The sequence below is a fragment of the Talpa europaea genome, assembly GCF_964194135.1.
Source record: "Talpa europaea genome assembly, chromosome: 13".
Classification (NCBI taxonomy): domain Eukaryota; kingdom Metazoa; phylum Chordata; class Mammalia; order Eulipotyphla; family Talpidae; genus Talpa; species Talpa europaea.
The window spans coordinates 85,064,236-85,136,324 of NC_140080.1; the positions used below are offsets into that span (position 1 = coordinate 85,064,236).

At 36.5% G+C, this 72,089-nt stretch overlaps 3 protein-coding genes across 5 annotated transcripts; 2 read left to right on the forward strand and 1 right to left on the reverse strand.

The window, feature by feature from the left end:
- Positions 1 to 1,993: 1,993 nt before the first annotated feature.
- POLI (DNA polymerase iota) lies at positions 1,994 to 22,020 on the forward strand (the record flags this gene model as incomplete). Of its 3 annotated transcripts, none has more annotated exons than XM_084252265.1 (9): positions 1,994 to 2,045; positions 4,284 to 4,448; positions 6,741 to 6,893; positions 8,977 to 9,213; positions 10,733 to 10,911; positions 11,821 to 11,912; positions 16,433 to 16,563; positions 18,415 to 18,620; positions 21,199 to 22,020. In XM_084252265.1, 9 exons carry the CDS (start codon positions 2,009 to 2,011, stop codon positions 22,018 to 22,020), a joined length of 2,022 nt encoding a protein of 673 aa, XP_084108391.1. The 3 variants fall into 3 exon arrangements, with proteins under 3 accessions (XP_084108391.1, XP_084108393.1, XP_084108392.1); XM_084252266.1 differs by having other exon boundaries at positions 2,009 to 2,045; positions 6,810 to 6,893; XM_084252267.1 differs by lacking the exon at positions 8,977 to 9,213.
- Positions 22,021 to 30,028: 8,008 nt separating this feature from the next.
- On the reverse strand, positions 30,029 to 43,862 carry STARD6 (StAR related lipid transfer domain containing 6; the record flags this gene model as incomplete). Its single annotated transcript, XM_084252705.1, is given in 7 exon segments — positions 30,029 to 30,227; positions 34,566 to 34,659; positions 35,568 to 35,685; positions 40,976 to 41,102; positions 43,527 to 43,603; positions 43,606 to 43,611; positions 43,773 to 43,862. Coding segments are annotated over 7 exon segments (711 nt in total).
- Positions 43,863 to 49,504: 5,642 nt separating this feature from the next.
- Positions 49,505 to 63,315, forward strand: LOC311182731 (lung adenoma susceptibility protein 2; the record flags this gene model as incomplete). The annotated part of the gene is made up of 7 exons (XM_084251773.1): positions 49,505 to 49,793; positions 50,737 to 51,519; positions 51,832 to 51,982; positions 53,475 to 53,577; positions 57,354 to 57,485; positions 59,323 to 59,393; positions 63,243 to 63,315. Exons 1-7 carry the CDS (start codon positions 49,511 to 49,513, stop codon positions 63,313 to 63,315), a joined length of 1,596 nt encoding a protein of 531 aa, XP_084107899.1. The 5' UTR covers positions 49,505 to 49,510.
- Positions 63,316 to 72,089: the final 8,774 nt, after the last annotated feature.

Genomic DNA, 72,089 nt, shown 5'->3' on the forward strand with positions numbered 1-72,089 from the left:
CCCCTAAGCAAATGTAAAGGTTGAAATTTGTGGTGTGGGACGAGATTCCAAGACCTTAAGAAAAAAAAAAAAGAGCGTTTACGGCTGGCACCCCGCGCCCCAACACCGCCCTCAGGCGCGAACTCGCGACGCCCCCCCCACCCCCGCCACACGCGCACAAGCACGCGCACACACACCCCCACACGCGCCCACGCGCACACGCGGGGCCCGGGGCCGGCCGGCCGGAGCGCGCAGGCGCGAGCGCGCAGGCCGGGCCGTCTCCGGGACGCCGGGCGGAAGGGCCGGAAGCCGCGCGCGGCGGGGATGGAGGCGCGGGGGGTGGGGTCGCCGGAGGAAGGCGGCTGCGACGAGCGTGAGGACGCGGCCCGGGCCATGGAGCGGGCGGAGGCGGGGGCGGCGGGCGTCCTGCCGGGCGCGCCGCCGCCTGAGGAGCCCGGCGGCCGCCCTCTGTGTAAATGAGCAGGGCGGGGCGGGCGGAGGCCGGCGCGGCGGCGGGGGCCGTTGGGGCGCGGCCGTCCCCGCCCCGTTCCCGGCGTCCGCGGCCCGCGCCGCCTGGCGCTTCCGGGCTCGGGCCGGCCCTGGGGCCGCCGCGCGCGGGGGAGGAGCAGGAGGGGGGCGCGCTCGCGGGTGGGTCAGTGGCGGCCGGACGAAAGCTGAAGAGGCGCCCGGCGGTTTGGGGGTGCAGGAGCGGGGCGTCGGGGCTCCCCCTCGGCAGGGCCTGGGTGTGGGCCCCGCCCGGGCGGGAAGGCGCGGCCCCGCTCGGATCCCCGGGCGAGGCGGGTCTCAGTGGCCGCCTCCCGCCACCCGCCTCCGGCCCCTGGACCGTGCTTGCACCCCCAACTCGAGGTCTTGGGACCAGGGCTCCCTGCCTCGGCCACCCTCCCCCCCACCACCACTTTTTGTAGACTTCTGGAAAAACTCTAGATTTGCAAAGGTTAGCAACGCTATATGGCACACTTGTCACCACTAAGAAATTAACCACTAAGAAATCTGGGTTTTGTCACTTTTTGCACATTTTTTGTTCCCTTGCATTTAGTTGGCCTTGTTTTTTGCTAATGTAGGAGCTGGAATCTGTCTCTTAACCCTTTCTTTGCTCCAACGTCCCTCTCCCCTTCCGCTCCCCAAAGAACTACCTTTTTTTTTTTTTTTAATATTTATGCATACAAGAGCTGGGGTACAGGCCAGAGATTGGGGGGCAGTGAGAGGACACCAGCGACAGAGTGGGGAACAGAACAGGCAGATTGACTGAAATACACTGCTGAGGGGAGCAGCGGGCGAGTCAGGAGGGGTCTGCTGGGCCATGTGGGTAGCTCCCTGACTGGGGATCGAACTCGTGCTGCAGGGGCTGCGGATTACTTCAGTATGATGCGTAACCCCTTGCACCACCAGGGAGGCTCTGAACTACCTTTTAAAAGCTAGGAAATACTTGAGTAAAGGGAGTATTTTTTGATAGTCTGTTATGTGCCAAGCACTGTTCTAGTTACTAATATACAGCACTAAATCAGATCATCGTGCTGTCATACAGGAACTAAGTATAGTTCAGTGGGACCCCTGTATTTGTTTTCAGTTTTATATCAGATTTTTTTTTTTTTAATTTAAGCACGTGCCACTTACACTAATTTTCAAGTTGGTGGCAAATCAGCATTTAAACTTTTTGCATCTTTGGATTTACTCTAAATGTTACTTTTCCATGTGAAAGGATTAGCTCTTGTAGGTATCATCCATGGATTCCCTCCTCATGTTCATTGTTCTAAAGCAAAAAAAAAAAAATGCAGTGCACGAAGAAATGTGAAGTAAACATAAATGAAGCCTTACTAGATGGATTTTTTCTCATATCTTAAGGAACAACCAATGGCTGAGAGGTGATAAAGCAACCTGAATCCTGAATGTGTTTTTGCATTTCTTTGCCTGTTGTACAGCAGTTCAAGATCAAGTGGTACCAACAGGAAGTTCTTCCTCCAGGATCATAGTGCACGTGGATCTGGATTGCTTTTATGCACAAGTAGAAATGATCACAAATCCAGAACTAAAGGGCAAACCTCTAGGTAATTCTGGACGTTGTTAGTGTTTTCACTGTATAATAGAATTTGCTACTCTTTGTGTTTGTTGTATTCTTATTAACCAATGAAGAAAGATCTTAGAAGCTAGTTCTTTAGGTGCTTTACAGACAGCAATCTTTGCACCACAGTTGTAAATTATACATAAAACCTCATTTAATAAAGGGTGAATTTGACACCAGTTTAGCCAACTGAACAGAAAGACCATGATGAACATTTTATCCTTTTCCCCAGTGATTGAAATTCAATAAGCCTCTTGTCCCAACAACTTCTGTTACTACATTTTTGCTATACTGTTAAATATTCTATTTTTAAAAAGTTCTAATTTTTTATTGAGTTAACTGGATTACAACATTAACTCAGAGGCATTTTAATGGAAGCTTCCCTCTAGCCTCCCGTTTTGAATTTCACTCTTGATTTGTGTAACTTGTGACAAAGTAATTGGACTTTAAGCAGTCTTAAATATCAAGGCGTATAGAGCAAGCTTTCTGTGAAAACACAAGTATCTTTAAATAAAAGGCTAAGGGAAATTTTACATTGTTGACTTGTTTTTGACATTGTTATTCATAAATCGGAAAAATAATTTCCAGAATTCCAAATAATTAAAATTTCAAAAATTTCCTTTATGCATACAGTAAGGAATTTATTTTTTAGTGTAAACATGAGGCACACCTGCTGCTACCCTCTTGTGCCTACTTTGGTTTGATCAACCCCCGTTCATTTCGACTAGTTGATTACTAAAGAAAGAACAAAGAGATGATTAGTTTTGGCTATGCTAAGGTTAGTATAGAATCTTTAAACTTTGCTAAGAAAGTGTCAACAGTGTTAAGATTAGGGGACCTAAATTTTCTCCTAACTTCCCTTACTTAACATTGTAACAATGCTCTGTAGATAATACTTAATAAAAAAGCACTGTGTAATTAAGACACACAACTGAAAGGAAGTGGAGAATGCTGTTTCTTGGAGAAAGCGAAAGTAGTCTTTCATTTATACTTAACAAATATATGACTACTTGCTGGCCATATATGGTAGTGAGTCAACATAAGTTAATTTTGCACTAAAAGACTATATGTTTGGCTAAGGAATTTACCAATCTTATTTTTAATGCAGTTCATTGATGAGTATTATGTTCTACCAAGAGATTCTCTTTTGAGGTATAATTTGATAGGTAAAAAAATGATGTGAAATAATGTTTCTTTGCCTTGTTTATAGTATCAATTTTAGAAACAATTGTTTTCCATTAGGGAATGGCCATAACTTTTTTCTCTTCTACAGGATTGTGTTTTAGATGAATGTTACTTTTATAGTGGACAGCAAGTAATCAACTTATAGAAAGAAACACGGATCATTGCAGCAATCAAGCCACCAGTAAACTAGAATTTTTATAGTCTATACAGTATCATAATTTAATCATGTTTGCTAAGGAGGGAACTTGGTGCCACCTTACTGTCAAATCTTTTCTACAGAGTACTATGAAGAATAATTCAATAATTATATTTATTAGAGAGAATCTTAGTAATTACTATAGTTTGGTACTTGTAACAGAACGTTGCTTATATTCATTGGATAGTTACTCAGAAGGGGAGTTTTTCTCAACAACTGGTACTTAATTGTACTTAATTTTCTTCATCTGCTTAAATTTTTTTTTTTTTTGGTAAAACGACCTAGATTTATATATGGCAATATATATTAACCTGGTTTTGTATTGTCTGTAAAAATTCCTGGAAGCATTTTATTTGTACTTCATCACTGAAGAATTTCATACAATAATGTTGACTTAGGGTAACTTTTTTTAACTCTAGAAATACATAAATTGTCTTTTATATATGAAATAATTGATCCATATCTACCATGTCATAATTTTTACTATTCAGTTTAATAGTAAGTTTTTCTCTTCAAGTAGATAAAGCACTAAAGATTAAAAATGGCACTGGGAAAAATAATATGTTGGTGTCATAATTCATAGGTAGGAGGTAGCTTGAAAACTTTTTCTTTGCACTTCAGAGAATTTTGATACATGGAGTCTGTCCTTTTAAAATGAGATAGCTTTTTTATTCTTAGCAAAGTAGATTGTATTAAAACTTAAATTATGATTTTATAATTATATAATAAAATACATTTTATAAAATGTATATTATAATTCAATTATAATTCATAACTAGTAAGTTATAAATAAAGATGTTAAAAGTGTGCCTCATTTTTCTCAATGTGTTTATTTTTTCATAGGAGTTCAGCAGAAATATTTGGTCGTTACCTGCAACTATGAAGCTAGGAAACTTGGAGTTAAGAAACTTATGAGTGTCAGAGATGCAAAAGAAAAGTGTCCACAGCTGGTATTAGTTAATGGAGAAGACTTGACTCGTTATAGAGAGATGTCATATAAGGTTACAGGTACAGAGTATATGCAATATACTTTTAACATTAATTTTTATATAGGATGCCTATTCAGTCCATCAGTCTTTTAATAAAAGTGAAATGCTATAAATTACTTTCTTTTTTCTAATAACTTTTTATTTTAGGTCCTACCTGATTTTTCTCTTTTTGTTTTTACTTTAAACATTTATCATTTTTTAAAATTTTTTAGACAATATTTGCTTCCCCCCACCCCCTCAGGTTGAGTGCCTTCCCCAAGGCACCCGTGCACCATCACTACAGTCCCCTGTGCTCCTCCCTCCCTCCCTCTTATCCCTCTCCCTCCTCCTCCCCTGCAGTATATCTGGTTTATAATTGTCTGTTTTTGCTTTGTTGTGTTTTGTACTGTTATTATTATTATTATTATTTTATGGGACCCTTGCCAGTGGCCGGGGAACGAACTGGCGCTGCAGAGGCTGCGGGCAGCCTCACAGCCCAGCACTCAACCGCTGCGCCACCAGGGGAGGCCCTGCATGATTTTTTTTTTAAAGATTTATTTTACTTATACAAGAATCGGGGTACAGGCCAGATGCGCAGGAGGTTGAGAGGATTCACCAGAGACAGAGTGGAGAACAGAACAGGCAGACTGATAAAATACACTGCTGAGGGGAGCAGCGGGCAAGACAGGAGAGGTCTGCTGCGCAATGTGGGTTGCTCCGAGGCCGGTGGGGATCGAACCCGCAATGCAGAGGCTGGGGACAGCTCCACAGCGCTGCGCTCAACCACCTGTGCCACCAGGGAGGCCCCTACCTGATTTTTAAAAACAGTGTATAAGAGGATGATTATGTGTTACAAGTGATGTTAGCAAATATGTAGTTGGAAGGAATTTCAACTCTGTCATGATGGGTGTTTATATAAATATGAGGGAAAAAAGTAAAATAAAATTTAAGAGAGAAAATGGGAAGATAATACCATAAAGGAAACCAATATTTTTAATTTTGAATTTAACTGCCATGTTTATATAAAACTTTAGGAATGGGTTAAATGATTTGTCCTTGTGACCTAGTAATAGAGTCAATATCACCAATCAATAGTCAGTGATCCTCCACCTTTGCCCATGATTCTGTATTTAACTTGCTTTTCTTCTTAGTATTTAAAACCCTGTCCTTTTTTTTTTTTCCTATACAGCATTGCTTATATAAGCTTTTATTTTCTGCATGTTATACATCAGGTATATACATTGGGGGAAAAGTTGCAGAAATTGATGAGGGAAATGCAAAATAATCTTTTTATATGATCTTTTTACATTATCAGTCTCTCCTTAGAAAAGATTTTTTGTTGGGCCTCCCCTGGTGGTGCAGCGGTTGAGCGCTGGGCTGTGAAGCTGCCCGCAGCCTCTGCAGCACCGGTTCAATCCCTGGCCAGGGGATGAGGGTCCCACATGGTGCGTAGACCTCTCCTGCCGTGCCCGCTGCTCCCTTCAGCAGTGAATTTTATCAGTCTGCCTGTTCTGTTCCCCGCTCTTGCTCTGGTGAATTCTCTCACCCTCCTGCGCTTCTGACTATACCCAGTGCTTGTATGAATAAATAAATAAATACATTTTTTTTTTAATTTTAAAAAAAAGATTATTTTTTTTTCTTGCTATGTTGGAAGTGATTTTCGATGGTCACCAGGTCACATTATTATCTAATAAAAAGTTAATAATTGTTTTCTGCCATCTAGCTGGTATCAATAGATGGTTAAGAGAAATTCTCTGTGATTTCAAAGCTATTATTAGTCTTCAATCCTAAAAATGAGAATTGATAATCCTGAATTTATTTCAAATCTTAGTTCAGTTCCACTTAGTAAACACTTGATTTAAGGACTAGATATTGTGCTAGATGCTGGATATTCATATCTTCTAAGTCCCATTCCATCACTGTCTTTGTGTAATAAGCCGGAGGAATAATTAATCAAAATTTTGCTTTGTAGTATATTTTGAAAATTAAGTGACCTTTTTGACTCAGTACTAATTGGAACTTTTAAAGTTTGTTTTGCCTTTTAAAAACTCTTGTGGAAAATGCAGTCAGAATATTTGTTGCTTGTTTTTACTCTTACTGTCCGGGGAATATCATTTTGAACTTTCTTTGTTGGGAAATATTGCCTTTACTCAAAATATGATGCAGGAAAAAAAATGTCTCAGCTAACTGAGGACTTTATTTAAAGATACTGTGGGACTGTGATCATGCGCAAAACCTTTAACAACATATTGTATCTTTAAGCAAAAAATAGCGACGTCTGTCCTCATGATAACTTCAGTTGCATTTGTGCTCCAATATTATTTCAACTTAGAGTTGTTGGAAGAATTCAGTCCAGTTGTTGAGAGACTTGGATTTGATGAAAATTTTGTGGATCTGACAGAAGTGGTTGAGAAGAGACTACAGCAGTTTCAAAGCAATGAACTTTCAGCCATGACTGTGTCAGGTCATGTATACAATAATCAGTGTAAGTAAATTCTTATTTTACTTAGCACCTGAAAGTACATTTATTTCTTAATGTTCAGTGAATTGACCGTCTTTCTGAAAGCTTTTGACTTCTGTTAGCAGTATAGCCACTGTTAAGTAATCTGAAATTACTATAAATAAGTGTGGCTATGTTGTACTAAGTGTGCAGAAGATGAGATTTTGATGACAAGTCGCTCAGTGCTCCATGCAGTTTGCATTTCTCTGACATAGTTCATGTGTCACCATTTTTAAGGGTCGTCTTACTTTAGGTAATCCTTTAGTTAAGAGGTTGGCTTGATAATATGCATTTTATAATAAGCTTTGATTTTCCTAGAACTATCTCAAAGTGAAATTTTGAGATTGGCTATATTTGCCCCTGTTGCCCCTTTTCCTTGTTCCCTTTGATTGTCCTGAGGCACCAAGACCTACATGTTGCCCTTTGACTTCCCTATTTATACCTCCTGGAAGTCCAGGCCTAAGTGCCATCATTTGCAAGCTCATGTTTAATCAGTTTCAATAACTTTGCCATCTCTTTTACAAGAAAGCAGAATGGTTCCTCTCCTTCACATATTAAGATGTGAATGGAAATTGTGTTTCCAGGACTATTTGCATTTGAAAATAAGCTGCAATAAGTACCTGTAAATATTTAATTAGACTCTTGAAATTTCTTCTGACTCTGCTGGTGACTTCCATGCCACACTACAGAGAAGACAAGCTACTTTGATTTTCTGTAAGAGTTGCCCTGACCCTCTTGCTGTTCCTTGGTCTCAGCTTCCTCATTTCCCCCCTTTTGAGAGTTGGTGACCAACCTCCAGGGTAGTGCTCCATTTTCCTAATATTAAAGAAGAAAAAGAGTAGAATTACATTTCTCTTCAGAAGAAGTCATGAAGTTTCTCATATGTCTTTTGTACCTTGTGCTCTTTTGTCACTTGCAGGGTCTAAGTAGAAAAAGGTTCCATATATGTTTTTATATAATTTTTCAAGCAAATTCAAATTTCATTGGTTGGAAAATATTATAGAGAGCTAGGTTTCATTGCCTAAAAAGAAAATATCCAGGGCCTCCCTAGTGGTACAGGGGGTTAAGCACCGCACTATGAAGCAATCTGCAGCCTCTGCAGCAAAAGTTCGATCCCCGGCTGGCCAGAGAGAAACCCACATGGCAAAGCAGACCTCTCCTGACTCGCCCGCTGCTCCCCTCAGCAGTGTATTTCAGTCAGTCTGCCTGTTCTGTTCTCCACTGTCTCTGGTGAATCCTCTCACGCCCCACATCTCTGGCCTGTGCCCCGGCTCTTGTATGCATAAATAAATAAATCTTTTTTAAAAAAAAGAAAAAGAAAATATCCAATTCTTCATGAATTCTTCCCCTTTCCCACAAGCTTTTATTAAATTTTTTTCCCCAGAGCTATTGAAAAGTTGTCTGAATGGTACAGTAAACACTTATTATGATCTTCTTGGTAGTTTGCCATATTTGTTCTGTTTTGCTCTTTGTAGATTGGTTGACTGATCAGAGCCACTTGAAAGTAAGTTGCAGACAACATGACACTGCATCCCTAATATTCTTGTGGATAAAGGCTGTTTCCTATGACATCCCAATACTATTTTCACACCTAAGAAAATATTTTTATATACTTTCCCTATACTTTTCATTAAAAAATCTCTTAAATTATGTACAAATTTGTAATTATTTTCAGTAGCATATATTTTTAGGGTGTAAAGTTTAAATTCCGATCTTTAAAGCTGTAGTCTTAGCTCCTTATTAATATAATACTTTCTTTATTCTCATGAACAGGTGAGCATGAGTAAAAGTTTTACTAATGTCAGTAGAAATTTTCTATGAGAGATTAGTTTTCATAATCTGTTAATCATTAAGCACTCCCAGTATGCATTTACTATCACAGGTCCTTGGAATTCACTTGTGGCAGTTTACAGAGTTGTGAATGAAAAAGATTAGAGAAATAGGTGGCAGGATGGTGGTGTTAGTGATGGTAAGTTAAACCGGTACCCTTTGAAAATGCATTTGTAGAAAAGAAAAGAAAATTAAAATTTTTTGTGATGACTTTTAACAGCATTCTCTGATTTTATAGCTGTAAACCTGCTTGACATCTTGCACATCAGACTACTTATTGGATCTCAGATTGCAGCAGAGATGAGGGAAGCCATGCATAATCAGTTGGGTCTCACTGGCTGTGCTGGAGTGGCTTCTAATAAACTACTGGCAAAATTAGTCTCTGGCGTCTTTAAACCAAATCAACAAACAGTCTTACTACCTGAAAGTTCTCAAGATCTTATTCATAGTTTGAATCACATTAAGGAAATGCCAGGTAAAACAAGTAATTAGAAAAATATACATTGATTTTATTATATTTAATTTTAAAAACTATAGATACATGTCATTAATTCTATGAGCCTGTGTACTTGACTTTTGGTGAAAGCAAATAAACAAAAACCTGTTTTTTGGAGCGAATTGATATTAGGAAATATATGAAAGCTTTTTCAGTTTCATCTACTTTTTTATAGTTTGATTATGATCATGAAAATTACAAGCTGGAAACGTGGTCCTTTATTTCCCATCATGGTTCATACTCTCATACAGTACACTATAGTAAAGAGGACAGTTGGTCTTTTGGGATTATATTTAAAATATCACAACTACAAGGGACATTCTAAAGCTTCTGGGCCAAGCTTTTATTTTAAAGATAAGGAAACTGATTTTCTTGAGGGCTTCAGTGACCTATTCGGATCATTTATCTTTAAAGATCAAATGAGTTTTCATAGACCATCAATAATGGATCTGTTAAACTTCATTTCTATGACCGTGCTAGAGAATAACATGTTTTAATAGAATTCTGTGGAAATGACTTCAAGACAACTAAAATTTAACCTTTAGATGTCATAACTTTTAACCCATGTTTGTGTGATTCTCAAATGTGTTATGCATTGCCTTTCCTTCCTTAATAGAGTACAGTTGTAATTTGAATATTTTTGGATGATTTTGTGACTGATCTAAGAACAATCACTATGCGAAGTTGTAAAAAAAATTAAGGACTGTATTCTAAGACATAACATTACTACTTGGCCTTACTTTTTGAGTCCTTACATTTTTTATTTTGCAGGCTTTCTATTTTCTTTTTTATTGCCAAGTTGACACCTCACTTTTAAGTTAAATGTGAAAATACCTGTCACTCCACAGCTAATTTAGTAATTCCCCCTACACGTGCATTGCCTTTGCTTTATTACTTTTATTGTGCAAGGAAATCAGAATTAATTTTTTAAAAATTAGAGAATCAAAGGACATTAAATTGCCCGAGTATTTCTCCTATGATCAAGTGTGACTGAATTGTAGTGCAACAACTTTGTGATAGGAGTTTTGCTAATAAGAAGAATTTCTATTGATTTACTTTCTAGCTCTTGTTTGTATTAGAGATGGTAAAATTTGGTACTTATGACTTATAGATAAATGTGTAGTGTTGTATATAGGAATCAAGTTAGCTAATAAGCACATGCTAATTTAATTTTTCTAGTGACAGGCTTTCTTTACATGAGTAATAAACATGATTCTTAAATACTTGCATAGTGTTACATAACGTAGTAAAACACTCAGTTTATAAGACAGCATTTACTGGTTACCTCCATATTCATGCTATTTTACTAGGGTTGTTAGGTTTTCAAAGTGGATCATACAACACAGAGGCCTTGAATAGTAGGACAATAACCTAATTTGCAGAAAAGTTGGAATGTAGCAAAATATTGTGAAATTTAAGAACACATTATAATATTTCAGTTAGCTCTGTTATCAGAAGAAAAGCCTTTGTAATACTCTATGCATTTCTTTTTGCTTAGGTATTGGCTATAAAACTGCTAAACGTCTTGAAGCCCTGGGTATAAGTAGTGTGCATGATCTTCAGATCTTTCCATCTAAAACGTTAGAAAAGGAATTAGGAATTTCAGTTGCTCAGCGCATCCAGAAGCTCAGTTTTGGAGAGGATAACTCTTCTGTGATACCCTCAGGACCACCTCAGGTATGTGCTAATATTTATTTTAAATGAGTACTGGTTGTCACGTTGTTTTATTTTATTTTTATTTTTTAAAAAATATTTATTTATTTATACAAGCACTGGGTACAGTCAGAAGCGCAGGAAGGTGAGAGAATTCACCAGAGCCAGAGCGGGGAAAAGAACAGGCAGACTGACAAAATACACTGCTGAGGGGAGCAGCGGGCATGGCAGGAGAGGTCTGCGTGCCATATGGGACCCTCATTGGCAGCCGGGGATCGAACCGGTGCTACAGAGGCTGCGGGCAACTTCACAGCCTATCGCTCAACTGCTGTGTCACCAGGGGAGGCCCTGTTACATTATTTTAGATAAAGATTTTAGCTTCAGCACTTTGTTCTTATATATTTTAACAATTTTGGAAATTGAGAAAAGTATAATCATCCAGTTAGCACTGGTTTTGTTCCCTATGTGAGGGGCACTTTAGTAAGAGCTTTATATATACATATTTAGTATCTGTATTAGTCCGTTCATTCCTTACTACAAACCTTTGAGGTAGATAGTATCCCCTGCCTGCCTTTCCTTCTCCCTGTATTCCCTTTTTTGAAGATAAGGATTCTGTATTTCAGAAAGGTTATATAACTTGCCCCAAATCATACTCAGATGCAAGTCCTAAGAGATTAAGTGTCTCACTAACCATGCACTAAAACCTGGAGTTGATGTTAGAGCTTTATAATTTTCTTGACTTCCAGTGCACTTTCTAGTGGAGTACAATAAGTTGCAGATTAAAAGAGTTAATATAAAAGTGAACTAAATGCCTCAATCTAAGCATTTGAGGTAAGTTAGTAAAGAATGTGTTAAATTTATTTGACATACACATTGAAAATTGAATACACTAGTTTGAGTTTGCAATAATCCTTATTTGTGTTTCTTTGGTAGTCCTTTAGTGAAGAGGAGTCATTTAAAAAATGTTCATCAGAGGTTGAAGCTAAAAATAAGATTGAAGAACTACTTGCTAGTCTTTTGAACAGGTGATTTTTCCATTTTGCCATATAATTCTATATGTTCTTTAGAATACTTGACACTTTGCCTTGCAATTTACAGATTAGCTGGAAACTAAACAGTGTTAAGATCATTTCTCACTAAATTTCTCTACATTATAAACTATTGTAAAGATAGTGACAGAGGCTCTTTTATTTTTTTAATTGTATTATCTCTTATTGAGGTAACATTTGTTTACAACACTGTATGTGACTTACAGGCTTAGGGTCACACCTTGTAAGATATGTGTTACCACACCACACTCACCTCTAAACACCTCCACCCTAGTCCAGTGACCTCCCTTCCCCACCTTGATGCTCACACTCCACTCCCTCCTCTGGTGCTCTCAATGCTGCAGTCAGATGTCAAGGTTTTGTTTGGTTAAGTTTAGTCTGTTCCTTTGTTTTGTTCACTCATATATTCCACATATGAGTGAAATCGTCTAATACTTGTCTTTCTCCTTCTCACTTGTTTTGCTAAGCATAATCCCCTCCAGTTCCATCCATATTCTTGCAAATGGTAAGAATTCATCTTATTTTTTTAATAGCTGAGTAGTGCTCCATTGTGTGTGTGTGTGTGTGTGTATATATACCACATCGTCTTAATTCACTCATCTGTCCCTAGGCACTTAGGTTGTTTCCGTAACTTGTCTATTATAAATAATGCTGTATTGAAATTAATGCATTAATCCCTTTGAATTAGTATTCCTGCATTTTTCAGATAGATACTAATGAGTAGAATTGCTGGGTCACCTGAAAACTCCATTTTTAACATTTTAAGAATTCCCCCAGGCTGTTTTCATTAGGGGCTGGACCAGTTTACACTCCCTCTAACATTGTGTGAGGGATCCTTTTTCTCTACACCCTAACCAACATTTGTTTCTGGGCTTTCTGATAAGGGCCATTCTCATAGGTGGGTGATGTATCTCATTGTGGTTTTGATTTGCATTTCCCCAGTAGGTGATGATGAGCAGTTTTTCATGTGCTTGTTGGCTATCTGTATGTCGTCTTTGGAGAGGTATCCAACTCTTCTGTCCATTTTTTTTGTCTAGATTTATTTTCTTACATCATTTATTTTTGTTTGTAATTGTAACTACATCTCACCTCAGATGTAGTCCCCATAGTTCCACCCCCATAGCACCCAAAATCCATCACCATATTCCCTTGTGCTCTTCCTTCCCACCCCTGTTTTGACCCCTCTCCCTCCACCTCCCTTGCTGTATGCCTCAGATCAATGGTGAGCTTGAAAATTTTGTCTTTTTATTGAACTTTTGTTTGGTTTTGCTGTATTCCACATGTAAGTGAAACCATCCAATGTCTTTTTTGTTCAGTCTTATTTTGCTTAGCCTAATGACTTCCAGTTCCATCCATGTTGCTGCAAATAGCATGAGTTTGTCTTTTTTGACCATCGAGTATTCCACTGTGTATATATACCACAGCTTTTTGATCCATTTGTCTGTTTGGGGGAATTTGGGTTGTTGTTTACATTTCTGTTCATTTCTTAATTGTGTTTTCTCTTTTCTTATATCTTGGATATTAACACCTTGTCACATATATGATATATAAATACCTTCTTTCATTTAACATGGTGTCTTTTCATTTAAGAATAGTTTCACTGTGCAGAAGCATTTTTTGTTTTACATATTCCCACTTGTTTATTTTTGTTTCCTTTGGAGTCAAATTCCCAGAGATATTGCTGTGAAGCCATTATCATGGAGTATATTTCCTGTTTCGTTCTATGTATTTCATGGTTTCAGGTCTTACATCCAAGTCTTTAACCTATTTTTCATTTAATTTTTATGTATAGTGTGAGGTAGTAATCCCCTGCTACTGGTATTTCTAGATTTGTTAATTGTTGCCTTATATATTTTGATGTTCCTTTGTGCATATATTGATGTGCCATGTGTCATGTGTGTGTCATGTGTGTGTCATGATGTGTGATGTGTCATGTGTCATCTTTATTGAGCCTTTAATCATTGTATATGTCCATCCCTGTCTCTTGCTACCTTTTCAGCTGGAAGTCTATTTTATCCGATGTGACTGTCCATGCCTGTCTCATTTTGCTTGTTGGATTGTTTTCCAGCCATTTATTTGGAACCTTTGTTTATCTTTGTAGCTCAGATAGGAGAAAGTTGGGTTTTGTTTTCTGTGCTTTTTAACCAGCCACTCTGTGCCATTTATTAAAGGTGATTTATTGATACATGAGAATTTGCAGCTGCCAATGTCATAAGCTTCTAATTTAATCCATCTTTTCTTTTGGTCTTAATTTTGATAACATGCATGTACATAGATCTTAAGCTACTGATAGCTACCACAAAGCTTTTTATGGATACCTCTAGTATACCTCTATCTATTTTAGTTCATTGAAAAGAAACAAGTTTTATTTTTTCCCCAGTGTCAGTTTAAGGCTTTGTCTTTAATCTAATAGTTACTTGCTTTTCATTAATGAAAAAAAGGTAAAGAGGAGTTACAGTTCTAAAGCTTGCCATAGGCATAAGTTTATGTACATGGGTGGTGGTTAAAAATAGGAAATTATTAAGGACAGCAACGATGGTGAGAACAGAAGAACGCTTATATCTCCTTTGCCTCAGACTTGGTGAAAGAAATACTGTCAGATGAAGGGACAGTTATGTGAGGCTGTGTGTGCAGTGAGTGATAGTGGAGTGTGCAGGGTTGCTGATCTATAAATACACGAATAGTGTCGACTTGGATTATGAGTGTATGAATAGCATGGCATCAATGAAAGAAGATATTTAATTTTCTGATACTCCTTTGCCATCATATATGTGTGAGTGTGTGTGTATTCTAGTATTCTATTGAAGAGTGTTTTCTTTCATTTCTTTGATTTTTCAAAATGGTATATGACGTGTTTAGCAATTTAGGTAAATGTGCTTCTGTGATGATGCTAGGATAAATAGCTGTGACTACAGCTTTGGGATAATTTTAAGTATCAGAAAACTGATGAAGGAAATTTCCTACAATTCCCATGCAGTCTGGTTCTCATGCCCTGAGCAGAGCTACGCTGCCCATGTTTGCTGCATGCAGCTGAGGCGACTGTGATCCAAGTCCAGTGATGTGACTCAGGCTGGTCCTGCGAGTGTGCTGATGAAACTGGGTCATTTGGTTCGCTTCAGCTTATTATAAAGCTACTACAAAATGCCTCACCATTGGAAACAGTTCTGCATGTAGCGAAACCACAGGAAGTATAGGTGTTATGGGTTCTCTTACTGAAAGACCCAGAAGTGAGACTGTGTGCTCTAAACTTGTGAAGTACCATTTACTGTCCTTATTTCTGCTTGACATCCCCCTTTTATGAAGAGCCCCTTATTTCAGTGACTGAGGTATAAAATCATCTAATTTACTAGCCAAAAAATTATTGTATATATATGTGTTTGACTTATAGAGTATATAATTAATAATATAGGTATGTAAGAGGTGTAAAATATAATTTTTAAGCCGTTTTCCAGCACTAGTATAAGATTCATAGAATATAGCTTTTTTCCCCCAAATGTCCTAATTAGATATAAGTACCAAGTTACACCCTTTTAATTGCGTAGTGACTTAATAAACCAAGCTGAAAGTTATTCAAATATGTTTATAGGAACCATTTAAGATATTTCATTATCTTACTAAAGCAGCAAATGAAAAGTTTTGTGATAAGGCATTAAGAGAAAAAAAGTATTCACTATCAATACCTAAAATTTCCAATTCAAAATTTTCAATTTGAGTATACTTAACAATTTAAAATTTATATTTTACCATTGTGATATTTTTGATGCATTGCCAAACATGTAAAAATGAAAATGTTACTATTTAATGACATTTAATTGCTCTAGTAAATAGGTTTCTTCTTTTCATGTGAATTTTCAATTTTCTTAAAGCTTTTATTTTTAATACCAAAATTAAGAGCACTTGGATGGACTGCTTTGTACAATACATGTACATGAGCTTATTTTTCTAAATATAGTATATAGTGCATGTGTATATATCCTTTACAGTTTTATACAGTTGAGCGTTCAAGTTATTGCTCTAATATACTGTGTAATGGTGATAGCACCGACTCTCTCAGATTTATTTGGGGAGTGTTGTTTTACCACAGTAATCTTGTTACGATGTTTTTTTCTTTTTGTAATCTTATTTTATAAAAATATTTTCTGTCAGTTTTCATATATTTGCTTCTATCAGTGAATAATTCAGCTTCTTAAGTTTACTGCTATTGTTTTTATATGCTTTTAGTTTGGACTTGGTTTATTTTGGACTTGGTTTATAAAACAGCTTGTTATAATTATGCCTTATTTTTGTTCTTTTTTTGATAGCACTCAATTTGCTTAAGGTCTGAGAGCTTTGCAAATTAAAATTTCAGAGTTTTATTATATAGACTAATTTGGGCTATTCTAGGGTTTTTATTGGTTACTGCCCTATTACCAACTGTATTTAGAATTGTTATCAAATCTGGCACCTTTAATATTTCTAAACTATTAAAAAAATCTTTCCACATTCTCTGTTTTTAGAGTATGCCAAGATGGAAGGAAGCCACATACAATAAGATTAACAATCCGTCGATATACATCTGAGAAACACTATAGCCGTGAGAGTCGGCAGTGCCCTATTCCATCCCATATAATTCAGAAGTTAGGGACAGGTATGGTTTAATTTTCTAATAATTTTGTTGACAAGTTGAACTCTTATGAAAACAAACTTTGACTTAGAAATACCATCCAAAGATGGAAGGTCTTCAGAGGGAGTTAGTGAGCTATTTTTTTTTTTAAATATATTTATTTATTTATTTATTTATTTATGCATGCAAGAACTGGGTTGTAAGCCAGAGGTGCCACGGTTGAGAGGATTCACTAGAGACAGAGTGGGGAGCAGAACAGGCAGATCTACTGAAATACACTGCTGAGGGGATCAGCGGGTGAGAATGGAGAGGTCTGCTGTACCATGTTGGTCAGCCGGGGATTGAACTCCTGCTGCAGTGGCTGGTGATAGCTTGATAGCGCTAAGACTTTAACCCTTCTGCCACCAGGGATACTGATGAGTTATTAAATATCTTTAAACTATCAGTAATTGTCACTAGAAAACTTCAGTTTTTTAGTAGATAGTAAAAGTAAGCAGTTATGGATGTTTCCAAAGTTTAGAGAAAATAAAACTATGATAATTTTATGTCATTTTCTTATGACTATTTAGATTGCTTCCTTAGTTTGACTGTTACATAAAATGGTGAACATTTGCATACTACTTAGAGATTTTATAGTTTTAAGCTTTTTGTTTTCTATCCCATGTTTAGTTATTTTTTGTTGTATAAAGTAAGAATCTTACTACATTTGTGTGTGCTTGTATCTAATTGATCATGCAGAATTTGTTGAAACAACTATTTTTTCTCCCTGTTGAAATATCTCATGGCATCTCTGTCAAAAACTAATCATGAGGAGAATTTATTTAGTCCCTCTTTGGTTATTTGTTTTCCAGATCTCTACCTAATTTTTTGGTTGGTCCACGATCTTTCACTCACTCCAGCCTCAACTGCATTTTCATTCTAGAGAGCGATGTGATTTCCCTGTGTTTCCTACCAAGTTTGTTCATTTTATTGGCAGCACCGCTGAGAGTGTACTGTTGCCCTCTGCCTCAGATCAGGCCCGTCCTCTCTGCCAGTAAATTTGCTGGCTTTCAGCTGCCTCGCAGAGTTTAGAACTACTGTACCACCTGAGCTGTGTAAAGGGAAATGCCAACAGTTCCTACCAGTACGGTTGCTGTCTCCCACTTTCCTACTTAAGTTCTAGCAGCTTTTCACAATCATTGCTTCTCACTTTGTCTTTGACTCATTTCCAGATTCTCAAAACGGTTGTTTTTGACAATATCATTCAATTTTATTTCTTTTTTTATTTTTAAAGATTTATTTATTTATTTATACAATCACTGGGTACAGTCAGAAGCGCAGGAGGGTGAGAGAATTCACCAGAGCCAGAGCGGGGAGCAGAGCAGGCAGAAGGACCGAAGTACACTGCTGAGGGGAGCAGTGGGCGGCAGGAGAGGTCTGTGCGCCATGTGGGACCCTCGCTGGTGGCTGGGGATCAAACCAGTGCTGAGGAGGCCGCGGGCATCTTCGCAACCCAGCACTCAACCGCTGCGCCACCAGGGAGGCCCCAATATCATTCAATTTTATGGGGAGATGTTCTCACCTCTTTACTCTGTCATAACTAGAAATCCCTTATCTCAAAATCTCTTGAAAACTTTAGCTCTTTTGGCATTTAATATCAATATTGCGATATCCCAGTTTAGCATATAATATCAAGATATCCCAATAGCTATTTAGGATCTTAATTTCTTTTTTTTCTTTTAATATTTATATATACTATATATATTACATTATTGTTCATTTTTGTACAATAGGATCTTAATTTGTTACCTAATGCCAGTTAGATTAAGCTGTTATGATATAATATTAATTATGATATAATGGTTTTGATGTTGTCTTCTTAAACATTTTGTTCAGGAAATTGTGATGTGATGGCACCAATGGTTGATATACTTATGAAACTTTTTCGAAATATGGTGAATGTGAAGATGCCATTTCATCTTACCCTTTTAAGTGTGTGCTTCTGCAACCTTAAAACAATAAATACTGCTAAGAAAGGGACTATTGATTATTATTTGACACCATCATTTTCAACAGCCTCACACTCTGGCAAGCGCAGTTTTGTAAGTACATTATTAATTGGATTTGCGTGGTTAAATTACAAATCTAAGTTTGTGTTGGGTGCTACTGTTTGACATACCAGTAGATTGTACCTGTCATATTAGCTGCTTTCCTTATGTACACTGTACTGTGATCTAAGATGAAAACATAAGCATTACAGGATAAAAGAGAAACCATCACGGAGGTTCCCTAATTTGGAAATGTTAAGACATTTTATATATACCAGTATAGAGGAATATGATGATAAGTTCATAATATGAAAATATTTCCAGACATTGGAAATCAAATATTTGGGTCTGATAATTTATACATAAGTTACTAGCACCCTGCCCACCAATATCTTTGTTAACATATTTAAATTTTCTTGGTTGTAAAATTATTTAAAATTTTTATAATATTAATATGACCACTTGTTTTACAATTAAAGAAATTAACAGTGTGATGGTAGAGAAAGAGAAGCCAGTTATATTTTCAAATGGCTAAAATTAAGCCCCTATATATGACCATTTGGCAAACTTATGTTTACTAAATTTGATATGCTTTTCAGTTAGATTCATTTACATTTAAGCTTAAAAGGGGAACAGATGGTATGGGAATAATAATTTAGTACTGTCTTCAAATTATCTCTTTCTGTGACTATTTTATTCCATTTATTAACTAAAATTAAAAAGGTGTTTATACTTTAATTGATCTGTAGAATGAGAATTAAATATCCTAAGTGAAAGTTCTTTGTATTTGTCTGTCACACAGTGAGGACTCAGAATACAATGGCTCTAATATCTCATTTTTTTGAAGTTACTATTGTGTTAATGTTTCCTGAGTTATATTTGACTGCATATACATTTTGTGGTGCTTAAAACTACAGGGAAAATTTAAGTGAAAAACTTTAATGAGACATATGGAAGTTAGAATTGAAGTTTTTTAAAAACCTTTATTTTATGTAAATATGAATGTTATATCTTTACCATGAAATTATTCTTCCTTTCTGTTAAATGTTTCACTTTGAAGTAGTAATTTTTAGTAAACCAGCTATTGATGCTGTGTGTGTGCGCCTTTGTGTGTGTCTGTATTTTTGAAAACCCTTGGGTAAACCATTGACTTTTTTTATTATTATTTCAATTTTATTTTTTATATTCCCCATACAATTATAATTTCCTTATTTTGACCCCAAGCCCTCCTTTCCCCACCCCTCCATCCCCCATAGAGTGTCTCTGGTTCATAGTTGTTTGTTGATTTTGATATTTTCTTTCTTATAGTTATTCTTTTTCCTGGTTCCTTATTTAAGTTTTCTAGATTCCTGCTATGAGTGAGACCATCTGGTATTTTTCTTTTTCTTTCTGGCTTATTTCACTAAGCATGATCCCTTCCAGCTCCATCCATATTGCTGCAAATTGCATGTGTTTATCTTTTTTGAATGCTGAGTAATATTCCATGGTGTATATGTACCACATCTTGATCCAGTCATCTATTTTTGGGCATTTGGGTTGTTTCCAAAGCTTAGCTATTGTAAATAGTGCTGCTGTAAACATAGGGGTGTAGGTGCTCTTTGGAATTGATGTTTCTGTGTCCTTTGGGTGAATACCTAGGAGTGGAATTGCTGGATCATATATGGAAGCTCAATGTTTAGTAGGTCAAGAAATCTCCACACAGCTCTCCATAGTGGTTGGATCAGTTTGCACTCCCACCAACAGTGCAGGAGAGTTCCTTTTTCTCCACAACCTCGCCAACATTTGTTGTTGCTAGTTTTTTTTAATATGTGCCATTCTCACTGGTGTCAGATGGTATCTCATTATAGTTTTGATTTGCATTTCCCAGATTACAAGTGATGTTGAACATTTTTTCATATGCCTGTTGGCCATTTGCATTTCCTCTTCAGAGAAGTTTCTTTTTAGCTCTTCTGCCCATTTTTTGACTGGATTATTTTCTTTGTTTTTGTTGAGTCTCATCAGCTCTTTGTAGATTTTTGTGATCAGTCCTTTATCATTAGTGTTGGGTGCAAAAATGTTCTCCCAGTCGGTGGGGTTTCTCTTTGTTTTGGTTATTGTCTCTTTTGCTGTGCAGAAGCTCTTTAATTTGATGTAGTCCCAGCTGTTTATCTTTGCCTTCACTATCACTGCTTTGGGTGATGTGTCTGTAAAGATGTCTTTGATGTGCACATCATGTAGTGTTTCGCCTATATTTCCTTCTATGTATTTTATGGTTTCAGGTCTTATGTCTAGTTCTTTAATCCATTTTGAGTTGTAAACCATTGACTTTTAATAGGCCACCATTCTTTTATTCACAGAATTGTTAACTTGAATACATGAATCTGAAGATCCTTCCTAGGTCTCCCAATTCATACCTACCTTCTGGCTCAGAGCTATCTAGGAAGGAAGCCTTTTCTTGAAACAGTGAATAAAGATCCATACAACAGTGAGAATAATTCCAGTGGATCTCTGGTTATTTGGAACTGGCCAAAAGCTTTGAAGTATTGAGTAGAATAAAAATATGTTGGTCAGATAATAGCTAAATCCCACTTCAGCAGCATAAATCTTTAAGCAATTATCAAGTATCTAAGTTATTCTTATTCTTGTGTTCTAGAAAATGAAAGACACTCACATAGAAGATTTTTTCAAAGACAAAGAAACAAATTGGGATTGTCTACCAACTGGAAGAATTGAAAGTATAAGTACGGGGCAATCTCCACTTGATAGTACAAATTTTTCTAAACAAAGAGATATTAATGAAGTCCCAGTCTGCCCACTTCCTGAGGGTGTTGACCAAGAAGTCTTTAAGCAACTTCCAATAGATATTCAAGAAGAAATTCTTTCTGGAAAATCTAAAGAACAGGTTCAAAGGAAAGGAAGTTTAAGCTACCCATTGCATGCTTCCAGAGGAGTATTATCTTTCTTTTCTACAAAACAAAAGCAAGATAGTCCCATAAATCCTAGAGATCATTTATCCAGTAGCAAACAGACATCCTCTGTACCTCCCTGTGAACCAGGAACATCGGGTTTAAATAGCAGTAGTTCTTCTTACCTATCACACCAGAAGGATTATCCACATTACTTAGACAGTAGATTAAAAGATGAAGGAATGAGTCAAGGACCTAAAGAATCTCAAGGATTCCACTTTTCAAATACCAACCCTGCAGTCTCTATTATCCATTCTTTTCCAAATATGCAGTGTGAGCAACTTTTCTCCAAAAATCGCAATGCAGATAGCCATAAGGAACCATTAGCAACAGTCCCTCATCATGACAGACTTACAGAAATCAGAGAACAAGATTCAACTGATGAGAAAATTACTTTTCCTTCTGATGTTGATCCTGAGGTTTTTTATGAACTCCCAGAAGAGGTACAAAAGGAACTCTTGGCTGATTGGAAGAGAACAGGATCAGATTTCCACATTGTACATAAATAAGTATGTTCAGGAAAAGGTCTATAAAAAGCAAGGGAAAGATGACTGTTGTTCTCAGATTAGCAGTTTATTAAGCTCTTTTAAGTTAAACACTAATAATTATTCAATAATGTAGAAATTTAACATAAAATGTTCCAGATAAAACAAGAATAGTTACAGGAAGTAAATTCTGACAGGAAGCATAAAAATACACATTACAGAAGAAATAATGTAAAATATTATCGTCCAATTATTTCTAAAACTGTTTTATATTGCTTTTCAATAAAAAGAATATCATGGTCAGCATTGGTACATTTTTCCATAAGTTTTGTGTGGGGAGGGGGGGATGATACACATATTTACATATAAAAATAGCGGAATCACTGCTATGCTGTAGCAAAGAACAATATTTTTCTGTGAAATAAGGAATTGTTCAAGAAATTCATCCTGTTAGGAAACAGCCAGATAAGAAATTCTGCCAGTTAGCCTACTAAACATGTACATATCTTTGATTTAAGTTTGACAGCCCATACTACATATCATTTAGTAAGTAGACTATTTAAAATACCAAAGCAGTGTTTATTCAATTAATGCTTCTTAGTGCACCTAGAACCTACCACAATGTCATGCCTAGAGGGCACTCAATAAATAATGAATGAGTGAATGATATGGTAGGGACTGGGTGGGGAGAATATATGTTGTAGAGAAGGAACTCTCCATGCAGGGGGGTTAAGGGAAGGATGGATATCACAAGTGGAAGGTGATGGATGTATAAGAATGCTGGATAATAAATCCTTTTCATTTTAGTTAGTCTGTAGGGATAAGCAATGGATTAGATATTTACTGTCTTCTTTCCTATTTGGAGAGAAGGGTTGTCAAACACACAACAAATGTATAAAGTTAATAAATTAGTATGTGTCCTTGTTCTACCATTGTGCCTTCACTTTTGCTTGCCAATAAAATTGTGAACTTATAATTTGTGAGACATAAGGATGTTTCTAGAATACACTCAAGAACTTTTCAGGACTGGTTCCAAGGAGTCTTGTTCTCAAGTTTGTTATTTTTGCCAATATAATCTAAAGAAAAGATTTGATAAAAATATACAAGTGTGAATTAAAAGTAACTTTAACATCCTCTCTTCTAGGTAGGCAGTTTTAACTTAGATGCCGAATAATTTATTTTTTCTTCCAGAGGTCAGTAACAACCTACTGACACCTTTTTAGCCCCTTGAGAGGTCCTGACCGAACACATTTGTCTCCAACTGCCTCACCTCACTTCTGTCCTAAGGTTGTTTCCAGAGGTTAACTGTGGACCACTAATAGTATCTGCCCCTGGGCAAGCCCCACCTTTCAAGCTTGCTTCTTGCCTCATGCTTTGCTTCCTGTTTCTTTCCTGCTTTTGTTTCAGCTTTTTTTTTTTTTTTTTTCCTGTGTAAGTGTAGCGACATGGAGTCTGCAGAGTTCCCTCAGATAGTACAACCCAATAAGAAACATTTTCTCCAGGTTCTAGTGTTTTTTGTCTGGAGAACTCTTAAGAGTATCCCACTACAGTTCACTATTTGCACTATTTTGTACTTTTTTTTTTCATTCCATTCTTTTTTTTTTTCTAAGATTTATTATTTTTATTATTTTTATACAAGAACCGGGGTACAGGCCAGATGTGTGGGAGGGTGAGAAGATTCACCCAAGACAGAGTGGGGAACAGAACCAAAATACACTGCTGAGGGGAGCAGTGGGCAAGACAGGAGAGGTCAGCTCACCATGTGGCACTGCAGAGGCTGTGGACAGCTTCACAGCGCTGCACTCAACTGCCTGCGTCCCCAGGAGGCCCTCCATTCCATTCTTACCCATATCCCTTTACTATCTTTTTTTTGGATTGGTTGAATTTTCTATTTTTTTCTTATTTGTAATTTAAACATTCTATTATAAATACTTTTAATTATTCTCAAAAATTCTACATGCTTAACATCTAAAAATGTTACAGGGCAAGGAGGGGGCACCCCAGAACTCCCAAACCTGCCCATTCTAAATAGATTCTGTCATCCACTGCATCAAGACAAAACATATACGACCTTTAATGGAAAGGAACTTTAATACAATTAGTGTGCAATACAGAAAAGAAAAAGAATATAGTTTGCAAATCAAGCCCCCGAAGTTATCCATCCCTTTGTGGGTGAATGTCCAGCCAAACAGGGTTGGCCCAAAGCCAGGCCCAAAAGCCTGCCCCAAGTCTAAAGCACCTTCTGGCAGGGACCCATAGAAAAAGGTCAGAAATATCCAGACAAGTCTGGGAGGAAAAGAGCAAAATCAAAATCAAGATAAAAGCTGCCATTGTTAACCTCCCCATGGGTCTCTCACCCACATCTGTTTCAACCAGTCCAGGACCAAGAAGCAATTGCACTTTCTTCACATGTCTCTGCAACATGTGCCTCCTCCTGGTCTCCTTCCAGTTTCATCCTGCTTCCTTCTTTACTAGTCTCCTCTCCAGCTTCTTCTCCTCCCTGCTTAGCTCCCTACCTTGGGTGAGGCCAGGAACCTGGAACCTCCCCTTTTCCTGTTACAAGGGACTGCCCTGTTAACAAAAATAGTAAATATCTATACACTCTTTCCAAACAACACAGTATGTTTAAATATATTAATTCTAAACAAATTCCTAATTTAACTTTCAGCTTGAATATTATTGCTTTATATTGTCAATGATTAGGTTTGCCCAATTTTTTTTAAATTCACTTTCATGATTCTCAGACATTCCTTCTAAGTAGAGCTTTTAATTTCTGAAATTATGTGTTTAGAACTATAAATTTAAAATTGACTTCTCTTGGGCTGTTTTAAAATAATTTTGTCTTTGGAGATCTGCAATTTTTATTATATAGCTACAGATTTATTTTTATCATGTTTGGGATTTAGGTGTTTATGAATCTGTAGATTTGTATCTTTCATCAAAGCTGAATTTCATCAATAAACATTTTTCTTTTGTGAAATCTGTAATATAGAAAAATGCATTAAGAAATGGACATATTAATGGATCATTATAAGCAACAATTGTGTAACTATCCAGGACAAGAAATAAAATACCAGGCCTCCCCGGAGGTGCAGCTGTTGAGCACTGGGCTGCAAAGCTGTCTGCAGCCTCTGCAGTGTCGGTTCAATCCCCAGCCACCGGCAAGGGTCCCACATGGTGCACAGACCTCTCCTGCCATGCCCACTGCTCCCCTCAGCAGTGTATTTCGTCAGTCTGCCTGTTCTGTTCCCCACTCTGGCTCTGGTGAATTCTCTCACCCTCCTGTGCTTCTGACTGTACCCAGTGCTTATATAAATAAATAAATAAAATCTTAAAAAAAAATAAAAGAAATAAAATACCCCAAGTAATCAAGATTTCAGAGTTTTTCTTGGGGTTTTACTATGTAGGGAGGATTTATTAAATTGTTACAGAATTCTTTTACTCATTGCAGTTTTATCAATTTTTGATTCAAGTATTTTGAATAGGCATTACTATTCAGGAAAATGAGGTTCTGATGAATTTAATATTTTTATATGATTGTTTTATCCCTGATAAATTCTTTGCTATGAAAATCAGTTTTCCTAATGATTGTCTTTATAGGTTTTTAAAAATTAATGTTAACAGTGTCTTTTCCCAGTCCTTTTAAACTATGTGTCTGTACATAAAAATTTTTTAATATATAGCAGTTGGGTCTTGCTTTTTCTTCCTTTTTTTTTCATAGAATAACTGGGCTGTAGACCAGAGTTGGGGAAGAAAGTAAGAGGATTCACTGGAGACAGAATGGGGAGCAGAACAGGCAGATTTTTCTGAAATGCACTGCTGAGGGAAGCAGCAGGTGAGACAGGAAATGTGTGCTGTGCCATATGTGGGTAGCTCCCTGGTTGGGGGATCATACTCAGGCTGTAATGATGATAGTGCTGAGACTTAACCCTTAGGCCACTGGGGAGTCCCACTGGGTCTTACTTTTTCATTTCATCTGATAACTTTGCATTTTCATTGAAATTTTTAGACCATTATTTATATGATTAGGATTGAATCTACCTATTTCCTATTTTCTGCTTTATTCTATGTTCTCTTTTTCCCTGTTTTTATGCACTTTAGGGACTGAGGGTTTTTAAAAATCATCCTATATATTTTTCTCCCTTATTGGTTTATAATTACCGTTACCGGGCCTCCCCAGTGGCACAACGGTTGAGTGTTGGGTTGCGAAGCTGTCCACAGCCTCTGCAGCACCAGATTGATCCCTGGCCGCCAGGTGAGGGTCCCACATGGCACGCAGATCTCTCCTGCCGCCCACTGCTCCCCTCAGCAGTGTATTTCATCAGTGTGCCTGCTCTGCTCCCTGCTCTGGCTCTGGTGAATTCTCTCACCCTCCCGCGCTTCTGACTGTGCCCAGTGCTTGTATAAATAAATTAATTAATCTTAAAAAAAAATTACAGTTACTTATCACTTAATGATGCCAGAGATATTCTGAGAAATCTATTTGAGGTGATTTCACCATTGTGTGTACTTACACAAACCTAAATGGTGCAGCTTTACTACACATGCTGGTTGTATATAGGGACCACCAACATATGTGTGATCCATTGTCGACCGATATGTCATTATGCAGTGCGTGACTGCATAATTCTGTTTTGCTATTTTGTTATTTCTTTAGGTATTTATTTTATGTCTAACTTATCAAAGTCTACCTTCAAGCCATGAACAACTAGTATATGTCTAAGGGCCTTGCAAGGGTGCATTCACTTAATTTCTCTAACCTCTGTGGTATTGTTACTATACATCTTGCTCCTGTGTACATTGTAACCACAATATATATTTTTGCTTTTCTTTATACAATTTTTTAAAAGGGATTTGAAAATAATGGAAAGGAGTGCTAACTATACCCATATTTCTGGCATTCCTCATATTGCCATCTGGTATTAATGATAGAGCTTTCAAAGATTTTCTTGAACCACATAATCTGTCTGAGTTGCCTTTATTTGATAAACAGTATGGACTAAGAATCTGATAGGAAGCTCTGGTAGCTTGGGTGGGACTTTTATTTATTTATTTTACCATAATAGAGTTTTCTCTCTCTTAAATGTTACACTTCAGAATATTCATTTTTAGTAAACCAGCTGTTGATAGTGTCTGTGTGTATCTGTGTAAGCATTTTTAGAAACACTTGGGTAAATCACTGACCTACCAACATCTGAATACTCTCAAATATAAACAAGCATTCTCGATATGACAAGATGAGATCTTAGAGCTTTCTCTTCTAATTCCATCAGTCAAAAAATAATTTTATAATTATTGTTTGCAAAGTAAGTCTCAAGATGTGGTTATTGTAGAAGCTGTTATTTTTATATAGAAAACCATTACTAAAAATTCTCAAATTATTGAGTTAGGGAAAGAGATTGACAATATGAATATTGAAAATGTGCAAATATTCAAAAACTATGATGAACATAGATTCTTTTTGAGTCAACAATAATATTGACTATTTGTTGGTGATAGATAACTATTACAAAATTTTGTAACTAGAAGTGGGGAGCTGCGCAACAAAAAATAAGATATATGATTTGCGGGGAGAGAGAGAGAGAGGCACTAGAAAAGGGGCAGGGGAAGAGCACAATGGACTATGGTAGTGGACTATGGATACTTTGGTGGTAGGAGAGCTACTAATGACCACACCTGAGGAGCGAAATCCTAAACTGTCAAAAAATTTACAAGAATGTAAATCAGTGGTACTTCACTTAAAATTTTGTGTAAATTACAAAAAATACCTAATGAACTTTTGACTTTGTGCAAGGATATCTTCAAAGTGTGGAAAGCGCCACCTGCTGGCTACACTTAAGTAGTACAAGAAAGCTTTAAAAAGAGGTTACAAGTAGAAGTTAAATATAGAGACAGAGTTACTAAATTGGAAAATAAGTTATTGTCTTAGCTCCCATTTAGCAAAATATCAAAGTAAGACATGACCACATGTCAAACTCCAGATCCTATGTAATCTTCTGTTTCAGCAGGTAAGTCCTCTAATTAAGGTGTAGTGGGAAGGCTGGGTGGTCTGTACATTCATCTTACCACTGGGTCCTGCCATCAGCACCCTTGCAAAAAGTAGAGCACCGGCTGACATTCTTTACAGATGGCGAGGTGGCTGTTCAGCTCGTTCCTGGCAAAAATGGGCATTAATATGCATGGTCTTGTGCCCTTGAGTGCACTCAGCTGAACTCAGCTCCCTACTGACCCCCCATGACACCAGAGGAGGGGATGGGGAAGTGGAGTGCTAATTAGTCCCACCACCTTGTTCCACCCTGTTGATGCCAGGTGGGTGTGGAGACCCAGATCCCCACTGAGTCTGCTCATACCAGCTTCTGTAGGAAAAGTGGGGGCTGTCCCAGTTCTGGAGACCGGAAGTCTGAAATCAAAGTGTCAGCTGGGACATACTTCTACTGAAGACTTTAGGGGAGAATCCTTCCTTGCCTCTTCCCACTTCTGGTCTTTTGGTGTTCCTTCGCTTGTAACTACAAACCTCCCCTCTCTGCTCTGTCTTCACATGGTCTCCTGTCCTTTACATGTCTCTCTGTGCATCTCTCATTATAAGACACTTTGATTAAATCAAGGGCCCAATCAGATAATTCAGGATGCTCTCACCTTGAAGTCCTTAGCTGTGTCTGCAAAGATCCTTTGTCCAAATGGTGGACAGAGTTCCAGGCATTTGACATGGACATATATTTTGATGGCCACCATTTAATATACTACAGAGGGGAAACCACTGACACTGGGTGAGGATAGAAGTTCAGCACGCCTGGGCCTTGGTGTTATTAGGAGTTGGGAGGGCAGAGAAGCTGGCCCTACTTTACACTAGCTGTAAAGTCTGCTGCTGCCAGGTTAATAGTTTAATAGTGGAAGCTCCTTTTGCTACTGGGCCCCACTGACACTATCCATTAGGGCCACTAAAACACTACTGCCTGCTGCTGGGTGGAAAATGGAAGATCAGCTCCTTGCTTTGCAGTGTATACCATGACCACCATCGCCAGATGAGTAACCACAATGCTGTCTGATTCTGCCAGGTCGAAGTTGGAAGATTAGCTCCCTGCTTAACGCAGGTGTGTGTTTGCACACACAAATGCACACAGACAGTTCTTCCACCAGCTTTTGTGGGACAGAGATGAGGTGGGTAGGAAATCACCTCTCTGCTTTCACCCACTGAAACCATAGAGGGTGTGGGTGCAGTTTTTAGGTTGGTATTTGACTAGGCTAGGATCGGTATTGTCAAAAATATTTTTGTTCTGTTAGGCCACCCTTCAGTTCATAGCCACTGGTATGGCAGACTTTTCCTTGAAGACTTTTTTCCCCCTGCCTGTTGGTGGTTCCAGGTTGGGGGTTTCTGTAGCAACTGTCTGGAATCTATGGGAGGCAATAAGGAAACTCAGAGAACTCACTGCTGTCTCTCTCCGTAAGTCCCAAGGTCCCCGGGCAGTTTGCCTTCTTGTCTTTCCACCTATGCTTGTTTGCTGTGTTACATGCAGGGTCCATTAGTTGTAAGAGGAAGGACTTAGAGGGAATGGACTGCTACATTCTGGCCAGAACCAGAAATTAATTCCTGACTCATTCAATTTTAAATTCTAGATATCACTGGTCACATATACTAATGGACTTTTTTTTAAATTTTATGTTCATGTTTCCTACAATGATCAATTTAAGCAGTAATTTCAGGAAAAGAGTTTAAAATAATTTTAGTCTTTAATTAAAGCTGACCTCTGACTGCATGTGCTCTCTTTCTGATTCTCTTGCAGAGCATTTTCAGGGAATGGGAAAGAAAAGATAAAAGGGCATAAGAATGCTTGTGATTTAACATTATGCTCAAGTGAGATTAAAAACTATATTTAATGTTGTTCTCTTATGCAACTATGAGTTCTTATTTTCACAAAGTACCTTCCGTAAGTTGTACAAGAATACTGTCTCGAATAGTTTAACAGTATTTATGCATATTGATTTAGAGGCAAACTACAGTAAATGCCAAAGATGAGTTTATGGCAGAACGGCTTCATTTCTTCTTTAAGATTGATGAGTGACCATTATGATGATATCCATGTCTTGCAGTTTTATGAATCTTTATTCCGTCTTTTGCACTGAGAATGAAGTTTATTAAGTTGGAAGGCATGGTTGCATCAACTATGGATGGGGACAATTTTCCTTTCATTTCTGTCTGGACAAACATCACCAGTTTGGAATATGCTGGGTTCCTGTAAGCAAAGGAAGAGCTAAAATATATGATACTTATAGATTTATCTACTGAATTTACAAGTTTACTATTTTATAGTACTTACAGGTTAAATAGTTATTGAAGGAAAGAAAGGAAGAAGATAGAGTTATTTGCAGTCACATATTTTACATAAAAAATAACATTTTACATAAAATAACTATAAAAATAAACATTTTACATAAAGATATTAAATAAGAGTATATATTAAAGATTTCAGTTTTAGAAGCACTTTTTTGTCATTTTATTGACTTTTCAGTTATAAAAGGTGAACTATTATGAAAATTTCAATACAGAATATTATTTATTTATTTGTTTATTTATTTTAAAAGATTTATTTATGTATTCAAGAGCTGGGGTATAGGCCAGAGGTGCGGGGTCGGGGGGTGGTGAGAGGATTCACCAGAGGCAGAGTGAGGAGCAGAACAGGCAGACTGACTGAAATACACTGCTGAGGGAAGCAGCGGGCAAGACTGGAGAGGTCTGCCTCGCCATGTAGGTTGCTCCCTGTCCGGCCGGGGATCGAACTTGTGCTGCAAGGCTGCGGATTGCTTCATAGTGCAGTGCTTAACCCCTTGTGTCACAAGGAAGGCCCCACAATACAGAATATTTAAAATGAAAGCATTATTCCTCTCTTATTCTCCTCTGTTCTCCAGAGATAGTCACGATATTTGACTCTCTTTTCAGATTATTGTCGTAAGTATGTATAAAAAAATCATACATGAAATCATATATATGTAATACATGTACCCCACATTTACATTTTTGTTTTTATAAAAAATTACATTTTCCTTGCAACTAGCTTTATTTTTTGTTTAATGGCATAACTTGCACTCTGTCAAAATATACAGAGCTCCTTAATTGTTTTTCACAGCTGCATATGATACTTCGTACTGATTAACCAGTCCTTTATTGACTACAATTTAGATTGCTTCTCACTTTTTGCTACTATAAATAAAGCTGCAATAAAACATCCTTGTAATGTGTCCATTTATACTTCTATAAATACGTACAAAAATTTCTAGGTCAAAGGTTTTGTGCACTTAGCATTTTGAAATATTATTTCAAATTTCCCTCCAAGAGGACTCAAGTATTCCATATGCTAACCTAGTGACATTCAAACTGGAATGTGTGAAAACTTTCTGAGGGGTATGAGAGGATTAATAACATTCGCAGGAATAGATTTTCAAATAATTCCTTAAACTGATCTAAGAATTAGTCTCTGAATGAGATGTAGATTTTCCTTTCTCACTACCTGTTCGCAGTCATCTCTTTCACATTATAGAACAAAGATACAACTGTCATCCATCCTGAATAGTGTTGATACTTTACCCTGACATACAAAATTCTTTGAAATGCCAAAGAGAAAATCTGATCTATTAGAAGTGAAGTAATAAAGTGAATGACTGATGACTTGGTATTCAATCCATTTCCAAGCCATGTCAATTCTCTGCTTTAATAAAATGTAAGGATCTGCTTAAGTTGTTAGCTGATAGGTCAATAATGATGGGTCAAAATGTAATTTAAGGTGCATAATTGAGGACAATTTAAAGGAATTGACAGTATCAGAATTATATTTTTTCCATTTTCACCCACTTACTAATGTGAGAAAAGTTTCTTAGTGCTTATGTTTATAAAAATGCACAATAGGAGTAGACTTGATAGTATATGCATTACCAATTTATTAGTAATTAAATCCATAGTTATATTAAATGGTTATAATTGATAGACACTTTGTCTGCCTTGCTTTGAAGTTGAGTTTTACTAGTATTTATTTGTAACCTTGAGAAAGTTACTTAACCTCTCTGGGCTTCCATTTTCTTGTCTGCAAAATGGAATAGTAATACTTCATGGAGCTATTGTGAGGACAACATGAGTCAATATATGTAAGTTGCTTACAAAAGTGCCTGGTACATGATGCTAAGTTTTGCTAATAGTAATAATGTGTTTCAACAACCAGTTTTTTAATATTTAATAATTATATACCATATTTTATAATTTATTATTTTATTTTGATCAATGGAAGTCATACATACACATATTTTATTAAGATGTTTACGGTCATGGGAAATAAAGTATAAAATTTAAAAAAATACTTATTTTTGCACAGAAGTATGATGGGGATTAATAAAAGAATCCAAAGTATAAAATATATTCTATTAGGATAAAATTATATTGGGGAAAAATTAAAATGTGGGTTTAAGGAGAAAAAGAGTGATGTAAAATTCTGACTATTAAAGGTTGTATGTATTCTGAAATTGATAATGTGATGATTGGTTTCAAGTTGTTAATGGTTTTGAGATTTTAGTGGCTACATATTTTAATATCAACTTAATCATATGTAAGGCAAAATACAGTTTTACAAAATTCTTTTGCAGGGTATAAAGACCTCTGTTCCAACCAATGGTGTGAGTGTTCATTTTCCTGCACCCTTCTCTACAGTCCAGACTTCTCTATACAGTCCAGACACCCTTCTCTATACAGTCCAGTATCTCCGATGGCTGGCTTGAGACTGCAAGCTTGAGAGAAGAGAATACGAAAGTATCACTTTTTGTCAGTACCCTTGCCTGAGACTATGAATGAGATTATATCTTCTCCAACAGGACATTAGGTAGAGTTCTTGCACTAGATGCGAGGTCTACACCTGAGCTTTTGTCCACCTACCCCCGCCTTTTTTTTGCAGTGAAAGGGAAAGCTGACCAAGTGCAAGAAGGGAACTTTACCCGTGAAGCACACTGTAAGATCCTTACCAACTAGGATCCTTATCAGCAATTGATTTGGAACAAAAACTCTCCCCTTGTTTTGCCTCTCTACTGCTATGAAGAATAATGTACTGGCCATCTATGGACAATTGACAGGTGCATGGTAAGACCATACATCATCATCATCATTATCAACATTATCTGTTCAATCATCCTGTCCATTATTGTAAATCACTGTAAGTTTCTTTTTGTTCTTTAATTCAGTAGTGAAAACATTAAGGAATACAGGCCCAACAATGTAATTTTATTTTGGCGTCCTTCATATAATTTTTTTATACTGAGAAATTTTTATCTGACCAATATAAAGTTTTACACCTTTTTTAAATGTGCAAATGATTTTTACTCAATATAATAATCACTTAGCAAAAATTAACAAGGAATTTGTGAAATGATATATAATGGATTGGTATACATGCACTTACAGGGTATATATGTTATGTTACTATACTATTCTTGGGCTTGCTACCTTAAGCAGTGATTCATTTCTTTTTTTTTTTTTTTAAGATTTATTCATTTGTTTGTTTGTTTGTTTGTTTGTTTATATAAGCACCGGTACAGTCAGAAACGCAGGAGGGTGAGAGAATTCACCAGAGCCAGAGCAGGGAACAGAACAGGCAGTGACGAAATACACTGCTGAGGGGAGCAGTGGGCAGCAGGAGAGGTCTGTCGTGCCATGTGGGACCCTCGCCAGTGGCCAGGGATGGAACCAGCGCTGCAGAGGCTGCGGGCAGCCCAGCTCTCAACCGCTGCGCCACCAGGGGAGGCCCAAGCAGTGATTCATTTCTGATTTCTCTATCTCCTCCCTTTTCCAAATTTACCTATAAATGACTCATTCTGCAGGTATTTGCTCTCAGTAGATAGTCCATTGGAAAAAAACCATTTGAGGAAAAGCCGTTATGGTAAAGCAGTTAATGATAAATGTGTGTTATAATTCTAGGGCAATTTATTTTTAATTCACAGAAATTCATTAATCAATCACAGAAATGACCCTAAAGGATAAATATAAAAATCAAGTTAAAGTTAACTTGAAGGGAAATGTTTGTGAATGATTAGCCTCAGAAACTTCAAATCATGGGCCTCCCTGTTGGCGCAACGGGTTGAGCACAGCGCTGTGAAGCTGTCGTTATCCTCTGCAGCGCGGGTTTGATTTCCAGCCGGCCAGGGAGATTCCCACATGGCAGGGCAGGCCTCTCCTGTCTCACCGGCTGCTCCCCTCAGCAGTACTTTCAGTCTGTCTGCCTGTTCTATTCCCCACTCTGTCTCTAGTGAATCCTCTCACCCTCCACACCGCTGGCCTATACCCCAGATATTGTATAAATAAAAAATAAATCTTAAAAAAAAATTTCAAATCATACTTGATAGAGAATTACCCATTTTAATTATACTTAAGATAAAAATACTTTTGAAGTGTGTTCTAAAATTGCATTTAGGGGCAATCATTTTTCCCAAATAGAATATACTGGCATATATTTCTACTGATGAACTAAGAATCCCTTTGTTAACAAATCACAAATTGAACTAGAAAACTGTTTAAAAAAATAAATACAAATAACACTTACTCTTTCAGAGGTGAGCATATATAGCCACAAGCATGGTTAAAACCACGGATGTAATTTGGAGATGGAGGACATGCTGAAAAATCCACACTCTTAGCTAAGAAATTAAAAAAAAATTAAATGAAACCGATTTCACATGAAAAATTCTATTTCCAGTGGCATTAACAATGTATGAATAGTAAGTAATTTAACTTAGCTATTATCAGCATTAACATGAACACAAGTGCACGTATGATTACACTTATGAGTGTGAAGACAGGTCAAAACAAAATACCATATGAGCACTACTGTCTCCTCAAACATTTTCAAGCTAGGAATGATGAGATTAAATTGAGTTATGAAGAAAACAAGGCTTTCTGCCAATGGCCTACTTAAGTCCCTTCACACTGAGGTACCTTGAGCTGCATGAGTGAGAAGATCTTTGTGGTATGAACTGACATGCTTTAAGTGAATAACTGCCAGTGAATACTTGCAAACAAGGAAATGGATGCACATTTGCACTTGACAGAACACACATTTCGGGGGAAGGGGCCAAGATATACCAAAAGCTCTAGTTTCTCAAAGAAATAGGAACACAGTTCTATTAAGTGATTTTTTTAAAGAATTTTCATCTAGTAAAAATTTCTTCAGGAGCCTTACTAGTTACTAGATATGGCATTGTATACAATTCGAACATAAGAGTATATATGGAAAGATTAAATTTGCTTCTTGGTAGTTTTTAAATGGATGCTGTGAAGTACTAGCTTAGAAGTCTCTATACTCATTGCTGCAGGGTTTCTGCATAAAAGCCCAGGAGATGCCATAATCGCTGACTATGATGTGAATGACACCTCCGGAACTGGGAAAACAGCAGGCTTTATCTACCTTATGCGTGTATTTATTGGTCTTACTAAGTAAATATAGAAAAAAAATAATTAACAATATAGTTTCTTCCAAACTATCAGTTAAAAGAAAAATATTACGACTCATAGTAATTCCAAATATGGGCAAAATGTTTCAACTTACAACTGATAACATACACGTTTCCTTCATAGTGCTTGATGTATACCACGTCGATAAAGTCTCGGGGGGAAATGGAGCCCATGGCAAAACTTTGTGTAATGGTGTGACATATGAATGTATCCTGCGACAGATGGAAACAGAGAGATTGAAACAGTTATTTACCATTTATTGTTTGTATTGCTCCCCCAAAGAATTTCATTGCATACTATTGAACTCTTTGGAAAAAGCAGAGCTTTGAAGATTTTAGAACTTAACATCAAAACAACATACATTTTAAGTATTAAAGAAACATTAGACCCATAATTACAGGTGGAAGGCAACCCAAGCACAAAACCACCCCCCCCCCAAAAAAAAAAACAAAACAAGTGGGACTATATCAAACTAAAAAGCTTCAACAAAAAACTTTTAACAAAATGAAAAGGCAACTTCGGGAACAGTAGGAAATATTTGCCAGTCATAGATCTGATATGGACTTCATATAATTGCAGAAAATTCAGAAAGAAATCTTGAGATTATCTCCTCTTGGTAACTTTAGATGGAGAAGTCGAAACCGAACAGATTAAATCATGTGCATTACTAGAGATCAGTGCAGAACAAGAAGCAAACCTTCTTGATCCCTAGTACAGCACAATTTCTACTATTCTGTATCAGCTAAGAAACATATTCTGAAAAATATACTAGGTTAGCACCCTGTGGTGTAAGGCCTAAAGTTCCACACCAATGGTAGGTGCTGCTTTGACATCTGGTAAATCAGGAGGGTCCTGAATGTCCTAATTGCGAGTGTCTCCCCCGACTCTGTTCCTTAGCCAAAAGACCCTTCTTACCAACAGCACCAGGCATAGTTCTTGCTAGTCCCTGGGTAGCTCCTTTTTGTTTCCTTTTACAGGAGTCAGAGGTCACTTAACGTCTTGCGCGCCACAGTCTGCTCTGCACAGCCTCTGGTCACTTACTGTTTCTGAGTACAACTCCCATTTGCCCTGCATGGCATGTCCTTGTTGAGAGTTTAGCTAAGCTACTCCATGCTATTGCCACCTTGGAATCTATTTTGTTTGGCCAAGCAACTAGTGAGGGTCCTTAAACTAACACTAACCCCTCATGGATTTGCATGCTTAGAAAACAGCCTAAAGAATCACAGTAAATGTGAATTCCAGATATACTTTCCCAAGTGTCCTTGTGATCAGTAGTCTCTCTTGCTGCCCAGGGCCTTCTCCTGTGTACCCCTGAAAGGAGCTTACCAAAAGCCTGCTGGTTTTGATTTGAATTGGCAACTCCAGCCTTGCCCTATGACTCCTCACCCAGGGATAGTAATAAAAGGATGTGTCTTGGGTCATGCCTCTCTCTGCACTTTGCCTTGACCTTCCCATGCGGCCCTTCAAAGCATGTTGCTTACTTCTTCCAGAATCTGTGAGTCATAAACTTCTTTATTTCAGTTGTGGTTGTGGTCTTTTGTTGAACTGCGGCTGTGAGTAATAACTGATAAACCGTTGATGGTCTCACTTGTATAGTGTGGGATGTCAAGTGTTTGACCACCTCCATAACCTTACCACAGTAATCCCTCCCTCACCAACAGGCTCCATGCGAGTCAATTAAAACCAACTCCTGGAGATGAATATAATAAGCACTCATAGGATGGTAAGAGAATTCTCCTTACAGTGTAATACTCTTCAGAGAAAACTGTGGTTTACTAAAAGGTGAATGAAATTTGGAATTAAGAAATCAGGTATCAGTCCTGTTTTTATCACATATGGGCTGTGGGAATCTTGGGCAAGTCACATTATTTCTCTGAATCTGTTTTTTAAGTTTTTTTTGGATGCCAAATCTAGTATCCTTTCTGTTATTAGAGTTGGTTTGAAGCAGGAGCAGAACTATCTGAAGTGCTAGTGGAACTCTTTGTTGGAACTCAGTGTGATGTTTGAATTTTCATGTGTGATGGTGCATGTTCCTCCCATAGAATGTTTAAATCAGAAGAGAGTCATGGACATGTGTTTTATGTGGGTGAGGACGGCAGGACCTAAAATATCTCTCCCCTCCCAGAATTCAAGATCAGATTAATAAAAGGAGGTAAAACTAACCTACAGAGTTTGAGATAAATGATAAGGTGGTAGCAGATATCCATGCTATCCACAAGAGACATTTGTTTTTTTTTTTTTTTTTTGATGAGTGGATGAGCCTTGGGGACTCAAAGAACAAAGGCCCAGGATCTGGAATTTTATAAAAGCGATTGTTTATGAAAACCATAAAAGCTTGATTTACTTTAACATTCACATTTACCACCTCTTTCTCATAGAGTAATTATCAGTCAAATACCTAGGACATGGTTTTTAAAAAGGTTAAGTATGATTCTGTCCTTTTAAGTGTACATTAAATCTAGTCCTTTTAAACATACAGTTCAACAAGTTTGCTAAATTACTTAGTAAATTTATTTAAAGCAAACTTATTTAGTTAGTTGTACAAATTTTGCCACAGTTCAGCTTTAGAAGATTCATCTTTGATTCCTCTCTCTCTCTCAGTAACTCCACCCACTGCATCTCTAACATGTGTCCCTGAATTCTTTGATTTCTACCCCTCTTCACCGCTACCACCCTAGGCCTTATCCTCATGACAGCCTGGTCTTGCTGATTTCACTCTGGCCTCTTTATATCCCCTTCCCCTTTCAGCGACTATCTCAAGTCAAATCAGTCACTTTCCTGCTTAAAAGACTCCAATGGCTTCTTGGTGAACTTAAAATAAAATTTCTCCCTATGACCTATGGGACTTTGATTTCCTGTTCATTAAATTTAAGCCTCTCTCTAACCTCAGGGGCTTTGCATCAACTTTCATCTCTGTCAGCTACACTCTCCACCCCAAGTGCTACTGTAACAGGGGGATTGTAACAGGGTGGTCCCCAGGAAAGGAGGAGGTTCCCTGCCCCACCCAAGGGAGGGTGGAGCTGAGCAAAAAGAGAAAAAACAGGGCCTCCTCGGTGGCGCAGTGGTTGAGCGCTGGGTTGTGAAGCTGCCCGCAGCCTCTGCAGCGCCGGTTCAATCCCCAGCTGCTCCCTGGCCACCAGAGGAGGGTCCCACATGGCGCGCAGACCTCTCCTGCCGCCCGCTGCTCCCCTCAGCAGTGTGCTTCGGTTTTTCTGCCTGCTCTGCTCCCCGCTCTGGCTCTGGTGAATTCTCTCACCCTCCCGTGCTTCTGACTGTACCCAGTGCATGTATAAACAAAACAAACAAACAAATAAATAAAACATGCCTCTATTAAAAAAAAAAACATTTAAAAAAAAAAAAGAGAGAAAAAACAGCAGAAGATACTGAGGAAGGAAGCAGGATGGAGCCAGAAGACCTGGAGGAGGCGTGTGGAGCCTAGAGACACGTGAAGAAACTGTGCTTGTCTTTTGGTCGTGGACTGGGTGACACAGATGTGGGTGAGACCCAAGGGGAGGTGACAATGACAGCTTTTATCTTAATGTTAATTTTACTCTTTTCCTTCCGGGCTTGTCTGGTTGTTTCTGACCCTTTTCTGTAGGTCCCCACTAAAAGATGCTTTAGACTTGTGGCAGGCTTTGGGGCCTTGCTCTGGGCCAATCCCATATGGATGGACTTTTACCCACGAGGGGAGGGGTCACTTTGGGTGCTTTATTTAGAAACTATATCCTTTGCCTTTCCTGTATTGTTTCCTAGTTTTATTAAAGTTCCTTCCCATTAAAGTCTCCTATGTTTTGTGTTGATGCGGCGGATGACAAAACCCATTTAAAATAGACAGGTTTGCGGGGTTTGGGCTGCCTCTCTCCCTGTCCTATAACACTACCTCTATCACCTCTACTTTGTTACTCAGCCTTCCACCCACATGTCTCAGAGAGGCCTTCCCTGATTAACTACAAATTAGCGTCACCTGGTCATTGCCTATACTATTATTTTTGGATTTCATGTCCGTGCAATTATTTACTTATTTATTTATTTCTCATTTCCCTCATGGCTGCTGAACAGTTTGATTCCCCAGACAGAGGGCTGACTTCCTAGGTGGTGTTCAACCAAGGAGAAAATCAAATTACCATTTCTATGGCAGGTTATCAAATCACCATGACAAAAACAGGGCCTATTTCAGCTTTCATTTCACTCTCCGCCTCGCTCCCCCACCCCCCACCCTCCACTCCCATCCCCCCACCCCCCCACCCGTGGGTCTGCTACTCCTAAGCAGCCTGTTCGGCTACCATTTTGTTACCTACAGTTCTAAATCCTAAGCAGGTCAAAATGATCCGTTCAGTGAGGTACAGAGCCCCACCCTCTATACTATTATTCATAATACTTGCATTATTATTATTAATGCTAGCCTTCATAATACTTATGATTATATGATATTTTGTTTTAAAAAAATCGTTTGCTTGTTTATTATGTCTGTCCTGACTAGAGTTATAAGTGCAGTGAAACCAGGGCCATTTCCTGTCTTGTCCACTGATGTATGCCCGGTGCTTGAAACAGTATGCAGTTCACAAGAGTTGCTCAAGAAGTTATTTGTAGAATGAATTAATCAGTCAAAAGAACATAAATATCTGTATGAGGAGGAGTTGGAGAACAAAGTCCGGATTCTCCCATTAACAGATCTATAAGAGGGAAAAACTACAAACAACAACAGACGTGAAGAACAAATTTCAAATAGTAAATAATTTAGACGGTTATTTTGATGGTGGTCTAAGCAAATAAGTGACTCTATTGTGTTGCACTGAAATTCAGAAACTTTGTCCTACTTCTGGCTTCTTCCTTATTTCTACCTCGTGTTACCAGGTGTCATTCTTCTGTCATTTCATTCATATTTTTCCTCCTCCTGAGGAAGAGTCTATCTTCATTTCATACTTTTCTTCTCTCCCCCTCTACTTGCCTCTCACATTCTGTCTTTCTCTAATCTTGATGGCTTTAACATTTTCCTCTGCTTAGTTATGTTTGTCTTTTCTCTTTATTTTCATTTAATTGAGATGGTATATTTGAAGTGTTTCTAAAACTGCAAAGGTCCAGATGACATTACTGCCAGCTTTGTCCTAACTCTTGAAAAAAAAATTACATGGTTTGTTCCTAAGTCCCTACTGCACTGTTCCCACTATCTAATAAATCAAGAATAATACACTAAATTGCCATTAAACAAATATGCTCAATCTTTTTTCCCACGTAATGGAAAAAGGGCAATAATTAAGTTTAGATATCTCACACATGTACAGGGGAATTGACCAGATTCAGAATGTGGCACGTATTTACAAAGCTAATTAGAATTAAACTCTTATTAACAGAGAAGGAAGCTTTAAACCTTTTATAAAGATTTCAGTTCAACTTGAATTTATAAAACATAAGGTGTCTAAGGATTATTGAACTCATATCACTGAGATAAAAACCTAATAATATAGCAATGTAGTAAAAGTCTAATATTAAACTACAAATTACCTTATCAACCTTCTGCACCACATCGCACACTTTCAGTGATTTATCCCATGTAACTCTGTTTTCAGGCTTGTAGAGGAAATCAGATAGTTTAGAAGTTGATTCTGGAATTATTCCTTCAACACGGTATCTATGGTTAACAATGAGAAAATTCAACATTTAGCAGGTTTAGTCTAACTTGAAAATATAATGCCATTAAAATATAGACTAATTTAGCAAATAACAATGAAGAAAACATGAAAGTAATTTCAGCAATTTAACATACTGATATTCAATTGGGAGTAGCCAGGTTTATTAAATATGTGTTGTAATAATAAATATGAATTATTTTAAAATTTCATTTTTTTTCAATAATTATTGTTTATAACGTTTTTATACTCATCTTTTTAAAGGGGCTACTTTTAGTTAGGATTATTCTAAAATCTTTCTCATAAACATATACCTGTTACATTTATAAGCCAATAGTAACTGATGAGAAAGTTGTATGGTTATACAATATCTTGTGGCCTCAATTCTTAATTTAAGGATATAGTGTGATCTCAAGCAGAGGTTAGCAAATTTTTCAGTAGGGGGACTCATGGTAAATAATTTAGGTTTTGTGGTCCACACGGTCGCTATTGCAACTATTCAAATTTACTAGTATAGTAACCAACCAGCCATAGACAATATATAATGAATGGACATATCTTTGTTATACTACACTTTATTCATAGAGACTGACTTATATTTTACTTATGTTTCACATTAGGAAATAGTCTCATTTTTACGCTGTTTCATCCATTTAAAAATGTAAAAAATCATTCTTACTTAGCTTGCAGGTTGTACAGAAGCAAACAGAACAGATTTGGTCTTAGGCCATAGTTTGTCTCCAACAAAGGGGAACTAGGCTCTGATAATAAATTTCAAGAAAGCTTTAAAACAACCTAACTGAGGGCTTCCCCTGGTGGTGCAGTGTTTGAGCGCTGGGCTGCGAAGCTGCCCACAGCCTTTGCAGCACCGGTTCGGTGCCCGGCCACCTGCGAGGGTCCCACATGGTGTGCAGACCTCTCCTGCCGCGCCTGTTGCTCCCCTCAGCAGTGTATTTCATCAGTCTGCCTGTTCTGTTCCCCGCTCTGGCTCTGGTGAATTCTCTCACTCTCCCATGCTTCTGACTGTACCCATTGCGTGTATAAATAAATAAATAAATAAATAAATAAATCTTTAAAAAAAAATTTAAAAACAACACAACACAACCTAATTGAGATGGTTCTTAAATGGCACTAGGCACTGTGTTAGCATCCTGTACATAAATACTCAGGAAATATTTGTAAAGTGAATGAATAACTTCCAACATTACTGTCTATACTGGTCTGATCTGTAAGGCACCAAATGCTACAATATCCCAAGGTTAACTCTGCTGCTTATACACACCTCTCCTTTTTCATTGTTTTTGAAAATGCCACTGTTAGAATCACTAATTATTTGGATAACAAAGGTAGGAATTTTCTTCTGTAATTATTAAAATGAATAGGAGGAAGTATACCAGTTTATCCTTTAGTAAAAAACTTGAAAAATTTGAAATACAAGATAGGTAAATTTTAGATGACAAAAGGAGAAAGAAGCACAAAGTGAAGCTGTTGAAAGGAATACACTCCAAAAAAAAAAAAAAAAAGAAAAAGAAAAAAAAAAAAGAAAAAGAAAAAAAAAATGGCTTTCTCAATAGTATGATGATTTGGTATTAATCTGGTTATCAGGAGGAGTAAATGAACTCTAAAAAAAAAGTTTAAAATCAGCACAATTTCCCTTACTGTGCTTATATTTGAAATAATGGGCTCTTCAAATGTATCCATAAATGCTGCTTATAGAAAAAAAAATTACATCTACCAGCAAGAGAAGCAAATTGGGAAAACAAACTTTGTAGTGATTCATTTAATGGAAAGGTGAAGTGTTTAAAAGACCACAAAATACTACTGTTAACATGAAAATACCAATCTACTTTCATAGCAATTATTCCTTGAAGTGGAAATTTCCTATTTTAGTGAAGTATTCAATTGAAGGGATTTTTTTCTGACTCTCTTCAGGTTTGAAAATGATTACATGATACACAATGCTCTATTATTTTATTTTATTTATTTATTTTTAAAAAAGATTTATTTATTTATTTATACAAGCACTGGGTACAGCCAGAAGCATGGGAGGCTGAGAGAATTCACTAGAGCCAGAGCGGGGAACAGAACAGGCAGGCTGACGAAGAAATACACTGCTGAGGGGAGCAGCAGGCACAGCAGGAGAGGTCTGTGCACCATGTAGGACCCTTGCCGGTGGCCAGGGTTGAAAGGGCACTGCAGAGGCTGCGGGCAGCTTTGCAGCCCAGTGCTCAACCGCTGAGCCACCAGGGGAGGCCCTGCTCTATTATTTTAATATTACATTTCAAACTACTGTCTACAATGAATTAATTTTTATTTCCTGATAACTATCAAATCATTTATTTTAGCTAATGAAGCAGCACTGAAGTCTAGATATATCAATACCACTGAATTTAAAAAAATGATTGAAAATAAGAAATTACACTCACAGATTTCCAGGGAATATTTTGGAAGGCTTGCTGTACACAGTGATCTTTTTCTCAAAGGGGAATAAAAAATCCACAAAAAAATTAGCTGTCAGAAAAAAATGAAAAGCAGAAACCAAAAAAATAAAACAAAAGTAAGATCATACATATTTTTGTTTGATAAAAGAAAAAAAATTTAAATGTCTTTACAGTGAATTCTTTCTCATTAAAAAAACAAACTCTTGAAACACATATAACTTGTTTTCTTACTGCAGTTTTAACCACTTTCCAGCCTGATGTGTCTTGATTGTAACCTATAAGTTCTTGGACAGTTTGTTGGGCAATGGCCTTATAGTCCATCTACCTGCAAAGTTTTAAAAACAAATGATGGTAAAAATGCCATGACGCAAAATGTTTTTTAAAATGTGGTATTATGTTTTAATACTATTTCTACAGTGCCTGTCACATAACAATGAACAATAACTACTTGTTGAAGCATAAATGCACGAATCTCTTCCTCCTTACTCATAGTCTTTCAAATGCGAAAATGTGGTAGAGTACAAAGAGTTGGTTTTGGAGGTAGTGAGACCTGGGTCAGGTCCTTTCTCTGTCACTAATTGTTTTAACCATGTTAAATAATATTTGTTTCCCCATTTGCTCATGATACAAAGCTGGGATAACATCTGACACATACTACTCATTCAATAAATCATTATATCTAACAGCTTTATCACAAATCCTTTGTCTTGTAAAGCAATCTGTTAATACTGTGCTTTTGGAATAAAACTTTATAAAGTGAGAAGCAGTGGCACCCAGTGAGCTGACCCTTCACTATTCTCAAAGATAACTCCTATTTATCTTCTCTCCCGATTGTATTGGCTGCGTGGCTATTCCTCAAATACAACCAAGCAATTGACTACCTCAGGGTCTTATACTTGCTGTTCCCTTTGCTTATAACATTCTTTTACAATATAAATGTCTTTATCAGTGTCTGATTAAATGTCACCTCTTTAGAGAGAATCAAGTTCAAATTCATTGACTTTAAACACACTTACTGAACATAATAGGAGTTAGGTACTATGGGAGGTTTGGTAAAAACAGTTCAGTAAGATACTGTTTATTCTGTGAATGATGAGTTCAAGAAGCTGGAGTTTCACTGGTCCTTTTGACCACCCTCCAGTTTTCAGTTAGGGGGTACTTGTTGGTATGGTGAAAATAATGTTGACGACACAGAGCCTGATTCATCTCCTGAACTCTGATTGCACTAGCTATATTATTTTGGCTAAACTGCTTAACTGTGAACTTCAATTTTCACATCTGTAGAATGGGAATAATAATCCCATCTCTTGGGGTCATTATAAGGATTAATTTAGTTAAAATGTAAAAGCAATCAAAATAGTTTGTAGTCCCCTTTAGGGATCAAGGTTAATTTCTTAAAATGGATAAATTCAGATCTACCTTTTAAAAATCTCTCTAAAGAGCAGCCTCAATAACTGTTGCAGACATGTCTCCCTTCGCTCTCATCTGAAGCTCTTCAAGTTATATCACAGATGTATATTTTTTGTTTAGTTTTCAGGTAGGCACAGCACCTACCTAACATCTAGATTTGAAAAGCTTTAGTAAACCATTATAATTGCCTCTTTCTTCTAGATTTTTGGTTTCTTTACCTTTCCTAATAGAGCTAGTTGAGAATTTTAATTACTACTGGGATTCTTCTCCAAATCCTCCTGGAGACGGCCATCTCAACCTGTGAAGGAACAAAGTGGAAGTAGAATTATTTTGATCCATGAAATAGGTCAATGCATTTGAAAATTTCCTTTCTATTTTATCAGTGTCCTGTATTTATACTTGGTGTTCATATTAAGGAACATTTGCTATATATGTCCCAAGAAGGAAGAAAAAGGCAATATGAGAAATGTCAAAGATACTGTTTATGAAAAGAATTTTCAAAAAATTATTTTAAAGAAGGACGAGACAAAAAGACATGTAGGTGGAATGAGGGTTTAAAAAAATCTGAGTTCATGACATTAACTCTTCCTTGGTTGTTCTCTGACTGGGGCTTGTTCTAGCATATGTAACATAGATCTTTACTCCCTATCATATCATAGAACATACCTATGAAGTGTAAACTCCTGTAGGAACTTGGTCTTACTCATTTTCAAATCACTATCACTTACTGCCACAATATACATATGTTTGACCACTCAACTAAATTTTATAACTTCTGGATTTCTTCATTTCCTAAAAAGGGAAGATTAAGTTCATTCAGCAGGCTACAGAAGTTGAAAAGAAGAAAGAGTAAACAGTAAGACTATACTAGTATTACTTGGTGACGTTAACTTCAGATGAGCTTGAACACATTCAGAAGCCATAATGGTCTAAGATATCTTCACCCACACGGTCAGTGGAAAATAAATATAAACCAATATAGAGATGGAATCTTTTTTTTTTTATACACCACTTACTTGATTGAAACTGGATTCTTTGCACCTCATATCTTGTCCCAGCCTTGCAGTCAGGTTCACACATGTTGTTACGGGGTCTTTACATTTGTTTGAATAAATCTCCCTCTTTCTGGGCCCCCTAACTGGGTCCCCAAGCCGTGCTGGGTCACTGCCATTCTTACCTGGGAATCGAAGTCCCATGGAGTGTGTTAACCCCCATCCCTGGCCAAACTCCTTTTTCCAACCCCACAACTGGTCTGCGTGCGAGGGGCTGGTTGGAAGTGGGGGCTGTGGGGGGTCAGTGCTGGGGCAGCTAGAGGGAAGAAGTCAGGGGAGCTGCGTCCCTAGTGGAGAGGTGTCTCATCCTGCGAGAGGGTGCTCTCACAGTCGGGGTGCTCTCACAGTCGGGGTGCCCAGCTCACTTGGACGGAATGCGGCCGTAGGGCTGGCTCTCGGTGACCTAAAGGGCAGTCTCCAGCACCCCAAATCCCCTTCCCCACTCGATCTTCTCACACAGCCCCCAGATGTGTGACCAGCCAGCCAAACGCAGTTAGTTCAGCGTGTCCTGTGCGCAGACTGGCCTCGGTGACCCGGTGCAGTGAGCTCCCTTCCCTCCGAAGAGGAGGAGGGAGAAACTACACTTCCCAGCAGGGGTTGCGGTCTAACGCCCCGCCCTTCCCCTCCCCAGGCCCCGCCCCTCCCCTCCCCAGGCCCCGCCCCTCTCCCCGGTTCGCAAACCCCCCCCCGCGCGCGACACTACGCATGCGCACCGCGGCCGGCGCCATGTTTTGCTGTTTGAAAGCGAGCGCGGGCGTCGCGCTGCGCTGTGACGGCGGAGGGCGCCGCCGGGGCCGCAGGCGGGGTCGCGTCCGCTTCGGGGATGCTTTGTCGCGCGTCCAGTCCGGTAACGGGCCTGGGCTTGCGGGGGAGAGCTGAAGTGTGTGTTTTTATCTCCTTTTGGGCCTTCGTCGGTGAGTTCGACCGAAAAGGGGGTGTGTTCTCGTGGGGCGTTCGTCTTTTGACAGCCCGAACTGGGGGAGTCGTTTCCTGAGGGGTCGCGAGATCAGGGGATTCGTGGGAGGTGGGGAGCCTTGTGGGGAGGGGGCGCTGTTGGGGGACGGGGCGGAGCCGGACGGGGGACCTTGGACGTGGGGCTCGGGGCCTCGAGTGGTCCCCTTGGGCTTCGGGGTCGTCCCCTTGAAGGGGCGCCCTTCGCCCACACTGGCGCGCGCGGGGCTGCCTAATGCATTTTTTTTTTTTTGATAGAATAAACAAATGTTTTAAATTCCTGCTATGAGTGAGACCATGAGGTATTTTTCTTTTATAAGGGACCAGGAAAAAGACCAATTATAATAAAGTCAGAGTCAACAAGCAACTATAAACCAGAGACACACTATGGGTGGGGGTGAGAAGGGATTAGGGTCAAAATAAGGGGGGTAGGAATTGTATGGGGACTGCAAACACGATGAAAATGCATGCATTGTGCAAAAATGAAAAATGATGTAAAAAATATGTAAACTAAATTTAAAAAAGTCTTTTCTGCCTAATATGATCTGCAGATTCAATGCAATCATTATTCCAAAAAGGGCTATAAGAAAAAAGTAGTATACTTTAAAGAAAGTATCTTATCTCTAATGTGATATGGTTATAATGTATTGCCTAATCTGAAGAGATAAGAATAGCATTTCACTTTAAAAATTTAAAAAAAAAAAAGATGAACTGTGGCCATTTTCAACAGAATGGATGAAACAAGAGGGGATGATGTTAAGGGAAATAAATCAAAATGAGAAAGACCAAAAAAAAAAAGAATAAACAAATGTTCTGTTATTGAGCTTTTATATAATGAGCTATTATTTCTAAGATTTGTTCTCACTGTCCTGTGTTTTAGTCTCGTTGGTTACTTAACGCTGAACACTTTTATTTTGAATCAAGGAAGTTGAAGTTTCTGGCCATCGGTTTAACATTCTATTTGGAAGGATGGATTTCCTTTTGAAGATAAGAATGACGGTATTTATGGAGGAAATGGTAAGCTCTGTGGATGTGGGTGGTGGTCGAAGTGGGTGGACAAAATATGTGGACCGGGTGGTAAGTGTTTGAAGCACGTAATGGGTGTATTTTATAGGGGGTTGATTAAATTGTGCATTTGACTTTTATATGCTTTTGAAAATGTTCCTTAATAACGGAATTGTGGGTTTTGTTTTGCCTGATGAAAATGTTACACATTTACTGAGAATTGACACCTTTCCCTTTTAGGGCTTTGTTTTTGCTTTTACAATTTTGTAAAATAAAATTGGTGGACCTATATTGGTTTGAATAAGGATGAAAATGTTTAGTGAAGTTTAAGCAATAATTTGCTTTAAGTGTCATTATTGAGAGGGTGAAGAAAGGGCAAAGCTGACTTTGTCTAGCCATTCTTTAGCGATACAGCAAAATCACAGTATTCAAAGAGGCTAAATATTATCTTACTGTTGTGCTGCTGCTTCCATTGACTGCTGTCAGCTCTCTTGCAAAGGTGGTTGACAAGCTCTAAGGGTGAGTCAGAATGACCTTGCCTTTAAATTGAAAACTTTCAGTATTTTAAAGTGAAATTTGACAGCTATTAAGATTATATTAAAAGTTGTGGTAATTTAGAACATTTCCAATTAATTTTAAAAGAATGGCATTCCTGTACTAAAGTAGTACCTTAGGTTTTCAATATAGATCCTGTTATTACTATGTAAAAGTAGACAGGAATTCCCTTAAATTTGATCATGGAAAAACAGTAAGATGATTTTCAAATTATTTGTCTTTTTTGAAAGAGGTGGGCTGGGTGTTTAACACAAGAGTTGAATATAGCGTAGACCAAAATTAAGGACAGAAGTATGATAATTAACAATGTTATTTTAGGAAAACAACATTTTATTAGCTCATTTTATAGTAGGATTTGTAGTTTAGCTCTTTATGGGTAAGTATTGTAAATTATTTTGTTCATGAACCTTTTTTTTGGAGGGAAAATGTTGGCTAACATTACATACTGACATCTACAAAATTGAAAGTGGAAATTCTTCCTTATTCTTTCTTGTTTATGTTATCTTATTTGATGCCTTTAAGTTTTTTTGCAGATGGCCACTATCTGCAGTACATGATGGTGGACTTATGAATTGAAAAATATTCTGTTTAGGGAAATGTTAGGTATTGTGATGTCATAGTCTCTATCACCATAAGAAAATACTATATCAGTAATAGGACTTTTTTTTAAAAAAGTGAGTACTTGTCATTGGTATTTTTCATACATATTCTCAGCTAATTTTAAATACATCATTCCAGACACATAGTAGGTGCTCAATAAATGTTTTTTAATTATTGATGAAGAAATTCACAATAATTAAAATAACAGAAAATCTATAATAAACATTTTCTAAAAAGGAGTATTTCTAGATAACGAATTTTATTCTTTAAAGAAAACATAAGTTTACATAATTAGTAATTCCTCTACATAAGACTTATTCCTTTAATTGGAACCTTTTGTTTTTGTATTACAGTTTTTAAGAGAAATGAATAGAAATAATCTGTTTTGAAGATGCCATGGCAAAATCAAATACAAAATACAGAGTTTGCTCTCGGGAATCTTCAGTGTCTTCTCTGTTGTCAAGCTGCAGCCTGAGTGATAGTACTTCCTCTAAGTCTGATGCTTCCTTTCAGTATAAGAACAAATTGTATAGCTCTGCTTCTCAGGCTCTGCAGGCCTATATAGATGATTATGATCTAAGCCAAATGTGTCCTGGTACAAGCACTGGAAAGATTAACATTGATAAATGTTCTACTACTATGCCAGAATTCTCCAACCATATTTATAAACCAAACAATGGTATGCTTTTATTCTTTGTTTTCTTTTTGTGAGGTGATTTAAAGCTTTTGAGAGATATGTTGTAGCCTTGGAAAGCTAGACTTTTTTGATGTTGTTTTGAGGGTAAAATAACTTATAATATTGAGATCTGGATCGTTTCTTAAATATTCTATAATTCTTGGTAATTTTCAACTAAGATCATCTTTTGACCTTGGAGGAGAAGCTGATGAATGTATTTAATAATAGTGGGTAGCTGTTTCTAAACTCTTCAGCCATTTTATTGTAGCATAATGGAAAAAACATTGACTTAGGGGTTCTAGTTTTCATTAATGAAATTTTTTAATTTAAACTCAACCTTTGTAAGTTTATAATTGATCATCCCAGTTGCTAGGTTCGGACTACATTAGTCTTCCAGATCTCTGTTATATGTCACATAATGTTGAATTTTTCTTGATAAGGCTTCCATGAAGACAAATTTAGAAAATGCAGCTGTTGATAACCTAGTTTATATTTTGCCGAACACTTAGGGAATGACTATAGAATGGAAGAAAAATTGCATTCAACTCTTAGAGAGATGTGGGCAGTATACTCCAGAAGAGGAGAATTAGAGTAGCTGTTCTGTCATTGTTAATGCTGTTGCTGAAGCCAGTATTGGGTCATTGATATTAATGTGAGTGTATTAGTACTTTGGGTATGTGTAAGATGAAAAAAGGTGACAAACAGTAAATTAATGCACATGGGAAAATTCAGGAGGTTGGAAAAAAAGGTGTTGAAATTAAAAAGATATGAGGGGGGGGAAAAGCACATCCTGTGTCATCAACCTATACTTTTAATACTTTAATCAGAGCTTTAGTGAGGATAGAGTGGTAAAAATGATTCTTAAATTCTTGATTCTCACTTGCTATTGAATATGATGAAATATTTTTATGTGCTAAAGAAAAATAAAAATTACTTTGTTTTTCAGCTTTTGAAACTATTGATCACAAAAAGAACTCCTTTTCCTTATCTTATAGAAGACAGACTGTTAACGACATAGATTCTATTAGCCTAACAACTGATGATCTATTAAAACTTCCAGCAGATGGATCATTTTCTTTCACTTACCTTGGACCAGGTCACCGAACTAGTAAGAAAATCAAGAAAGGCACTGGAAGACTGAATTCATCAAACACTAAAAAGAATGAAACTTTTGAAGAGCTCTCCCCTCTCATGGGCAATGATAATTTAGTTACTCCTGTTACATATACAAATATGACTGGAAAGCAGTGTGGTAGGCTGAGAAACCCAAAACTTGTGAAAAAGACTAATAAATGCATTCCTGAACCATCTTTTTTGAAGAAACCATCTTTCAAGGGCAATTCAGAACACAATCTTGAACAAAATTACCCAAGATGGTTCACTAGCCAGAAATCTGAACTCAATGTTTCAGGGATAACTAGCATACCTGATTTCAAATACCCAGTCTGGCTCCACAATCAAGATTTGCTACCTGATACAAGTAGTAAAAGAATTTATAAAATATTTAAAGAAGATCATTGTTCCCCTAGACATAGTTACCAGGCACAAAGAACTTCTCGGCTTATGAATAAATTAGATTGTTTTGAATATTCTTTTGAACCTTCAAACATTTCAAATTCCTTGAATGATGATAAAGGATTAGTTAATGAATATACATGTGATTGTGATCATAGCCAGTGTCAATGTGAAAGTCTGCTTCTCCCAGGACATTCCAAAAAGCCATTCAGTGGTAATTGTTTTGTTTTGTTTTTAAGAACCAAAGACAGTGCTTGTATGTTTGATAACCTCTAGAAGATTTTGTGTTGTATTCCTGATGTGATGATCAGGTGATCCATGTTTTTTGAACTGTTATGGTCTTCATTTATGTAGCATTTTTGTGTCAAGAAAATGTCTTTCTTCCTATGAAACACATTTTAACATAATTTAATGTCATAGATAAGTGTATATTCCAAAGTATCTGAATTCATGTTGCTTTTGTGATTTTGCTGTACTTTGCTTTAATTTTTCTCCTTGAAAGAATTAATGTAATCTTTTAAATTAGGTGACAAAATTGAATTGCTTATTCTGAAGGCCAAGAGAAATCTAGAACCTTGTTCTGAAGAATTACCAAAGTCTATGAAAAAGGATGACAGTCCTTGCTCATTAGATAAACTTGAAGCAGAAAGATCATGGGAAAATATTCCTGTTACTTTGTAAGTTACAATGCAAAAACTGTTTAGTTTTCCACATGAAAAATATCACGTGAATATATGCTCTTTTAAATAATTTAGTGATAAATAATGTGGTCCTTCAGTAGAGCATAGCTGTGCTGTGTGCTTTAAGTTGTATTTTTCATTTGTTGCCACAAGATGGTGTGATGTGTTCTTTTTGTTGCACTATTGAAATATTGGTGTATGGTTAGTTTGAATTAGAACTGAAAGCAGCTATTTTGCAGAATGAGAAATGGTATGAAATTCTTGTTTCTTTTTAAGCTTACCTGTCTCTTTTCTTTTTCTATATTATTTTTTTTTCATTTACATTTTAATTTTTCTTAGCTTTTTTTTTGCTTAAATGATGGTGCATTTTTCTTGTGTGGTCTATTGCATAAATTTTTGTAGTTTCTGAGATTGTTTTCATTTTTGTGCTTAACTTTTCTATGATCTAGCATCTCAGCATCACTTGCAGTGTTTGCCTAGATACCTGTGAATGTGAGCATGTAGTAAGAATTGGGAGCTCACATAGGAAAGCTTTTATTTTTAGTGCAATTACTACATCTGGACTCATCAGAAATGTAGAAAATGCATTCTTGGTAATTCTATATCATGCTGCCTTAGATTCTGATAATTTATTATCTTCAGTTGTCTAAACTTTCATTCTGTAATTGTCAGAATCTATTAAATTCCTGAATCATTTCTGATTACTTCTCAGTTGCATGTCTTATTGTTTGGAATGTAGACACTATTCCAATTTGGAATCCCTACAGTGTCACTTCCTTGCTGAGAGAGACTTTGTACAAATACTTATGCAAAATACTTGGGCATTGTTGGCAAGGATTCAGTTAATTAGAAAATAATCATGACAGTTGCTGACTTACGGTGAGTTCTCTTATAAACAGTAAGTGGTTTTTCCCCGTTTAGCTTTATTATTCAATTGTTGGTTCAATGATCTTTTAAAAATGGGTTGATAATCAGCTCACTTAATTCTTTTTTCTTAATTTCTTATTTTCTTCAATTGGTTTGTAAAATATTGTAGCAGTTAATACTTTGCTATCAATTGAAACTAAAGCGGGTGAGTAAATAATATCATATGTTTAAATTAAGAGTAATAATTTTGAATACATTCATAATTTGTGGGGATTTTGAATATTATCATTAACCAATAGTGGCTAATTGAAAAAATGTAGTGCTATTTGAAACAAATGAGTTTTAGAACATTGCCTATAGTTGAAAGTGTCTTTGTTTGGTTGAAGACCAGTGTCCAGTTCCGTTATAGTTTTTCCTTAAAGTTTTAAAAGAAAAACAAGGAGTTAGATTCTGGTACCCATTTCGGGGGATGAGGAAATTACCAAGCGATAGCAATACAAATCGTGTCCAAATAGTTATTTCTTGGTGACCATTTGTTTTTAAATGATAACTGTTCAACTATGTACTAATTTTTGAATACTAAGAACTTAATTTCTATCTCTTATTCTTAAATTCTATTTAGCAAATCTCCTGTTCCTGTTAATTCTGATGATAGCCCTCAACCAACTTCAGGGACAAAGTGTTCTAAAGGGTTCCTTGAAGACTTTTTAAATAATGATAATCAGGTGGGTGAAATTAAATTCTTTTAACTTATTAAAGGTGACTTATGATTAATATATAGATATTAATTTCTAAATTATTTAGAAATTATAAAGACAGACCCCGATATCCTCTTCTCCAATACATATCCATAAAGCCATCATTCCTAGAATGACTGATAATATTATTTTAGATTTCTAGAGTGAAGAGATCTGGGATTGAATTTTACAATGAAAGCCTAAGTTGTCTTTACAATGTTTTATTTTTTCTTCTGCAAGACAAAACGTTATCATAGAGTAAATTATATTTTCCCATTGGGTGATTGATTATTGAGAGTTGTGTTTCTAATTAAGATACAGTTATAATCTTGTAATTTAAAATAGGATGTTAACCAATTTTATTTATTTATTTTTATTTATTTATATAAGCACTGGGTACAGTCAGAAGCGTGGGAGGGTGAGAGAATTCACCAGAGCCAGAGTGGGGAGCAGAACAGGCAGAAGGACCGAAGTACACTTCTGAGGGGAGCAGCGTGCGGCAGGAGAGGTCTGCACACCATTGTGGGACCCTCGCCTGGTGGCCGGGGATTGAACCAGCGCTGCAGAGGCTGCGGGCAGCTTCGCAACCCCAGTGCTCAACCGCTGCGCCACCGGGGAGGCCCTAACCAATTTTATAAAATCAGCATATGTGCATTTTGTAGGTAATCCTCAAATAAAGCATAAATGTATATTTATGCACACGAGAAATGAGATATAATTTTTTTGGGAATATAAACCATGACCATCAAATATTGAAATAATTGTTTTGGGATCTTAACATCTGGATGATTTGAGAGGTTGAGCACTCAAACAAAAATTAACTGAAAAATTTAATCTTTTCCTTTTGTGTGTCTTTCTCTATTAGAGAAAGTAGAGGCTGTCAGAATATGTCTGACCTTATAGCTGTATATGAGGTAGTACAGAGTACTAAACTTTTCTAGGAACTGTGTTTTTACTATAAGAGGAAACCCTTGTGTCTTTGGACTTTTTATTCTGGTTGGAGAGATAAACTAAGCAAAAATATGACATGATAACTATGTGGTTACTCTATGTATAGTGAAGAAAAATTGGGATAGAGAAGTGAGGGTACAATTTGATAGAGTGGTCAAGAAGGGCCTTTCTGGGCCTCCCCGGTGGTGCAGCGGTTGAGCGCTGGGTTGCGAAGCTGCCCGCAGCCTCTGCAGCGCCGGTTCGATCCCCGGCTGCTCCCCGGCCACCGAGGGAGGGTCCCACATGGCTCGCGGACCTCTCCTGCCGCCCGCTGCTCCCCTCAGCAGTGTACTTCGGTCCTTCTGCCTGCTCTGCTCCCCGCTCTGGCTCTGGTGAATTCTCTCACCCTCCCGCGCTTCTGACTGTGCCCAGTGCTGTATGAATAAATAAATAAATACTAAATAAATAAAATAATAAAATAAATATTTAAAAAAAAAAAAAAAAAGAAGGGCCTTTCTAATGAAGTATTTGAGCAGAAACCTAGAGTAAGTGAATAAGCCAGGTACCCAATAGGGGAATAAATTTAGCTGTAGAGGTAATAGGGCAGAAACCCTAAGATAGAAATGGGTTTGGCATGGTTGGGGACTATCAATGTCTATTCATTGTAGCTCAATCAGAATGAACTTGGGAAGGCATAGTAACAGTTAAAATTAGAGAGGTAACCAGGAGCCAGATCATATAGGGTCTTATAAACCATGGCATGTAAAATCTGTTTTATTTAAGTGAGATAGAAGTCACTGGAGGGTTTTGAGTGTAAGAATGAAATGATCAGATCTGCATTTTAAAATATAAAATGTCAGCTATATGGAACATAGACTTAAGAGGAGTTGGAAAAGGAGCGAGAATCTCAGGAGGCTTTTATAATATTTTATGATAGGAATTATGGAGGCTTGGATTATTGTGGGTATATTGGAGGTGATCAGAAATTGTTAGACTTGAGATGCATTTTGAAGGTACATCTGGTAAGATGTAGTTAAAGAGGATGCAGAGAATGAATCCCAGGTTGGGTGGTACCAGTTACTTAGAGGAAGAAATTCTCAGAAATTCTTAAAATTTGAGATGGGTGAATATTAAAAACCAGTTTGACCCTTTTCTCTGCCCATTCACATGTTTTTATTTTCTGAAAATAATTTTAGATATACAGAAATTTTCAAAAATAATACAGATTGTTCCTGTCACCCTTCTTTTTGCTTCCCTAATGTTAATATTTCACATAATCATTTTATAATGATCAGACAGGCAGTTAACAATGGCATGTTCTATTAATTACAGACCTTTTTCTGATTTCACCAGTTTGTCTACTGTATTATTCCAGGATCCAGCATTTCATTGTCAGTGCTCCTTAATCTGTTTGAATCTGACATCTTCTCATTCTTCCTTGTCATTACCTTGACACTTTGGAAGAGTGCTGGTCAATTTGTAGATTGTTTCCCAATTTGGGTTTGTCTGAAGTTTTCCCTTTAGAATGAGGTTAAGCTTTTTTGAAAACAATGTAATGAAAATGATTCTGTGCATCTGTCAGAGGGTTCATGATAAATTGGTATTATTGATATGTATCTAAGTCAGTTTGGGCTTTTTGTAATAAATATGCTATTTTTACATCAGCTACACCATTTTACATTCCTGTTAACTTGTTCTCTAAACTGTGGAGTGTCTTTAAAATCTTTAGCTATTATGCTTAACTTTGAATCTGTTCACGAGTGAGTCAGCTTCTAATATTTTAATGTTAGTCAACAATTTCCTCTAGACTTGAAATGTAAATAATACATATTTTGCCTATGCTGAACTGTTGTTAAATTACAGACATCTTGAGAGGCATTATTGCTCCTTTGTGGCTATTTATCAGGACACTAGCAACTCATTTGAAATATGTAAAAATAACGGTTGGTAAATCTTTTAAAAGAAAATTTAAAATATTCTTTGTTGATTCTCTTAAAAGAATCTTAACTACCTTAATGTGGCCAAGTGCCGTTTCCTTCTTTTGACACAGGTTGGATTAGTGGTAATAAGTACATAGTGTTCATGAAGAGCTAAAAAACTGGTATTCTCTGTGTGACATTTAAAAGTATGCAGTTTTTTGTTGTTCTTTTTCTAGTTCCTTGAGATGTGAGATTAGGTTGTTTCTTTGAGTTCTTTCTTGTTTCTTGATATGAGCCTGTTTTGCTGTGTATTTTCCTCTTATTACTGCTTTTGCTGCATCCCATACATTTAGGAAATTGGTGTCCTCCTTGTCATACAACTCAAAGTATTTTTTTAATTTCTTCTTTGATTTCCTCATTAGTCCAGTGAGCTTCCGGCAGTGTGGGTTTTAATCTCCATGAGGTGGGAGATGTCCTTGCCTTCTTTTTATGGTTTATTTCTAGTTTGATGCCTTCATGGTCAGAGAAGATGGTTGGTATGAAAAGAAAATAAAAGTATGCAGAGAATATTTGAAATTCTATAATCAGCTTTATTTATATACCTGAAAAGAGCATATTTACTTATGTGCTGAGGACTTCTCAGTTCTAATCTATGATTTAAATGTACTAAATGGGTTCCTTGCAAATGTAAGCATAATATTTATTTTAAAAGAGCAGGAACTGGAAAGGATATGTCAAAGTGTTAGTGATTAGCTCCATCTGGGGGCTAGATATGGGAAAGTCGCAGATTACATTTTTTTTTCTTGAAATACTGTGGCAGGCATTGTTTGGATTTTTGTATTAATTTATGTTGTGGAAAAAGTATACAAAATATACTCCCCTCCAGGTTTAATCACTCATTTGTTTTAATCTTAGAGCTGTACACTTTCTGGTGGGAAACATCATGGTCCTGTTGAAGCCTTGAAGCAAATGTTATTTAATCTTCAAGCTGTACAAGAAAGTTTTAATCAGAATAAAACCACAGATCCAAAAGATGACCTTAAGCAAGTAAGCAGAAACTTGATTTATGAATTGAGGTCTGTGAAAAGATTTCTTCCCAGTTATTTTTTCAGATTGGCTTTTAGTTTTATGTTAGTAAGATGTCACATAACACATGTTGTAGAGTTGTACTATTATTTTATTACTCATAAAAGTTTCATTTTTTATTTAGCTTTCTGACTCTGCTTATGTCTTTAACACTTTCACAACAATTTTCTGCTTCTCAATAAGAAAAGTCTGCTTGATCCTGTGCTGGACACACTTAGCACACATGGAACCACCTTAAGCCCTGCTGATACGTTTTTAGATTGCCTCCTAGAAACTGTAGGTCTCAACAGCATGAGCTCCTTGAAGCCAGCCTGGTCACATCCCATGTGCATTCCACACATGGATTTGGTGCTGTCCCAACTTTCTTGGTTAAAGGGAAACAATTCTGTTGTTTACCAGGGATTTGGGAAAGACTAGTTGTGTTAGAGACTGTATTTGTAGGGTAGCCTATGATGGTATATCAGCCACTGAACCATTCTGAATGCCTCTAGACACCATCCCTGGAAGAGGCCTATTTTTAGAAAGTAATTTATTCAAATTTAATATCATTAAATTTCTGCAGTTGTATATCTCTGAATGGGTATTACTGTTCAGTTTATGGTTATAAATAAATCTTGAGATACGATAGTACAACTATAGTATGAAAGGGTGGTAAGAGTTGTTTTTTAATGTCCTACAAAATTATTCTGTATCGTCCACAACTTGCTACATTTATATTTGGGAAGGCCTGGAAGACCTTTTTGACATTAGATTTCTCTCTGTAACTACCATCTGAAATTTAATTTTGTTGTTTTATTTATTGACTCTACTGAATATAGTTACGTAAAGTTTTATTTTTATTTTTTAACTAAGGTAACATTGGTTTACAACTGTATAAGTTTTAGAAGTATAGCTTCACATTTCAACAAGTATATATATTCCACCACTTAATGGTCTAATATCCGCTATTATCCAGTCAATCCTTAGTACTATTCCTTACAACTCTACCACCCCTTAAAGTTTTATTTTAAAACTGTTGTATTTTTGTGTATTTCCTAGGAATCTGAAAATCTTTTTCTACTTTGGGATGCTATTCTGTGGAGGTTGAATTTTTTTTCATAATAATGTAGTGTTTACACACATATTCTTCCAAGTCTGATTTTCAGTTCTAATTCTGCTACTTACTAGCAATTGCAGTGTTTGTACAAGTAAATCATTTAACCTTTTTAGTTTGTTTCCTCTTCGGTAAAATGAGGTTGTTCAGAAGATAAATTGAGACATAACATGTGAAGTATTAATGTAGTGCTTGGTGTCTGGCAAAAATTTGGTACCTAGGAAATAGTAATTGTTTTGTGGAGCTTTGAAGCAGTGAAACTTTATGAAATTTAATTTTCATTTCAAATAAATGGATCAGCTCTTGAGAGCTCTCACAGCCTAATTATTTAAATTATATTTCATAATTTTTCTTACTATATTCTAATGATCGTACCGTTAACAATAGACTGTGACCCACTCTTCTTTTCCCTCCCCTTCAAACAACATTGAGGTGTGACCCTGTTTAGTAAATTTGTAATTTCAATCCAGACTTGATTTTTATTGGACATAAGTTTAAAAGCTTATTGAAAGATGGCTTGAAAAATATTTAAAATAAAGAAAAAATAAAATACTTAATGCTTTACTAAAATGTATTGGCTAAATTGTTTTCTTGGAAATGAAAACAGTATTTTTAAATGTTCTTATTAATTACATATTAAATAGCATTTAAGTTTTCAGTTACATAATTTCAATATTTTGTTACATTTGGTGTTTTTAATAATAGGTTTCAGAAGATGATTTCTCTAAATTACAATTGAAGGAAAGCATGGTTCCTATTACTAGGTCACTTCAAAAGTAAGTATTGTCCACTAAATTTATAAATATGTTATGGTTACTAATCCATTTTAGTCATTCCTTGATTGAAATCAGAATGTTACAGGGTAGAATTAAGTAGTTCTAAGAACAGATATACTGCTTCTTTGAGCATATTAATTTAATTCTGAGGCTTTCTCTTGAGCTTATTTTATTGCCTATTTAAAATGTTCTTGGGGAAAAAAAATGAAAAATAAAATGTTCTTGGGCTCTTACAAGAATACCTGAGACAACTAAAGTATGATATATGAGAATGGTCTAGTGAGATTGTCTTTTCATTTCTGAGTAATAGCAGCAATTAGAGATATTTTTGGTGTGGATATTCTGTAAGAACAACATGTTCATGAAATGTGTTTTCATATATTTCCTCTAGAATAAATATAATAATCAGAAATATATCATTATTTGATATCTCTACAGACTATAGAATCCTGATTATAAGAATAGGTCTGACTATCCTAAGGGTGTTAATCCTTTTTCTTAGTTATATTACCTTAAATAAAGTGGGAAGCATACAAGTCTTTCCTTTAGTCACAACATTGATAGAAGAGTATTTAAGAGATTGTTTGTGTGTGTACATGAAGTGCTTTCAGAAGATGGAATCCTGAACTTAGGAAGTATTAAGACTAAAAATTTTTGCTCTTATAACAATGAATCACTTAGCTTTAAGGGGGAGTTCCTCCAGAATTTGTTAAGGTTGTTATTATATCTTTTTGTTTTTATAGTTTAGAAACTATGTATGTGTGATTTTTTTTCCCCCCAAACTCTACTTAATTTATAATCTTCAGCTTAAAAATAATGCCTCTCTCTAGCTTACCAGAGTACTTGGTTATAGTGTTCTGTACCTAGTAGGACAGATCAAGCAATAAAGATCAAATAATAAAGTAACTTACACAGTTATTGCATAGCTAGCAAGATGTAGTCCTGGGGTTCAAACCAGAGAATCTGACTCTACAGGTTCTCTGAATCTAACACACTTCTAATTAATGTTAGTGGGGTAGTATCCATGCAGACTAGATGCAGGGCCTCAGTTACCTAGGATAAAGATCTTTTTCTGCTTTAAACTTTCAAATGGATGACATCAAGCTTACCATGTCTCTTAAACACTGGTATTGAACTTGTGTCACAAACTTAAATGTATTTTCTGAGTTAAAGTACATACCCTGGAAGAAATTTTTCTTAGTGAAAATAGGTAGTGTGCCTTAAGTAATTAAATGATCACTATAATTGATACGGATTGAAGGTGCTTTTACTATTTGCTGGGATTATTTAATAATATTGTTAACATTTTTCGACCTGACCATCAGTAATCTTGTCTACATATAGAATGCCATTTTCAGAGAGCAAGATTGATGCTTTGTTGATTTGTATTAACTCTTACTGTTCATCAATAGCTACATTATCATTAAAAAAGTTTCTTTTATTTCAGTTCTAAGATGATTGACTACTCATTGTTGTAATATCACCCTTAAATTTTTCCCTATTAGCATGCTTTCTCACTTTTTTAAAGAGAATCAAGAATAATTTCATATAATTGTATCGTCCATGTCTCCCTACAGGTATCTATGAAATAGTAATTACTTTTGAAAACCTCTAAGTGGATTGATTGTTTTATTCTTAGGGCAAATAAAGGTTAAATGAAAGGAGCTGCCAGGTGATTGTTAGCTGAGGAAGGGGGACTGAATATGACACATTTCTACTTAGCCTTTTTATTCTTTCATATACTTCACCCATCTACCTTTCTTGCCTTTCTCCCTGAAATTGTTTCCTCAAGGCATAAATTACATAGGAGTAGAAGGAAATCTGTTATATTGAATTATGGCCATAAAAATAGTAAAATATCTAATTAGGAATATGTGTTTATTGTTTAAAAGAATATATTTAACATGCAGTTAGGTTAAAATTCATTTTCTAAAAGTATGTTAGTATGAAGTCCTTTCGCATAGCTTTAATGAAAGCATTAAACCTCAGTGTGACCTTTTATTTACTTTCATATTTAATCAACAAACAGTTGGAGAAAGGGAATATTGAAAAGCATTGATGTCTGGCTTACTAGTGAGACTAAACTATTCAGTGGATAACTAGGCTTAAAGTTGTCTAATAGTTGGCCATTTATGTCTTACAATCTTTTGGACTGTAAAACTATAGTCAGAAAAACTTAGATTACATATTTTTCTAGCAGTGACTTTAATAACTATTGTAATTTTGGGATTATTATGTGAGTGCATAATTTTGAAGTGGTGGTGAGTATAAAAGATACTTTGGGATATTTACAGTGACTATTATGTGGTTAAGAAAAGCCGTTTTTTTTGGCTTATAAGGTCACAAATTTTGGTCTGTTGCTTATTTTCCTAATTGAAGAAAATGCTAATTTTTGATACCATTTGGTGAAAACAAAAATGTGTATTTTTTTTTTTTTTTTTACCATCTAATTTTAGAGATTCTGACTCCAAGGGATCTATGGCCCTCAAAGTTGTGAATAATTAGGATTCTAGCCATTTAACTTTTTCTTTCTTTTGAATCACAGTAGTTAAAAATAAGCCTGAAGAGAAAAAGAAAATTAAATCCCAAATGTATTTACAGAATATCTTCTTTCTCATAAATGTATCTCTAGGAAGAAGACAATTCTTCAGAGAGAGATTTACAATAGAATGTAGAAATGATAGAGTCTAGTTAATTTTACCTCTGATTGTTCAGTAACTTTGGGTGAGTTATCCTTTAGTTACTGAAGATGAGAATCTAAAAAATTCAATTAAGTTGTCTAAAGGGTGACATAATCCAGATTTTTATTACATTTGAGTAAAGTGTTCAAGAAGTAAAGTGCAGGGAAACACAGATAAAATGTAGTAATTAGCACTACTAGTTTTCTCCCATCCCCTTATTCTGGATAAAATAGGAGATTTTTTTATTTAATATTATCCAATATTTATTTAACATTTATTAAACCTGTGTTAGAGACTGTAGAACTCTTTCAACTCCTCTTACAAATAGAAATTACTAACATTGTTTAAAGTAAAACAATATATTTGTATTATATAATTATATAACAATATATAGCTCCCTTACAAATAGAGATAACTGCACATTATAATTGTTTTTCTTAGTTCTCTTATTAGAGATCTGAAATATGGTTGACTAACTGACATTTTCTGAGTGGTCCTTAAGGATTTGAAGGATAAGGGGAGAAGAAAATCTGGAAGAGTAATTTTAGAGGAAGACTGGGAAGTTAAAGGCCTCTGTTTTCCTGGTTTGCTCCAAGGGTGATTGAGTTTTCTCATCAAGATCTGATCTTGACTGATAGGCTTCGTTTTATTTTAGAGAAAAACCAGGTTGTTGCTATACTACATTATTTGACGTAATTGTTGCTGATTGTTACTGATTGTTCCCTTCCTCAATAAAATGGGTTTTCTTCAGAACTATAATTGATCCTTCAGTGCTATTTTTTTTAATTTAGCTATCTTGAAATATACATGTTAAAATTGAATTATGTACTTTCCTGCATGATATACACAGTAACCAAGAAAAGGTTGTCATTTCATAAAGCTGTTGTGAAAATTACATGGAAAATGTGGTACAGTTTATACCTACTGATATTTCTTACTAGACTACTTATATTTTTTTTAAAAAAGATTGATATATAAAGAATTTTAATTAGGCGTTTATACATTTTTGATGAATTATTTTAACCCTCAGTTATACTTATTGTATCGTTTCATTTATCATACTAATTTTGAAGTTAATAAACAATGTAAATCTCCATTTCTTACTGTCTGCATTGCCTGTTCAATCCTTAATATTGGTTTATAATGTGTTTTATACTTTTTAATGAAGGGCATTGCACCATTTATCTCGTCTGAGAGACCTGGTTGATGATACCAGTGGGAGACAGTCACCGAAACTGTGAAGAGGAAAATAAAACTGTCTAACCAATAAATAGTCAACATAGAACAAAAATGTATTTTTCCTATTGCTTTAACTGACAGTTATAATCCATACATTCTGCAGTCTACGATTTGAGCAAGTATTTTATCTATATGTGTGTGTGCGTGTGTATGTGTGTATATATATATGTATGTATATGTGAGCCAAACTTGAAAATGTGCATAGATTTTGTGACCTATCGTCTTGTGCCAAAATACCAAAATGGGAACAGGAATGATCAGCTCTATGTCCTGTAGTCTGACTTTGGACTTTTGGCCCAGAAATGTCTAATATTCAGTGATTGATTTCTATTCTCGAACCTTACATGGACTCATTACCCTTCGTCAGTATCATTTTATTTTCTGGTTTTGGATCAATAAATTCTATCTGGTTTTTACCTGTTTTTAAAGTTAAATGGATACTGTTATATACTGTTAAGAAATTTAAAGGAATATCAAAACTGTTATGGTGTATCTTATTAATATTATGGAAGTTTGTTACTTTTAAGCTTTCATAAATCACATATTTAAGATATGTTGTATTTGCAAGTAACAATAGCAGGATGATGCAATGCTGAAAGGAAGTTTCATTTTGTGAAATTCATGACAACCTTATTTAATTAACACTTTGTGTGTAAGATATTTTGATAATTCTTAATACTACAAAATATTTTTAGAGGAGATATTTGAGACTTTAAAAAATTTCCTAGCTTTTAGTTTTGCAGTTAACTCAAGCTAGTAAAAACTGAGGTCAGTGGCCAATTGATTTATGAAATCTGATAACTAAACTTAAAGAAAAGGAATATAAAATATCAGGAAGGCAACTCTAAAAAAGTTATTTTGTAAGAGGTGAACTTTCTTTAAAGCAGTCTGCAGTCTTTAAAGTTTGTCTGTAGCTGAAACTGAGCAGAGCTCTGTAATTTTGCCGCTTTATCCAAATGAACTTCTAATAAGCAAGATAGATTTTATCATCAAAAGAATTAAGTCATAAAGCAAGACTGTGAAGCATAATTTTAAAAACTTGATTAGGGAGTATCAAGGTATGTTACAAATGCTACAAAATCACATGTTGCCCTAATGATAGCATCTCTACTAGATAACTTTATTGTGAAGCAAGAATGTTTTAATTGGCTTATAGAGAGTTTGTTCTCCCCCCCTTGATTAAAGCTCTGTACTACCCTTGTTATATAACTGGCGTATCAGAGATTGTAGTGTGAGCCCTGTATTAATCCTTGATGAGTTAGTCAAAGTCACCATACTGTTCTTTTCACCCAGTTTGAGAGATACTTGCCAATAAGTTTGTTTTTTTCTATGTGTTTCTGGCACTGATAATTTTTTGCTTCATATAAAATAGTTCGGATAATCAAACAAGGCATTGCTTTGATGATTGAAGTATGGCTAGCTATTAAAAAGGCAGATTTTTAAGTAGATGAACAGGTGGATCTGTGTCAACCATGTTCCAAGCTTGGTGAAATCCATTATTAGATACATTTTAAATGAGTCAAGAAGATAAAGGCATCAGTTAATAGGCTTCTTCTTGTCCATTATGTTTGTATAAGACATTGATATTTAATATACTTGAAAGGCACCTCTAGAATGATTATGCTATAATGACTGAATAACACCGATTTGGTTAGTGCTCCCATTTGCAACAACATATCTCAAATACTAACTCTAATATCTGTTCTAAAATTTTGTACTAATATTTCAAGAAATTTGATTATACTCACCAAAGGAGTATGTTTTCTTTTGTGTTAAATATGGGAGTCTAGTCTTCTATTAAAAAGGAAATTAATTTTATCAAAATGATTATCTCTAACTTTGTTAAAGGTTAAAGATAAAAGTAGCTAAGAAAAATCTAAATAATTGTGACATTCTCTAAGTAATCAATTTAATTAACATGTTTAGTATTTCACTATTTTGAGGTTTTGAGGGAAAAAGGGAGACAACAGTTTTGAGATTGCGGAGTTATTTAAAGCAGATGAGAACAATTCAATTTTAAAAATTATATTGTGAGTAGAAAACTATCAACCTTTTTCTTTCGTTTAGCTATGTTGAAAAATGTTAAAATTATTTAAGATGTTTGAGCATGGAAAAATTTAACAAATTCCAATCCCAAAATTTATTTGAAATCAAGGCATAAAAGTTTGATGAATGTGAAAGATTCAAAACAACTATAGTTTCTTTATTGTCAGCAAGACCTCTCAGTTTTTTCTATGATAGTATTTTGGCATCATGGAGATTTCTGACCAAATTGAAGAATTTTGTCTTCTTGGTTTTGTTTGGACTATATGTCTCTAGTATTATGGGTGAAATTTATGAATGTGGGATTTTGGGGTATTTTGCCTTAGTATTTGGGATGATATTTTGTTCAATTATATATTGTTAAACCAAAATGTTACCTGAATATAAATCATGACAAGATTCCACCTTCCCCCTCTCCATGTTTTGAATTGAAATTTCATTTCATTTTTCCTGTCTCACCTTTCATTATGTCTGGAAACTTACTTGGTAGAAGAAAACTTGTCAGAAGGTGCAATGAGATGTAAGAAGCAAAAGGCCAATAAAATTGTTAATTCCTGAACAACTTAAGTTTCTTTAAATGTGAAAGATGTTTATGTAGCTTTCTGTTCCATGTATTGACTGGAAGTTTCATGAATGGTTGTATGTTGTGTTGGGTTGTGCCTCATATGTTGGGGCAAACTTGACCTTATCTGAACACACACAGCAGGTTATAGTGTTAGATATTTTTCCTGTGATATTTGAAAGTATTCCTTAATTCCTTGCTTCCTTTCTTCTTGTGCACTCATCTGTCACTAAGACTATTTTCCTTTTTTGGACCAAAAAAAAAAAAAAAAACCACTCCATAATCTTTTACCCTCCCAGTTTTTCACATTGTTCTTATCCTAGGTGAGATGTGACTATGTAACAATGTAGCAACTTTTATCACAATGTAGCAAATGAAAACAATAGCTATCCATTCTTTAATACCTGAACCAAGACCAGTCCATTTGCCTAATACTTAAAATATTTACTCCTTACTTTTAAATATTACACTGGACTGTCTGTAAGACACTGTTGTAATCTTACTGATTTATTTCAGCAGATTTGCAGTAGCTAAACAGCTTTACTTAGATTCTCCTAAAAACTTTCTATGTATAGTCTCAACTTTGTGGATATAGTTTCTCAAACTTTTTAACAGTTTTCTTTAATTCTGATTAATTAAAATGTACTTTGACATTTTTTAAAAACTTCTGGGTCCTGTGTTTTTGTTTCTAAACATGGTAACATTCTTCCCAAACTCTGGTAGGTTGGCTTCTCTCTTTCTTTTCCCCATCACTTCTGTAGCCATGATTTCTTGTGTGAGCGTTTTGGATAGTGCCTCTGTGATGTTGTATCTCTAGGGAAGGTGGTGTCGCAAAAAATGTCAGATAACTTGTTATCTCCATATGCATAGTGTCTCTTAAATAATGTATAGTCAGGAATATGTTAACTTTTGCAGTGGTCTTAAAAGTGTTGATCAATGATTCTTTATATAAAGATTATAAGCTCAAAATAGGAGAGACAAAAACATGGTATGCAAATTATTTTTTTAATGAAGTAAATTATATTGGATTATTTTTATCCAAATATTTTGAAGTAAATTATTTTTTGATGTTGCTGCTGTATATCAAATAAAATCAACATTTGTGTAAGTATTTTGGATGACTTAGCTGTCAGCCTCATCTTTTGATCCTTCAAAACTGTTTTATCTCTTGTACCTCATCAGATATGTGAAATACTTTATCCATCTGGGACTAAGTCAAGGACAATTTTTAGGCTGGTTTTCATTGTGTTGCTTCTTTGAGCCTGACTTGATGGGGAAATGTATCAATAATGGGTCCAATGTAGAAATAAACACTGATTTTTAAATAAGGGAAATTTAATGTAAAAAGTTTATGATAAAAGGAATGCAGTATAAGAAAAAAATTGGTACCCAAGAGTTGAGGGGGACAGTACTCAATGAGAAACAATCTTGGAAGAGGGCATAGTTCAGGTCTTACTGAAATGTAGGGGTGACGGATACTGGATACTGTATAGCATACTGAGTAGCAGAGATGTTTACTGGTGTACCGAGACCAGACTTGGTCTTTAGTCACTAGGCAAGCGGGGAGCCACGTATAAGGTTCTGGGAACCTGCAGCTGGTCACTGGGTATGTCAGCATACAGAGAGCGTGGCAAGCACCAGTGCTGGCTGAATACCTGGTTGTCATGTGGAAGGTTGTAGTATGATCACCAACTTGGCCAGGTTTGTGAGTTTTCAGCAGAGAACCACACATTCCGGCATTGTGACTGGGGCAGGACCCCATCGAGTGTTTTCTTCCCCACATTTTTCATTAATGGTGTAGCTGCCAGACAGCAGCAGGAGAGCCTCTTCTGGATGAATCTGGAACTGAGAGACCATAAATTAACTGGCACAGAAACTGATCAGGTTCTTTGGAAGAGAACAAGGGAAATGCAAAATGCCTCACTTGGTTACCTGTTTTGCAATTTTATAACCTGTTTAAAAGCTGGGCATAAAGTAAAATAGCAAAAATACTAGTGCCAATATCTTTTAAAATCTAGTGAATTTGATAAGTTTGCTACAGAACATAGTCTGAACTATTAACCTGGTACTATTTTAAGAATTTTACATGAATGGTTCATTCAGAATATCAGAGATAGGAATAGAGTGCATCCTTTATTTTTCATCATATCTGAATGTTACCTGCAGGAGTTCCCTGCAGTTAGAACACTGTTTTGTAGTATATTTTTACTTTAGTTAAACCATAATTTGCTTTTTTCTATCTTTCATATATTGTTTTCTTAAAATGTTGCCTTTCATTCACATGTATATGTCAAACTTCCTAATACTAAAACTAACAAAAGTAATGCTTTCTTGCCTTTCTGACTGTTTCTAGTTTCTAAGTGATTTCTTTGGATAGAGTTTCTTCATTATTGTTCACTTTTATGATTGTTGTCTAGTTTCTTTAAATATCTGTATTTTACAAATAATCCAGAACTCTGCTTAACAGAAAAAAAAATTGACAAGTGACATAGTAATTTTAGATGCATTAACAATGATTTGATATATAATGAGATGATTACAATCCATCTACTTAATTTTTTCTCACTGCCACCTGTAGCTTTTTTTCCCCTTTTAATGAGATATAATTGGCAAAATTATAAAATATTTCAAGTGTACATCATGATGATTTGATATATATGCACATTGTGAAGGGATTTTCCCCCCATCTAGTTAACATATCAATCACCTCATTTTTTAAAAAATGTTGTCCAGACACCCAAGATACTTGGAGTACAATGGCAGTCTGCCTTTGATTCTTTTACAAATATTCCATCAACTGCCATTTATTTGGCTCCTGTTACTGAGTGAGATGTGCATGGAGGTGTGTGGAGGACTGAGTCATGTAGGGCTGGGAGAGCTGATGAGAAATAAGAGGGAATGATTATCATAAGGAACTGAATATTAGAAATAATCTAAGTGGACACAGTTACTTTGCAACCAGTAAGTATTGTTTTCAGGGAAATGAAGATGGAGCAACCGCTATCAAGGACAGAAAACGGAGCAGTAAAGTGGCCTGGGAAAAATCAGGGATGATTACTGGTTTGCTCACACCAGAGTTGGTCTTAGTCACTTGAGGCAAGTAGGGAGCCGCCCTTCAAGGTGCTGGAAAACTGCAGCTGTTCACTGGGAATACTTGAGTCGATTTAGTTTGCCAACAAAGAGAGTGGCTGGAAGAGCATGCCGGGCAGAGGGTAATACGTGCATAGACTAGTAGAAAAGTCTGATAATTTATTGACTCAGTATGTTGTCTTTTGTACTAAGAAGAAACCTGTGCTTCACTATCAGATTTGGATTTTGATCCCAACATTTATTAGCTGTACCACTGGTTTATTAGCTGTACCACAGCTACATTGCAGTACTGTTTCAATGATTAAATGAGATAAATTATGCTTGGTTAATAAATCTGGTTGGGAGAAGTACATAGGAATAAGATCTAGGCTGGCTTCTACCCTTGTGCCTCCCCATTCTGACCACACTAGCAAGAATTGTCTTTTAAAAGCATAACTGATGATGTTGCATCTCTTATCAAAATTTCCAGTGGCTCCTCTTTCAGAGTAAATGTGATGTTCCTAACAGTTTAAAACCAGCTATGTGGTAACATTTTATTAGAAGTGAAAGCAGAGGGGCCTCCCTGGTGGTCCAAGGGGTTAAGCACCGCACTATGAAGCAGTCCTAGCCTTCGCAGCACGGGTTTGATCCTGGTCGGCCAAGGAGGAACCCACATGGCTAAGCAGACCTCTCCTGTCTCACCCGCTGCTCCCCTCAGCAGTGTATTTCAGTTAGTCTGCCTGTTTTGCTCCCTACTCTATCTCTGGTCTGTATCCCAGCTTTTGTGTGCATAAATTAAATCTTAAAAAAAAAAAAGTTAAAGCAGAATCAATAGTCTTAAAAAAGAGCAAAGTGTAGGAAATGTTTCCCAAATTTTTGCTATTCTTGTTCTTTATGTGTGTGGTTTTTTAAATCAGGTTTCTTAAGAGAGTCTAACATTTAAATACCATCTTCCCCTGTTAGTTGGGAGTACTCTGGGAAATTGAATCTTTTAAGTTTCCATTTATAAACAGGTAATAGTAACTGTCTCACATAGTCGTAATGACTAAGTAAGTTAAAGTATTTATTTAGCACAGTTCCTCACAATAAGTACCCAGAGTTAGATATTACTGGTCAATACAATTATATCAGTACATATATATATTTTTAAAGATTTATTTATTTATACAAGAATCAGGGTACAGGCCAGATGCACGGGAGGGTGAGAGGATTCACCAGAGACAGTGGGAAACAGAACAGGCAGACTGACTGAAATACACTGCTGAGGGGAGCAGCAGGTGAGTCAGGAGAGGTCTGCTGCGCCATGTGGGTTGCTCCCTGGCTGGCCGGGATCGAACTCATGCTACAGAGGCTGCAGATTGCTTTGTAGTGTGATGCTTAACCCCTTGCGCCATCAGGGAGGCCCTACGTCAATTCTTGTATTCAAAATTTCAACTGATTATAATTTGTGCCACTTAGCTGCCTCTGAATATTTTGTGGAGTTACAAGTCAGCGTTAGTAAGGACTGTTTATAAAATTTTTCCCACAAGAGGGCACTGTCTGTTAAGACAGTTACAAGATTAAGAAACTGCAGGATTAGTCCACACCTTTTAATCTTGGTTTTGAGCTCAGTCCCTGGCATTCATTCTCCAGTTACAGCTCTTGAAGACTGTTGGAATATGTTAAGAAATGCTCATCCTTTTTCTTCATCTCCCTTTGCACATCAAGGTATAACTTTTGAGATTGGAGAAACATCTTTTTTCCGTTCTGTAAACCAGGTATATACTGTTTAGACTTAAGACATTGTACTTGAGACCTTAATTCTCTCCCTTGAGCACGCTTCAGCCCCACAGTCCCTGTGAGACCTCTAACGCACTAGCACATGTTGGGGCTTTTCCTTGTCACCCTCCCTGAGGGAGTTTGAGCCTTGGCCCGTGCTTTTGCAATTATAAAGGTGTAGCTCTTGAAAGAGTATGTGAGGTCTTCAGAAAAGCATAGTCTTGACCTGGCGAGATAGAAGTTTCAAGAGAAGTACCCTCATTACAACTACTCATTGCTGCCCCTTCCTTCATATATGATTAAAGCAAGCTTATCCGATAGACTAACAAGTTTATCTGGGAAGCTACAACATCCTCAACTTCTCTTATTATTTATGTCAGAGAAAAGAGAAGATGTAAGGCAAGGGAAAAGGAAAGGCAGATAATGCAACAAAACGTGAAATGCAAACTGACATCAGTGTTTTGAACTAAAATCCTCTTTAGATGATTTTTTTTCATGGATTAGCAGGACCCTCAGATTTCTTCCTAGTGACCATGCCTACAAAGACAGGAGCTGGTAAATACCCACAATTTAAGTCTCCATGTCATATTTATTGCATACAGTGGATGTCAATATCAGGAACCCAGCTACTGTGTCATGTCTACTTAGCTGTTGCCACAAAGGAGAGCCCCCAAACATGAAAGGTAAAGAATGGAGAATGGATGAGGAGTAGAGTGGAGGATCTGCCAGATGAGTGCAATATTGGGGGCTCTCTAATGCCCAGTGGGGACAGAAAAAGGGTTGCCCTTTTGAGTCATCTCTGTAGGATCCTGAATTGTAAAACAGAGCTAAAGTTCCTTTTGTACAGTTACAGGTTCTAGAAATTTTTAGATGTCATAAGCACATATTTTTTTGTAACATTCCCTATGATCTCATGTCAGCATAAAATGAAAATGTTCAAACTCTCAGCATCAACTGTGTAGCATGAGCCTTTGTGGTTATTGGAAGGCCTCACTTGTCAAGGAGGACAAACTAGGGCTTTAGCTTACTAATTTGAAGAGGATCTTGTCCAAACATTCTGCCCTCATAAGGGGCCAAAATAGGCGTGCTCTTAATGTTGATGGAGTTGAAATAAGAGGTGCATATATAGACTAAGAGGTATCTCAAGAATTATTGATGTAACTAAAAGCAACCTCTGATTCTGCTGGAACTAGATTATAAACAGTCTAGTAAATATAGTAATCCTTTTAATAAAGCAGGATCCACCCTACCTGGAAGAGAAGACAACAAATGGTGATTAACTGATTCTCAATGTACACTTTCCTGAATGATCTTGGGTTGTAAGTTTGGGGGTGGAGAGAATGA